Source organism: Cetorhinus maximus, chromosome 9 (genome assembly GCF_964194155.1).
Source record: "Cetorhinus maximus chromosome 9, sCetMax3.hap1.1, whole genome shotgun sequence".
NCBI lineage: Eukaryota > Metazoa > Chordata > Chondrichthyes > Lamniformes > Cetorhinidae > Cetorhinus > Cetorhinus maximus.
In genome coordinates this window covers 140155213-140227301 of record NC_135887.1, presented here as the reverse complement: position 1 = coordinate 140227301, position 72089 = coordinate 140155213, and positions in this window count along the sequence as shown.

The window sequence follows — 72089 nt, the reverse complement described above, 5'->3', positions numbered from 1 at the left end:
ATGCAAAGATCCCATGGCACTATTTAAAGAGGAGAGAGTTAGTCAAAGATTCAGCTGATCACCCAGTTAACATACGTCGCTCAATCAATATAATCGAATATAGGTTATTGACCAGTTATTTCAATTTGTGGTTCGTTATGACCCAGCTGCCACAAATACTTAAGAACAGGAACTCAAGATCAGAGAGCAAATCATTGGATGTGAAGGAATTTGGGATGTTACGGTTCATTAACATAGCTCCAATCACTAGCTAAAAGTCAAAAGAACTTAGGCTTCCTGCATTAACACCATTCTGAAATTGTTTAATTTGCACCCAAAATTTTAATAGCAGCAGAACCAAATGTCACAGTTTCTGGTATTTTATTGCTGAGACCTGCACTCTTTCCTGTATCTTTAATGCTTTTTATGGCATCAAAATCTGTTACATTAGAAAGCGAAATATGTCTACACCTGCACACTTAAATATGCAAGCCAAGAGTTTCTGCTTTTTTAAAATTTATTATTTCAAGGAATGTAAGCATCACTGGCAATGCCAGTATTTGTTGCCCGTCCCTAACTGCTCTAGAACTGAGTGGCTTGCTAGGCCATTTCAGAGGTGTGAGAAATGGATGTTATTTTAAAAAATATTTCTGGGTAATATTGTGTTATTCTGTGAAGTGTGTGTGTGTGTGTATGTGTGTGTATGATTTAATTAAGCTGGGCAGAGATTAATAGGAGGCAGGTTGGGCGGTGGTGGTGGGGTGGTTAAAATGTGAAAAGAATGGAGATGTTAGGTTTGATGTACTAGTGAATAGGTTAGATGTAATATTTGCATTTTTTTGATATTCAAACAAATTCTTAACTTATCTAAGGGAAGTCAGAGGTGACAAGAAACCAAGTTTGCATCTTGCAGGAGCCCCATAGGTAAACAGAAATGGGGGTATTATAGTTTATTGACTCGAAAGCAAAGATTAAATAGAGACATGAAAGATTTTATATTTGGAAAGATTTGAGTTTCAAAGAGGTGTGAGAACAACAGAATCTGAGATAAAAGGGGAAAAATATATTTTAGAGCTGCTGTTGAGCTGGAGCTGGGTTGGGAGCTATGGCTCTGGGCTAGGAGAAAATGCAGGTTTGAATCAGCCACCCAATCAAGCAGTTTTATTCTAAAGTTTGGAGTTCCCCAGCAGAGTGGAAGGTCATGTGGTATGCCTCTATTAAAGCTACAGCAGTTTACCTTGAAATATTACTGGATTTTTATAGTTAAACATTTGTTAGGGAGTGTTGCCTGGAAGGTACTTACTTGTGGGACTAACCAAGTAGGGAGTCTTTTGAGGGAATGTTTTGTAAGACTAATTTTAACTGTAGCCTTGTGTGTTTAAGTTTTCTTTTATTCCTGTTAATAAAACTTCTACTTTTAATTTTTAAAATTCCCAAAAGTGTTATTGGGCTTCTTGCTGCTGAGACCAGTAGGTTGTCTTCTCATTTTCAGAGTACAAAAAAAAATGTATGGCCCAAAAGCCGTGTTTCCGTCTGGGATTTTGTTCATGCAGCAATTAACACCTGCTCTGGTCATAACAGAGGGCAGTTAAGAGTCAACCACATTGCTGCCGATACGGAGTCACTCGTAGGCCAGAGCAGGTAAGGATGGCAGATTTCCTTCCCTAAAGGACATGAGTGAACCAGATGCGTTTATACAACAACCAATGATAGTTTCATGGTCACCATTACTGAGACTAGCTTTCACTTTCATTTTTAAAAAATTAATTGAATTTAAATTCCACCAGCTGCCATGGTGGGATTTGAACCCAGTTCCTAGAGCATCAGCCTGAGCTCTGGATGATTAATCCAGCGACATTATCATCTACACTTTAGACATAATCAGTTAATCCAGGTACAAATCATGCTCAGACTTGTGCTAGCTTTAAAATGTGCTTCGCTTACTCAAGTTTCTGCTCAACTTATTTCACCAACCATAAAGTCTTCCTGAACCAGTGCAATCAGTCAGTGTTTTAAAACATAATTTTCATTAAAATAAAGTTGCATTAAATATATCTGTAGTAATTATGGTTTTATTTAGTGTGTAATGTACCTTTCACCGAGGTACAGTGCCTCGTTAGGAAAGATCACATGATCCATAGTAACCAATAGGAGAGTAGCGCGGGCTACCTCAGCAGAGAGCATAGAGATAGAGTTGGAGTTGAAAGCACATGTGTAGTTGCTGCTGAGTATATTGTAAATAAACTTAATGTTTCCACTTAGAAAGTTGTTTGCAAATCAACTCTATTACTAATAGTACAACACAACCACCCAACAACAAACTAGTAATAAGGATAAAACAGGACTGAACAGAAGGAAACAAGTTAAAGTGAAATTAACACTGTATCTCACCCAGTAAGTAGCAAGCTCTGTTAGATTTGAAGAAGTTATCCCCTCTCAAAATGCCACAATTTGGGAAAATTGATCCTTTTGAACCAGCCACAGATGATTGGTCTCAATACATAGAATGCCTCACGTTCTTTTTTCAAGCGAAAGAGATTACGGGGGAAGAGAAGAGGCGAGCAATCCTCCTGAGTACTTGTGGGAGAAAAACCTACAGTTTGATTTGAAGTTTTATGGCACCCAGTGCCCCAGATTAGAAGACCTTTGATGAATTGGTGGACCTTGTGAAGGGTCACTTTCAACCCAAGTTCTCAGTCACAATGCAAAGGTTCAGGTTTAATTCGCAAAATAGAACTCCGGGTGAGACAATTACATGCTGCATGGCAAATTTGAAGCATTTAACAGAACGTTGTGAGTTCAGTATGACTCTGAACAACATGCTCAGAGATCATTTAGTGTGTGGTGTGAAAGAAGACCCTATTCAGAAAAGATTATTGTCCAAAGTGAATCTGGATTTCAAGAAGGTGCTAGAGATGGCGCTGGTCATGGAAAGTGCAGTAAGAGATTCAAAAGCAATACAGGGTGCGCAAAATGGCGCCATCCTCCACATTGGGTGGGAAACCTCAAGCAAACGTGACGCGAGAAAGCAAGAATGCCACCGAGAAACGGGAAATAGCCCCTGCTAGCCGAAAAATAAAGAAAAATAACTTTGCAGCAAGATCGAAGAATAATTTTAATAGAAGTGGATACAACCAGTCTTTTAGTAATTGGCAGTTTAAAAAAATCAAATGCTACTATTGTCACCGGGATGGACATATGATGAGGCAGTGCAAGGAAAGATTCGAGCAGGCTTGTAAACAAAAGAAGAAGCCCAATTAAATCTACAAAGTAGAAGAGCCTGAAACAACAAATTCAGATACTCACTCATTTTTAAACTGAAAGTTGGGAAGACAGAACCACCATTTGTCACAGTGAACGTAAATGGCAAACCTATTAAAATGGAATTGGCACGGGAGCTTCCACTACAATAATTGGGGAACAGACCTTCAGATATTGAATAATGGTGAACATCAATTAAGTTTAGAAGAAACAGCTATCAAGTTAAAAACATACATGGGTGAAAACATTCAAGCAAAAGGCATAAACAGAGTAACCATCCATTACGGAAGCCAATTGGCAAAGCTACCAGTGTCGGTATTGAGAGGCTCAGGACCAAGCCTTCTAGAGAGAAATTGGCAAAGGGAAATCAACCTTGACTGGTCACAGAGATTCCAAAAGGAAGCTGGAAGTGTTCCTGTTCTGAAAAAGGAGTGTGTAAGAACTCAACAACCTGAAGAAATGCGGGCTGTCTTAAGCTAAAACCTGGAAGAACAGCAGAAGAAACTTGAAGAGACCTTCCTTGATGACAGAGTCCGAGACGAGGTATGCAACCTTCACAGGGAAAAAGAAAGCCTGCTGAAAGACCCTCACACACTACAAGATTCCCTCAAGTCAAAGTTTGTACTTCTGGAAAAGTATGAAGCGAAACAAAAAGAATTCAGCACTTCTCTGAACAAACTGAAGGATGAGTTGGCAGAGAAGACACAACAATGTTCAATTTTCCAGGAGGCAGCAAACAAATACAAAAAAGAGACGGAAGAGCTGAAGAATCAGCTAAATGAAGCCAAAGAGGCTTTGGCAGCAAAATTCACAGAATTTTCCAAGAAGCAGACAGATAATGAAGTTCTGGGAGACTCCGCCACTGAGCTCAGACAAGCTGAACTGGCATCTGAGACAAGTCTGGCCAATAGTGAAGTCAACAAGAAGGCCAAGATTAAAGTCTATGCTAGAAAGCAGAAAGCACGTAGAAAGAAGAGACAGGAACACTAATTTCTGGCAGCATACGAACATACTTTTGTACACAGGCCTGACAATCACTTCGCAAACACTGATGCCCTCAGTCATTTGCCTTTACAAGAAAATGATGAGCACTCCCGGTTCCACAGGAAATTGTTTTACTGTTACGTTTCTTAGATTCCTTGCCAGTATGTTCTCAACCGATCAGAGACTGGACAAGTTGGGACCCAGTCCTATCTCAAGCACGAGAACAAGTGCTACATGGTTGGTCACAGGAGCCCATATCTGATTAAATGAAACCGTACTTCATCAGGAGACATGAAATAACCAGTCAGGATGGCATCTTATTGTGGGGAGCACGAGTGATAGTTCCTCCAAAGGGAAGGGAGCCACTTTTAGTTGAACTACACTCTAGTAATTTCCCGAATGAAGACCATAGCACGCAGCTATCTATGGTGGCCTGGGGTGGATGGCGAAATAGAGAGTTTAGTAAAGCACTGTGTGCAATGTCAGCAATTACAAAAGTTGCCAGTGACAGCACCATTACACCCATGGGAGTGGCCAGGTAGACCCTGGGTGTGGTTACAAATTGACTATTGGGCTTTTCCTGGGAACAATGTTTCTGCTTATTGTCGATGCCCATTCAAAATGGTTGGATGTATGTGAGGTGAAGTCACCAATGTTGGGCGCTACGACTGAGAAAATACGTCAGAGTTTTGCCATTCATGGACTACCAGAAGTAGTCGTTTCCGATAACGGCACAGTATTTATGAATGCTAAGTTTCAATAGTTTATCAGCGTCAATGGTATCACTCATGTAAAAACTGCCCATACCACCCTCCCTCAAACTGACTGGCTAAAAGGGCGTTTCAAACGTTCAAGGCAGGCATTTGCGAGATATTTTGGTCAGCAGGCGCGCGCGTGGGAGTTGTCATCATGCCCACCGACAATTAGAAAGCCTATTAAGGCCATTAAAGTAATAATTCATTTCAATATAAACCTTACAGTTGGCGGGCAGGTGAAAAGGCCAAGCGGCCTTTGGATTTTTTTAGGAAACCTCATCCACTGGTGGGATGAGGCTTCCAACAGCAAATAAAAATTAAATAAAATTTTAAAAATTTAATTCATAACACCTCCCTGAGGGGACAATTTTTAAAATATTTTAAAATTCTTTATTTTTAATTTTTTAAATCTTCAGCTCCCTGAGGCAGCGCTGTGCCTCAGGGAGCTTCTCCTGTGTGCACCTGCACGCATGTGCAAAGTTCCCCGTTCGCCCTTCTCTCCCCAACCCCCCCACCACCTCAACACAGGCAGTGCTGAGCACCGCAGCACGCGTTTCACGCTGGGCAGCCATTAATTGATCCACCAGCGCAAAATCGCGGTTGGGCCCCGATGGCGGGTGGCGGTCGGCTTCCCGAACACTCCCGCCTACCCTCGCCGAGCCCGCCTGACGAGGGCAAAATCCTGGCCTTAGTGTAATGTACCTTTAAGAATAATATTTGTTAGGAAGGATCACATGATTGGTAGAAACCAATAGGGGAGTAGCACGGGCTACCTCCGCAGACAGTGTGGAGATAGAGTTGGAGTTGAAAGCACACGTGTCATTGCTGCTGAGTATATTATAAATAAACCTAATGCTTCCACCCAGAAAGTTGTCTGCAAATCAACTTTATTACTAATAGTATAACTCGGTCACTCTACAATATCCTTTGGTTAATTTAAGAGTGGAAACACGGTGCAGTTTTAGTAACACAACTGAAAATGGGTTTATTCCAAAAATATGCATTGTTACTTACATTGTCTGATGAGCAGTGTTAACTTTGTTTTTTTCTCTCCACAGGGGCTGCTGCCCAGTTGAGTATTTCCAACATTTGGTTGATTAAGATTGATATTTCTTTGATTATAAACTTGGATTAAGCTGATGTTTAAGCCAAAAAATATTTCAATCTATGCTGATGACTGAAAAACAGGCTGCAGTCTCTCTTCCCTGACCCACTGGCATAATTCAGCAAAAAACTGTTTTCCATTAGTGTCGATTAACACATAGCGATGAAAAAGATTTTGGCCAGATCTGAAGTGACTCTGGGATTCTCCCCAGTTTTTCAGCAAATGTACTGCCTGGTGTGATACCAAACCCATACAAATGTGAAATGCTCCAGGTTTGATCCCTGATCCACATTAGTTCATGCTAGTTAAAAGAGGGCAGCAGTGTGTGCATTGCAGATGGTCTAGTATCCTCAGACTGGGTGGAGTGGGGTGGTGGAGGGTGGGGGGGGGAAGAGATGAATCAGCCAGGGATCCCTCTTCTGATTGTTAATGAGTGACTTCATTTTCTGGGAAGATTGCCTGTGTAAAAGTGTGAAAGTTGAAGGCACATTCTTACCTGGCTGTGATACACTCTCTAATAAAAAAGGCCCAATAAGCTGTTTGCCATTCAGAGGCATAAATGAAGAACAGTCACATAGAGATGGAATTGCGGGTGGGAGGGGTGGTGGTAGAGGGGAGAGGGGGGGTTCCCTTGCACCCATGGAAATATATCTCAGTGGGGGAATCAAAAATAATACTGGTATCTTTCGGCCAAGTAGATTTTGCTGCCATCTATTAATGAATAAATGCAATACGCAAAAATATAAAGAGATTCCTTCCTGGTAGACTTTAAGAAGTTAATAAAATAAGACAGGTGACTGGGAAAAGGACACTGTGATTTAAATACTCCTGTTTTAACAGGACATTATGGGTTGCCAGCTAAATATTCCAGTTTGCAACATTTTATTAAATCATGAAGTTGCTGCTGAGAAAGCAGCTAACAGAATAATATCGAAGATGACAGCAGACAGATCAAATCTGTTGTGATTTTTATATTAAATATAATTTTGGATGATCTGAAGGGCAGATCTTCATAAAAATACACCGACGTGAAAACCTTACTTTTTTTTTATTATCCGAAGCTATGTTTAATCTACCAGACGTCGTGAACTCAATCTATCTGCAGTCAACTTTCATCTATTCAACCGGGCGTCGTCTCAGCAACATCGCACAGTGACATTTCGGAAGGACTGGAAGTTCAGAATTGGAAGCCAGCAGCTTCTGATGCAAAAGCGGTTTTCAGTAGTAACCTCAAAATGTGGAATTTAACCACATATGGACTGAATCTCCTTACAGCAACATGAGCATCTAATCTGGAGGAATTTCAGCTGCTTTCTGAGTGAAAGAACATTAGGAACTGGAGTAGGCCATTCAGCCCACTGACCCTGCTCTGCTATTCAATTAGATCCTGTCTGATGTGCACTTCAGTTTCATTTATCTGCCTTTGTTTCATATTCCTGGTCCCTTACTGAACAAAAAACTACCCATCTCAGTCTGAAAATCTTCCAAATGTTCTAGGATCCACAGGCTTTTGGGGAAGTGAGTGTCAGATTTCGATTATCCTTTTTGTGAAGAAGTGTTTCCTGATTTGGTGTCTGAATAGCCTAGATCTAACTTTAAGAGCAAGTGAACATCTCAATACTCCACCAGAGGAATTCTCCATATCCACCCTATCAAATCCTTAAAAAAATTTAAGCACCTCGATCAAATTACCCCTCAATTTTCTACACTCAAAGGAATACAAGCTAAGTTCATGCAACCTGTCCTCATAATAAACCTCTATGTTTTCTCCTAGTCTGGTGACTTTGCCAAGCGCTTTGTACTTAAACTGGCATGTTGCTATATTACCAAATTCATTCATGGATTCCTGAGATCTATTAAAAGTTAAGCACAAAATTGTGCTGGTTTTTCTATAGTCTGTCAAATCCTTTTGTTTTCCAAAAATCCCATTCTGGGAAATATTTATATAGCTTGCACTCAAGGACAAAGTTCATGCGTATATTGATTTGTTTCCAACTGATGCTAATGTGGTTATGAGTTAACATGAATGCCTTGTTTACTTAAAGACTCAATAATTAAATCAAACATGGCTTTGTATTGACCAGTTTGTCCCCAATGGTGTGCCTATTAAACATCTTCCAAACCCACGACCACTACCATCTAGAAGGACAAGGGCAGCAGGTACACGGGAACACCACCAAGTTCCCCTCCAAGCCACTCACCATCCTGACTTGGAAATATATCGCTGTTCCTTCACTGTTGCTGGGTCAAAATCCTGGAACTCCCTCCCTAACAGCACTGTGGGTGATCCTGCACCACGTGGACTGCAGAGGTTCAAGAAGGCAGCTCACCCCCACCTTCTCAAGGGCAATTAGGGCAATTAGGTTGGGCAATAAATGTTGGCCTAGACAGCAATGCCCACATCCCATAAATGAATAAAGAAAAATCTGTTCCCTTTCTCCACTGCTAATACTAAAATATAATACCCATACTGCCACCTTTCCAAAATAAAATTACAGTGCATTCCATTAAGGTCCCTGATTTGAAACAATACAAATGCTCAGATCACTAACCTCTACAGATCAGTTTAGTAGGGGGATGTCGGATGGTTGGTTCAGGGTGGGGAGGTCAGGTTGGGTCTCGGGAGATAGTCGGGGGGTGGTGTGTGTGGACTGGGGGCTCATTTTTCAGCCAGTGCAGACATTTGGAGGGATGTACAGGGAGAGAGGGCGGAAGAGTGGCAAAGAGTGAATTGCTACTTAGGAGAGCTAGTGCAGACATGATGGGCCAAATGGCCTTCTCCTGTGCTGTAATGATTCTAATGATTCTACAATAAGGAGAGATATTCAGACTTCTTGATATTCTGAAAGGATTTATATATTGACTGACAGGTTCAGGAACAGGTTTTTAACTTGATTTTACAAGTTTGAACCTTCAAATTCAACTTCAGATCCACACCTGAGTGTCAAAGCAACCTTCCAATGAAGTTACCTTCATTGCTAGCCACTCAAAATAAAAATCGCTAATAACCTGTATTAATTCTATACACAAAACCGAGCATCCCATCGTCGTGGATGTCCTTAAGGCTGTCAGTCTCTATCACTGTGTACTTCACAGATCAGATTTTTTTTTCTGTTGAATCTTAGATGATTAAACTTTTGGTTTCCCAATAGAAGCTGAATCTTTACCCAGTCAGACACTTGTGGTTTGCTGGATTGACACAATATTTTATCCCACTGGGGACTGATCCTTGGCTAATAGCTCAAGGCTTCATGTTCAAAGTTCCTTGGGTGGGGGTTGTGTGTTTCTCTTTTCCAACAAACCCTTCTGGTTAATATCAAAATTCCTGTTGCGACTACATTCCCCTCACATTCTGTTGAAGTGGAATAATCCTACCTCGTAAGTTGTCTCATATGTTTATGGGAGATCCTGAAATCACCATAAATAAATGACCCAAGACTTACTGCTTTGAGCGTAATCAATGAGCTGAGCAAGAAATAGGCTTAAAACTGTGTCCGTTTTAAGACGCTTTTGCTCAGTCTCATTTACATATCAAACATGAAACCTGCCGTGAACCAAAGTAATTGGACAATGTTTTAGAACAGAATGTTAACAAATTATGCCCTGGGTTTTGCAGCCAGCGGCTAAGTGATGTTGCTTGCCATCGACCTTGAAGAAAAGCGGCTCACAAAGATCTAGCGAGCCAATGTTAATTTTGTTCTGGCACAAGTTACATGGATCTTTCGTGTCCAGAAACACTGATGTCATCAAGTAGGCTAAGTAGCTGACCACACTGATGAATCCTCACAGGCAGCAAACTAAGAAGCAATAGACAAGTTTTATCACTTTTTATAATTTTACAGATTAGGAAATAAAGATTGGGGCATACAGAAAAAAAGTAGAAGCTAAAATATCATGAAGTTAAAACTTATTATTTAAAACATTGATGGATTTTTTTAACATCATGGAAGAAGAAATCTAACATTCCACAAATATTAAAAAAATTCCAGGACCAGAGTGTTTGTTCAATAGCAAATTATGACTTAGAATGCCATTAAAAACTCAGGGCACCACTGCAGGAACTCACCAAGGCTCCTTAGACAGCACCTTCCAAACCCGTGACCACTACCATCTAGAAGGATAAGGGCAGCAGACACATGGGAACACCAGCACCAGGAAGTTCCCCTCCAAGTCACTCACCATCCTGACTTGGAAATATATTACCGTTCCTTCACTGTCACTGGGTCAAAATCCTGGAACTCCCTTCCTAACAGCACTGTGGGTGAACCTACACCACCGAGACTGTGGTTGTTCAAGAAGGCAGCTCACCACCACCCTCTCAAGGACAACTAGGGATGGACAATAAATGCTGGGCCAGCCAGCGAAGCCCACATCCCATGAATAAATTTTTTAAAATCCATCTCATTAAAGAAAGGCATAACTTTCTCAAGAGTTTTTTTACAGAGAGAATAATGGTGTACAAAGCTGAAGGTCACATCAATTCAATGATTGCTAATTGATTTACACATGCAGGACTCTCTGTGGGGGAGTGAGGAATTATTGACAGCAACTTTTGTTCTGCAGTTAACTGTGCATGCGTGGACTCAAGAAGTTGCTGTCAGTTTCACAGTAAAATAGCAATGAATGTTCACAGTTTCACCATCATTGCAACACCAATAATTTGTATTAAAAATATATCCTTGATTTGGAGTTATAACCTGTCACAATTCATGAATACAGCTGAAAATGGGTTTACCATAAAAAATTAGCACTTTTAATCAGAGTAACTAGTCTTCCTCTTAGGTAATCCCTCAGGATCAAGAATGACTTGCTTCCACTCCGGTTCCAGAGGATCTGAGAGGGCTGATAAGTCCAATGTGTGATCTGCAGACTCTGCCACTTATGATGCAGATGGTACTTGAAGGGTCAGGTAGATGAGTTGTTTGGAGATTTTTGTGCTCTCTCCCACAGCTTGACTTCACCTCTGCGTGTTCCTGACGAAGTCTCTCGATGCGTTCAGTGCCTTCCCGAATGAGCCTTCTCCGTTTTGGTGGGTCATAAGCCAGGGTCTACCATGACTCGGTGGGGATGTTTGAACTCTCCCGAGATGCTTTGAGGGCCCCCATAAAGTGTTCCACTGTCCTCCTAGGAGTTTCCTGCTGCAACCAAGTTCTGAGCAGAGCAGTTGCTTCATGAGTCTGGTGCCAGGCATATGAATGGCAAGATCTGCCCAAATGGCGATCCTCAACACTGGGCATGTTGGCTTTGGTGAGGACACTGCTGTTGGAACATCTTTCTTGGCACTGGATTTGGAGGATCTTGAGAAGGCATTGCTGGTGATACTTCTCCAAGGCTTTGAGCTTCCTGCTGTAGGTTGTCCAAGTCTCTGACGCATATAAGAGCATGGGGAATCACTGCTGCCTCGTTAACCATGACCTTAGTCTTGGGTTTGAGCTCCTGATCCTCAAATACTCTTTCCTCAGTCAGCCAAAGTCTGAGATTGCACATTGGAGGTGATGATAAATTTTGTCGCCTATGTCTGCCTTCATTCTGAGGAGATTCCCAAGGTATGGAAAACGATCCACATTTTCCAAGATTTTGCCACTGATTGTAAATCAATTTGGGCAGGCATTGTGCTGTGGAAGCTGATTAAAACAGGTGTTTAACAAAAGGCCCATTTTCCCATATGCTCCAAAGGAGTTGATAATGACCTGGAGCTCAGTTTCTGAATGACCACATGCACAGGCGTCATCTGCAACCTGAAGCTCAATGACTGGGGTTGGAGTGATTTTGGTTTTGGATTGAAGGGACCCTAGGTTGAACAGCTTCCCGTCTGTTCTGTTGATTATCTCCACGCCTGTGGGTAATTTGCTGGTGAGGGGCAGTATTAGAGTGAAAAAAGTGGAAAAGAGAGTTGGTGCAATGACACAAAGATAAAAGCAAAATTTCACCTCTCTTCTATTTTTACTTAGTTCTGTTGAAGGGTCATTCGGACTCGAAACGTTAACTGTGCTCCTCTCCGCAGATGCTGCCAGACCTGCTGAGTTTTTCCAGGTATTTTTGTTTTTGTTTTGGTGCAATGACACAGCCATGTTTGACCACAGTCTTCACTGAGACCGGGTTTGTGTTGGTTCCGTTGTGAGGATCGTGCCGCATGTCATCGTGGAATCGGCGGAGGATTGAGACACTTTTCTAAAGGCAGCCAAATATGAGAATACTCCATTGGGTGGAGGTAATTGAGGAGGATCCTTGCAATGATCTTACCTGTGATAGACAGCAGGGAGACTCCTCTGTAGTTACTGTAATCGTGTTTGTCTCCCTTCTTGAATATAATCACGGTCACAGCATCCCTCAGATTCCCCAGCATGAACTCCTCTTCCCAGATGAGGGATATGAGGTTGTGCAGCTGTGCCAGGAATGCATTTCCATGTTGTTTCAGAGTTTTGGCAGGGATTCCATCTGCTCCAGTTTTCCAGCTAAAGGTGCCTGTTATGGCATGGGTATGTGGATATTTCTACAGTTCCTTGGTCAAACCGTGACAGCGTCAAGTAGGTACCATTGTTTGGACCGAGGTTGTTGCCATGAGGCCTTGTGCTTGCCTCCCTGGTGGAACAGGGCATTGGTTATGACGAGGTCATGTTCTAGACATTGCATCAAGAAGAGGACTCTGTTGGAGTTTGCTTTCCCTACTCCTTCCTTGCCTATTACACCCTTCCAGAGATTTGCATCCTTGCCAACTCTGGTACTGAAATCTCTGAGGAGGATTATTTGCCTGCTGGGATTCGGGCTAGGGATTGCTCAAGGTCTGTGTACAATCCTTCCTTGGACTTGTCTGTTGCCTCAAGTGTAGGAGCATATGGGCTTATGATAGTGACATGCTGATTCCTCGTAGGGTGGGCTAGGCAGTCAGCGCTCGCTTACCCACAGGGGGAGGCACTGAGGCGCCGGACAAGCTCATTTTGAAGGTGAAGCCCACCGGTGGAAGTATCGTTCCTCTTCTGGAAGGCCTTCCAGGAACAGGTGCCCCCATTGCTTTGCTCCTTCAGCTGGCCTTCTCCTGTACGTCATGTCTCACCTAGGGCAGCAATGTCGGTGTCGAGGCGCCTGAGTTCCCGCGCTATGATGATGGTGCAGCGCTCAGGTCTGTCATAGTTGGAGCTGTCTATGAGGCAGCTGACGTTCCAGGTCCCAAACTTCATTTTGACGAGTAGAAGATGTCTGTGCGTGATTTAAAATAAAACATGGGGTGATCGTTGCACACCGACCACAAGACAGTCTCAGCAGAGCAGGGTCTTGGTTCAATAGCGTGAGGGGGGTGGGGATTATTCCAAGATGATTCAAAGCCAGGTTTTGTTGTGAGACATTAGCATGTTCTGTGCAGATCATACACAGGTGTGTATGTAACCCGTGGCTAGCAACAGACTGAAGCTGAAACATCAGTCAAACCATTATCTAGTCCACCACTTTTGACTAAACCAATTTTAAATGACTGAAAATGACTTAAAAACAAAAAAAAACATACAGACCCATTTAAAGTTTCAGTAGTCAGTTTCTTAGTAGATGTTTAAGAAAAAGTTTTAAAAACATGTCTATTAGTTTCCTTGCACCTAAGAAAAACAATTTAATTCCAAGAGCTTCCTTGAAGAATCAAGAATTGGCACAGTTAGTGAAAACTTGCAATAATGACCAATTTTATCTGGGCGTGTGTCACTGCATGTGGATGGGGTAGTTATAGCATGAATTTTTTTTCTAATAAAAAGAAATGCAGAAACCAAGTGTGCACTAGGTATAAGTGGTGTTTGAAATTTCCCAATCATTTGTGATTTCCCATTTTCCAATTTCAGGTGAATCACAATCTTGCGAGAAGTCCCCATCCTGAAGTTAGTGACGTCCATTAGTTTAATAAAAACAGACAAATTCAAATGCTAAAAGGTTTTACTGATCTGACAAGACTATTTGAGGTCACTGTACGTCAATATAACAGTTTGTTGAATCCTGGATTTTGATGTGGCTCTCTGATAGATAGAATGCTGAGACTGTGATGTGCCTTTGCTCAAATCAGCATTTTTCAGCAAGGGTCAATGATCTTTTTCTGATTATTTCAACTTGAAGTTGATTGGGTTCAAATATTATTTTCTAACTTGGCAAGGAATAATTTAAAAATGCACGTGGAAAAGTGCAATAGATTACATTATCCAATCAAAATAATTTATAATGATGATGGAGATCTCCTCTATCATACTGAAACAGCATATAAATCATTAGACAATTAGGAGTCCAAAACACACAATCTAAAAAGCGGAAAGTTAAATTATTAGTGTTCATTTCATCAACAAGCTTTTTTTAATATAACAGGAACATTTGTTCTAAAGATTAAGTGAAGATGTCTTCTCATGAAACATGCAATTATCAAGCTATATCAAGATTTGTCTATAAGCAGAATTTCAATCTGAATTCATTAACTGAACAAATTAGCCAAGATTAGGTGGTTTTGATTTAAGGAACCTTGATTAGCACCACTTTCAATTAAAATAAAATTAAAGTTATGCTTCAGTTTACATTTTTTGTGTGGCTAATTGTGTTGAAAACAGCCAAGCATTAAATGTGGGTTTGCACACGTCAATTTGTAGTCATCGTAACCGCAGTTGAAATACTTTCTTGCACCCATTCACTATTCGTGTCAATGAACACGACTGTTGCATATGGTGATGGTCACTAGCAACACAGATCTCCTTCTCTAATCAGCTTCCTTTCAAATGTGTAAAAAAAATAGAAACACCTCACCACACTATTTACACACACAAGCACATGTTGCATAAGCAATGCATTACATTTCTCATGTAGTATTCTCTCTTGCTTTGATCTTTCAGTAGCTAACTTATCGCTAGTTGTTGCTGAAATCTTAGCTCAACTATCCAGAACAACCCTAAAATCTTCCAATTGCAACACCAATTGGACCTTAAGTGATTGCAGGATTTTTGCTTCCATTACTCCATCTGGAAAGCCATTTACACATGTTGCTCACTCTATGTGAAGAAAAACTTGCTTAATATTATTTCTAATTCACCATATGCTATTTGAAATCTGTGATGCCCTTCTCTTAGTTTTACAAAATTATTTAATTTTCTGAATTTACCTTTTCTGTGCCATTTACAACATTGCATCCTTCTAAGATATCACCTCTCAGACATTTCATTTCAAGGCTAAAGTGCCTAAGTTTCTCTACTCCTTACTGATAGTTAAGAGCTCCAAGACTGGTGATCACCCCGAGGTTCTTCTTTGCTCCTGGGCAGTCATATTGACCAAAACTGGATGTTAATTGCATAGTAATTGAATGTTCAATTGTATGTAGGTGCTGGGAATTAAGCGGGGATTCACTTGTGCTCATGTGTAAAAGAGCAGACTGAAATTGTGATCATTAGGTTTGGAGGTGCATGTTTGCAATGTGTATCTCTGTAAATAAAAGCTTACAAAATGTGTAAGTATTGGATCTAGTTCCATCCTTCACTACCTGGCTTTCTTGAGTATACATTGTACAAAGGTTTTCGGTGGCCAAAGCGCTGTACAATTTGATTATGACTTCCTGCAGCTTGTATTGCACTGGTTTGCTTAGATATTCACGCTCAGTCAGCTTTGATGATTGCTGTCCTGCGCTGGTTAGTCATTTTTGGCACTGAGTATACAAAGACTCCAAGGTCTTTTTCAACTTCATTGTTAATTGTGTCAGTACCATCCACCTCTTTTCCCTTTCCACTTGATGCAGCTGTCTATAATAAATTTTGCCTGCCATTGTTCTGTCCATGTATTGTTATCAGAAACAAATTCAAGAAGCATTTAATTATGAAAATACTCAACAGCCAGACTAACGAGGTAATCATAACCCACTTGTAATTCTATTGCCTGTGTGTTACCCAATCAGCGTTTACCTTTTTACAATGTCACGTTAATGGTCGCTACATGGTCTGTTTCTAAAAGCTGTTTTTAAATGTGATCATTAATTTTAATTCACATTTCTGCTGGTTGCACTGCACAAAAAACTTAACCATTCATATGATGCCTGCATAATGTTAAGCTGTTCCTACGTAAATGACTTCCATGAGTAATTCTGCACCCCAGTCTATATTTTTAAAAAATTCATTCACAGGATGTGGGCTTCGCTGACTGGGCCAGCATTCATTGCCCGTCCCTAGTTGTCCTTGAGAAGGTGGTGATGAGCTGCCTTCTTGAACCGCTGTACATACACCAGAGTGTGTTCCCGATATCCAGCTTAAATTATTCCTTCCTAGCAAATAAGTGAGCTTTAGTCTCATTGTTTTTAAAATCAATGTAAACAGATGTAAATAAATTAATATATTAATTTCATTTCTTTTAGTTCAAAGGCTTAGAACAAAGACTGAAATTCAGTATTCCGCAAGGGATTCTGATATAAGCAACACTGTCTTAATCATAGAATATTCTGATAATTCAGTTGCTGTTCCCTGAGTAAACTGAGATGAGAGAAATATTTAGTTGATGGTGTGTGGTTGCGGGGGTGGTGGGTGGTGAGGGTGGAGGTGAAAGTAAGAGTGATGACTCCCATAAACACGTTCATGCCAACTGAAGTTCCTCTCGCTGGACGTTGAGACCATAATTCACTTGTAAAATGAGGGCATCACATACAAAACATTTCCTCATTTTGTCTGAAAACAGCCTCTGTTGTTGCTGTTTTATCCTTACACTACGTTTAATTAAGATTTAATGAGACTTGTTCTAATATTCAGTATTTCTGCTATGGTCATGTGAAATATGTTTCCTCTCTATAAGCCTTTCAACAGCGCTAAAAGACATTGGCCCAAATCTTCCGATCAGAATTGGGACCTCTGTTTCCAGCCCTGGTCAGACAAAAGAAAATGCACACATTCCTTCCTCCGATTTTTCTGGCAATTCTTCTGTTATGTGTGCCTGCATGCCACTGTAATGTAAAGATGCTTGGCAGAGCAAGGGTTAATGTGGGACTGGATAATAGCACCGCCCACAGTATGATGTATAGAGTCACATGGCATTAGACTCAGAGAACAGTCTAGAAGGTACCAGCATGGGACCAGCGCCATGCATGGCGTTAATTGGGATCTGTACATAGTTAAGGATTACTAAGAAGCAGTTTGTGTTCAAACATACAAGCCTCACGATCTCATCAATGAGACCCCAAATAAACCAATAACGCAACATCTTCCAATGGAGAATCCTACAGAACTGACTCAGTGCAGCAAACTGCTGAGGGAGCAGTGGAGACAATCTGTGCAGGACCCATGCCCCATTTTTACAGCAATAGTTTCCGTGTTCTGGTAAGTAAAGAGTTTAAATGTCCCAAAGCTTCTTTGTAAAGCTACAGGTAGAAGGTAAGAGGTAAGGGGGTCGGGTGGGTAAGGGTGTAGGATGGGTAAAGGGTAGGGTGGGTAAGGAAGTTGGGTAGATAAGGGAATAGGCTGGGTGAGATAAATGGGTAAAGGGGTAGGGTGACAGGTGGGTAAGTGGCAGGTGGGTGAGGGGTGTATTTGGGCTGGGAGGGGTTGACAGTTTGGGGGCTACTCTGGTCAAGTTGGGCAGGGAGTTGAGGTTCAGGACTGTAATTGGGGTGTCCAGTGGGTAGTCAGGGGTCGAGGCCTGATGGTGTGGGGGGGGGGGGAGAGTGGTCAGTGTGAGTGATTGGGTGGCCAGTTATGTAGTTAAGCAGGGGTTAGACTCAGCTTTTTCCTGCCGAACATTTCCTGGGTAACTATCCAGGTAAGTAAGTTGGGACTGCCTGAAGTGTCCAACTCTAACTCATAGCTAGAGAGTTTTTCAGAGGGTCCCAGGGAGAGGGGAATTGCCCATTGGAAGTTAAAATTTCCTGGGCAATTCCCATGGCGTCCATGCATTGGGAATTCCAAAGAGCCCCGTACCGCAGCTTCCAGGGTATGTCTGGTCTCCAGCCATCCGGAGACCTGAAGGTCTGAGTCATTATAATATATAGAAGACCTGTGTATGTAGCTATACACAGAGAACAAGGATACATAGGCCAATATTAAGGTGGCAATACACCTGGGGGTGATCAGGTGACATTGTTTACTGTAGGAGTGAAGCTTGAGCATTTCTTTTGCTTTTATTCATTCACAGGATGTGGGCTTCGCTGGCTGGGCCCAGCATTTATTGCCCATCCCCAGTTGCCATTGAGAAGGTGGTGGTGAGCTGCCTTCTTAAACAGCTGCAGTCCATGTGGTGTAGGAACACCCAGTGCTGTTAGGAAGAGAGTTCCAGGATTTTGACCCAGCGACAGTGAAGGAACGGCCGATATATTTCCAAGTCAGGATGGTGAGTGACTTGGAGGGGAGCTTCCAGGCGGTGGTGTTCCCATGTGTCTGCTGCCCTTGTCCTTCTAGATGGTAGTGGTCGTGGGTTTGGAAGGTGCTGTCGAAGGAGCCTTGGTGAATTCCTTCAGTGCATCTTGTAGATGATACACACTGCTGCTACTGTGCGTCGGTGGTGGAGGGAGTGAATGTTGTGGATGGGGTGCCAATCAACCGGGCTGCTTTGTCTTGGATGTCGTTGAGCTTCTTGAGTGTTGTGGGAGCTGCACTCATCCAGGCAAGTGGGGAGTATTCCATCACACTCCTGACTTGTGCCTTGTAGATGGTGGACAGGCTTTGGGGAGTCAGGAGGTGAGTTACTCATCACAGGATTCCCAGCCTCTTTCATTATCATCTGAGTCCTGGCTGGGTGTTGCAACAAATAATGTGCTCCAATGGATCTTTTAGTCTCTACATCCTTTCACTATTGCATCAGTAAGAGTTCTTGTTTGTGTTTTGCTTTTGGACTTTGCTTCCTGTGTCGAGGGCAGCAAGAGGGAGTTTGTCAACACGAGGATTATTCAACTGCAATTTCTATTTTTTTCCACATCTTTTGATTGCTCTTGAATGTTGTTTTTCATTTTCTCTACCATTCCTTTCTTTTCAAATGCAGGTCGACTAAAGGACAAGTTTTAATGAGTAGTAACAGCAATATATTCTATATTCATGTTCTGGACTAGAAATCCAACTTCAATTCCTTAGGGTTGACCAGTAACGCTAATGATTCTGCCAAGACCTGCGTTCACTTATTTTCAACTTTGCCATTAAACGTTATCCTCCTGGATAAACCATGTGTAAATTCCAACTACACAAAGGGTCGCTGCACATTTGTCTTGTCCAAAGCATTGTGTTTGAAATGCTTGTTCAGCAGTATTTCAGCACCTTCCAATTATTTCACACATGCTCTGATTTTGCCTGCCACACATCAGCAGAGGTTAATTTGAGGATGATAGTTCTATGAGGCAGAAGTAAAAGGGAATATAGTAATGTAACATTTTTTTAAAAATGCTGGTTGTTAGGAGGAATGCAGCCTTAGTATTTTGTTATAATCGGATGAGATAAATTATTTCAGTTTGAATTAAGAATTCAATCCCACTTGGCTGAATCAGTGAGCAGGTAGATCTTCAAAGATACAGATACAGAGTAAAGGCCAATTTTCCAACTCAATACCAGGCAAATCCAGGCCTGGTGAGTGTTTTGACAAAAGACATCGTATGACACATATGCTGAAATTTTACCGGCACACCATGAATCCCGATGCCGAGACAAAATGTGAGCCTGCACTGGCAAATGGCAGGATCCCAGAGGGGATAGTAGGATCCCAGAGGGGATAGCAGGATCCCAGATGGGTCTTTACCGACCAATTAAGAGGCAGCTCTGAGACTGCTATCCAATTAAGGGCAGCAGCCTGCTTGTACAAGATGCCGTCCCTGAGGGAGATGGGGTGGGCGCCTCCTTGTTGAGATGCCATCAAAGGGTCAGTGAAATGGTGCCGTTGGAGTCGTGTGGGTCCCTTTGTGTGGGGTAGGGAGCCTCCGGGAAGCAAGGTCCTGCCCCGGGAGGCCACTGGGAGGCTGCCAGTGGTATTACCAGTCAAAGTACCTGACAGTCACCCTATGTGGCTGGGGGCCATTCTGAAAATACTGGTGAGGCATAAAGTGGCCATAAATTGGCCACTTAATTGAATAGATTGGCATCCATTCAGCAGGTGGCCAAGCTGCTGCATTTTCGTTTTCCGGAATATCTCATAGTGGCAGGAAGAAGTCAAGCTTCCCTCCTGATGCCTTTTGCCGCCATTTCAATAACCCATTCACCTCCTTTCTCATCTCCATGCACCAGTACGTTTCCAGCCATGGAAATTAAAATAATAATTTATCCATGCATCTGACTTTCCTGGTGATTTGGGGCGTTATGCATTTAGCCCCCGTGAAATTAAGTATTATATTCCACTCATGGGCGACTACCTATCATCTCTTCAAAATGTGTACACTGATCGTGGAGAAGGTTGTGAACTGAATGCTCATGAAGTGCAAACAGTTGTTGGTCCACAGACTTCATGTGGTTGAGAGAGAGAGAGATCAACCCATCTGACTCCAGGGTTTCTCTGATCTCATTCTTCTGCGAACTCTTCAGAGGTTTGAGACTGAAATTGCTCCCTTCAGCAGCACACACAGGATCAGGAACTTGACAGAACAGCGAATCAACAGCCCACAGTTTCAGTAACGCGTGATGTCGTACACAGTTCTCACCCGATAAACAATCTGATGAAAACATTAGATTTTTCAGACAGGAAAAAAAGAAGTTAATTAAATGGAATTTGCAACAAAAGCTCAACCAATGAACAAAATTCAGCATTCAGATTACAGGGGGTGGTGGGGGTGGGGGGTGGGATTGCAGAGGGAGAGTTTGTGGAAATTGAAATACTTCAAATTACAGTTTTTGGATGAAGTTGTAAATGTAAACCTTTGTTTACAGAAAACCTTACTATTGTCTATTTTCACACCATCAAGTTAGGACACACCCAATAAAATGACAGAATTTCAGAGAATTAATCATAAAGAACCAGGCCATTTCATACAAGTGGTCTGTGTGGATGTTTACGCTCCACGCAAACCTCCACCCACTCTGCACCATCTAACTCTATCAGTTTATCCTCCTATTCCTTTCTCCCTCTTGTACTTATCTAGCTGCCCTTTAAATGAAACAATGCTATTTGCCTCAACCATCCCACGCGGTGATAAAATCTCACAATTTACCCCATCTCTCGATGCGCAAAACAAGAGGAACTGGAAGTTTCTAGCTCCATTGTCTACCTCAAGTGATTCACATAAACACAATCTCCATCAACTACAATTCTCAATGTAAAATTGTCAATGTGATCCTTCCTTAAACACACTGCAAAGATTTCAAACAGTATTCAGTTTTCTATTTATTAGAAATGTTTAGGTAGCACTGCTACATCAGGTGGAACCATAATGGAAAACTATTCCCAGTTTGTATGCTGATTAATCATAGCCAACACAATCTGAAAGCATCCTTGCATGTAATAAAAGCTCAAGAATTGCTTTGTATTTTTTTTTACACAGAAAATGCATTTAAAGTTGGTAATGTCATCCCAGTGGGGAAAATACTAAGATACACAATAAGGGCTTAAGATGACCTAACAGGAGAAACTGTGCCATGAGCAATGTTAAGATTCAACTGAAGACAGATATGAATGAGGAAGACCACTACTTGGCTCATCTAAATTCATCCATCTGGCAAGATCCTCATCTCCTATTTGCAGCACTGATTGCTTCTTAAATGGTTTCAGGGTTACTGCCTCCAATATTCTATCTGGAAGTCTGGCCCATGGGCTGAATTTTACAGGGGGCTGTACTGCCAATGACCCCACCCACCACCCCTCCCCCACCCCCCCCCCCACAACCCCTGGAAGAAATGGAGGACACCAGGTGACCCACGTTAAACAAGGCCACCTCGCAGCAATAATGCACTGTGGGTGGCTTTAAGTAGGCGACAGTGGGACTTCTGCTGCTGAGTGGAAGGAAGTCCCACTCTCGAGGGCTGCCGGCCAATTTTTTTTTAAGTTTTCATGAGATGTGGGTGTCACTGGCCAGCATTTGTTTCCCTTCCCTAATTGCCCTTGAACTGAGTGGCTCACCCGGCCATTTCAGAGGGCAGTTAAGAGTCAACCGCTGAGATAAAAGCAAAATACTGCAGATGCTGGAAACCTGAAACAAAGACAGAAAACGCTGGGAAAACTCAACAGGTCTAACGGCATCTGCGGAGAGAAAAGCAGAGTTAACAGAGTTTTGAGTCTGTATGAATGCTGTTAGAGCTGCTGAGCTTTTCCAGCATTTTCTGTTTTTGTTTAAGAGTCAACCACATTGCTGTGGGCCTGGAGTCACATGTAGGCCAGACCAGGTAAGAAGATTTTGTTCCCTAAAGGACATTAATGAACAGATGGGTTTTTTGGCAACACTCAACAATCGTTTCATGGTCACCATTACTGAGACTAGCTTTCAATTCTAGATTGTTTGTAATTAATTGAATTTAAATTCCACCAGCTGCCATTTGAACCCATGTCCCCAGAGTACAAGACTGGGCCTCAGGATGACTAGTCCAGTGACATTACCACTACACTGCTGGCAAAAAAAAAAAATGGCCTACCCACTCCGTCTGCCTGTCCGTGCCACCTGTATCATGGCGTGGATAGAGTAATATTCAAATCAATTGGCTTGTTAACAAGCTCAATTGCCCATTAATTATCTTTTTAAAATTGACAGAGGGGCTGCTGATTTTGCTGTCAGCCCGCCTATTATTTTATGGAGAATGGGTCGGAGTGCGTGGGAAGGCTGTGGGCTAGCCACCTGTCAATTTTACATGCTCACACCACCCTCTCCGCACCGCACCCTCCCCACCACCCCACCCCCACCGCAGACATGCCCAGCGGGTGGCTGTAAAATGCAGCCCCATGTGTTGATCACTGTTTGTGTGAAGAGAAGCTTCAAACTCAGCTCTAGATTTACTTTTTACTAACTTTAAACTTACATCTCCCAGTGACATCTCACAATTAACTTAGCGCACATTCCAGGTTTATCTTTTTCCCATTCCTTTAACTGACGCGGATGGTTCACACCAGCCTCATCACTTTTCCCATCCCTGCCTTCAGGGTTTGAATGCCTCCCTTGTGCCTTGGTGACCAGAAATGGGTGTTATACTCAACCAAGGTGTAGTCTAACTAGAGCACTGTACAGTTTCATCGTGACTTCTTGTGAATTATATTCCACTCGGGCTGTGCATTGATTGGGAATGTTAAGGCATAAATGCACTCAGGGCAGAATTTTGCCCTTGGCGGGCAGGCTCGGGGTGGGCAGTCGGGAAGCCGACTGCGATCGGCACCACACCGCAATTTCACGCTGACAGGCCAATTAAGGCCCGCCCAGCGTGAAACACGAGCGGCAGCGCTGAGTGCAGCTTTGGGGAGGGGAGGGGTGGAGGAGGGCCAAGTGTGAACTTGCTGCATAGTCTCCCTGAGGCACAGAGCTGCCTCTGGGAGATGAAGAGATATAAAAAGTAATTTTAAAAAATTAAAAAATGTAATGAACCACATCCCCTATGAGCAGGGACATCATGTTATTCATGGAAAATTAAAGTTTTAATTTTATTTTTATTTGCTTTTGGAAACCTCATCCCGCCCGTGGATGAGGCTCCCAAAAAAAATGCAAAGGCCGCTTGGCCTTTTCGCCTGCCCGCCTACTGTTAGGTTGGATGGGTAGTGGAAATTTAAATTTAATCAATAACTTAATGGTCTTAACAGGCCTTTTAATTGTCAGCGGGCTCGCTGCTTGCTCCGGCGCGGACCCGTCGACCGCACTATCGCGCGACTGTGCGTTGACATCATCATGCTCAGCCGATATCAGCGCGCGTCATTTCACGCTCGAGCGGGTCAGGTGCGCGTCCACCTGCCGAGCTAAAAATTTCTGCCCTAAGACTCTGTGATTTCCTTCAACCTCTTTGTGAGCGATTTCAACATCATTAATGGAGTATTTCGCCCCTATTTTTCCTACCCCTGTGCAATACTTTGCACTTATCTGTGTTACATTTTGTCTATATTGTTCCTATCAGATATTTACTTCCTGCAATACAATGGTTTTTGAACTGCTATCCCTGAACATCTGTAAATTTGATCACTTACGACTGCTATAATCGATTCAATAATGAATACATAAAACTATTTGCCCTTCATAATGAAGCTTCAATATGAGGATTGCACTACTCCAATAACAGTATTGAGAAAGCATTTTGTATACTTTAGAATGAATAATTTAGTACCTTAAAGGAGGATGGGAAAGTGCCTAAGAGGGAAGAAACTTTCACCCCTAATTGTTTCAGAAGAACTCATGGTACAGCGGGAAAACAGGAATCACACAGAAACTCTCCATGGAAGCATTGTTGGAGTGGACTGTCTACTGCCTGAACTGAGGAAAATAGTAGATTATTAGATCAAGGAGAAATATAAAAATAAATATTTAAAAACTAAATTCATTACTTTTTTTCTTTAAAAGGATAATATATTGTCTGTTTCTAATGTTGTGTTATTTCCGTGCACTGCTAGCCTAAACAGTAGTCAAATCACTCTATTGACTTTAACCTTTGTAAATGTTAAACTGTTAATATTCATCTCAGTGCTCATGTATAGCGATTGAGATTTTTCCCATATATCCTGCATTGTTTGATAGCTTTGCTATGTAGACACAAGCATAAACACATTGAGTATAAAATGTTTCTGATTCATGTCCCTCCAGAGAAATGTTAATGCAAGATTACATTCTAATACTGAATATTAAGTGTCTTTTGTCTTTTGTCTATTTTTATTCAGTCTCTTTGCTTTCTTTCCTGGCTGCTATTCTTGTGCATTTTTCTTTTCTTTACATCTTCATCCTACGACTATCCAAGTCTTTTAGCAACCACTTGGTTTTTTTGACATATTGTAAAAAAAAAATCTTGAAGCTGTGAAGATTTTGATCATAGAGCATTGTCAAAGTTTAATTATAATTATGATACATGTGGACTAAATGTCAATCATTTCTTTGTATTGGACTATTTTGAACCTGCCATTACCAGTAAGGTTCATACCCTAGCTATTTTGCATAAAGCTTTCACTCGTTCTGTGGATACTGATATGTTCATAGTAACGAGAGGGAAATGTAGATGGAACACATTCATCATAATTTCTTATGTTAAATGAAACCTGACAAATAAATACAAAGCTTAACCCAACATTTTAAAACATCTTGTAAGTAGTGTATTTACCATTCTTTTCATTTATATCTCTAATCTGCTTCCTTCAATACTAATGTCCTTTAGGGAAGGAAATCTGCCGTCCTTACCTGGTCGGCCTACATGTGACTCCAGACCCACAGCGATGTGGTCGAATCTTAAATGCCCTAAAAAAGGCCTAACAAGCCTCTCAGTTGTAACAAACCACTACAAAACCTCAAAAAAGGAATGAAACCGGATGTACCACCCGGCATCGACTTAGGCACTGGAAACAACAACGACAAACTCAACCCTGTCGACCCTGCAAAATCCTCCTTACTAACACCTGGGGGCTAGTGCCAAAATTGGGAGAGCTGTCTCACAGACTAGTCAAGCAACAGCCTGACATAATCATCCTCACGGAATCATATCTTACAGATAATGTCCCAGACACCACCATCACCATCCCTGGGTATGTCCTGTCCCACCGGCAGGACAGAGCCAGCAGATGTGGTGGCACTGTGATATACAGGTGGGTGGGAGTTGCCCTGGGCGTCCTCAACATCAACTCCGGACCCCATGAAGCCCCATATCATCAGGTCAAAAATGGGCAAGGAAACCTCCGGCTGATTACCATGTACCGCCCTCCCTCAGCTGATGAATCAATGCTCCTCCATGTTGAACGCCACTTGGAGGAAGCACTGAGGGTGGCAGGGGCGCAGAATGTATTCTGGGTGAGGGACTTTAATGTCTATCACCAAGAGTGACTTGGTAGTACCACTACCGATCGAGCTGGCCGAGTTCTAAAGGACGTAGCTGCTAGACTATGGTGAGGGAACCAGCAAGAGGGAACAGATACTTGACCTCATCCTCATCAACCTGCTTGCCACAGATGCATCTGTCCATTACAGTATCAGCAGAAGTGACCACCGCTCAGTCGTTGTGGAGACAAAGTCTCGCTTTCACATTGAGCTCCACTGTGTTGTGTGGCACTGCCACTGTGCTAAATGGGATAGATTTTGAACAGATCTAGCAACTCAAGACTAGGCATCAATGAGGTGCTGTGGGCCATTAGCAGCAGCAGAATTGTACTCAACCACAATCTGTAACTTTATGGCCCGGCATATCCCCCACTCTACCTTTACCATCAAGCCAGGGGATCAACCATGGTTCATTGAAAAATGCAGGAGGGCATGCCAGGAGCAGCACCAGGCATACCTAAAATTGAGATGTCAACCTGGTGAAGTTATACCACAGGACTACTTGTGTGTCAAACAGTATAAGGAGCAAGTGATAGACAGAGCTAAGAGATCCCACAGCAAACAGATCAGATCTAAGCTCTGCAGTCCTGACACATCCAGTCATGAATGGTAGTGGACAATTAAACAACTCACTGGAGGAAGAGGCTCCACAAACATCCCCATCCTCAATGGTGGGGGAGCCCAACACAGCAGTGCAAAAGTTAAGGCTGAAGAATTTGCTACAACCTTCAACCAGAAGTGCCAAGTGGATGATCCCTCTCGACCCCCTCCGGAGCTCTCCAGCATCACAGATACCAGTCTTCAGCCAATTCAATTCACTCCACATGATATCAACAAATGGCTGAAGGCACTGGATAGTGCAAAGATTTTGGACTCCGACAACATTCTGGCAATAGTGCTGAAGACCTGTGCTCCAGGACTTGCCATGCCCCTAGCCAAGTTGTTCCAGTACAGCTACCAGACTGGCATCTGCTAGGCTATGTGGGAAATTGCCCAGGTATGTGCTGTACACAAAAAGCAGGACTAATCCAACCCGGCCAATTACCACCGCATCAGTCTACTCTCAATCATCAGTAAAGTAATGGAAGGGGTCATCAACAGTGCTATCAAGCAGCACTTGCTTAGCAATAACCTGCTCACTGCCCAGTTTGGGTTCTGCCAGGACCACTCAACTCCTGACCTCATTACAGCCTTGGTTCAAGCATGGACAAAAGAGCTGAACTCCAGAGGTGAATGTGAAAGTGACTGCCCTTGACATCAAGGTCATATTTGACCGAATGTGGCATCAAGGAGCCCTAGCAAAACTGGAGTCAATGGTAATTGGGGGGAAAACTCTCTACTGGGTTAGAATCATACCTAGTACAAAGGAAAATGTTTGTGGTTGTTGGAGGTCTGTCTTCTCAGCTTCAAGACATCACCAGAAGAATTCCTCAGCGTAGTGTCCTGGACCCAGCCATCTTCAACTGCTTCATCAATGACCTTCCTTCCATCATAAGGTCAGAAACGGGGATGTTCGGTGATGATTGCAAAATGTTCAGTACCATTCGCGACTCCTCAGATACTGAAACAGTCCATGTCCAAATGCATCAAGACCTGGACAATATTGAGGCTTGGGCTGACAAGTGGCAAGTCACATTTGCGCCACACAAGTGTCAAGCAATGACCATCTCCAACAAGACAGAATCTAATCATCGTCCCTTGACATTAAATGGCATTACCATCACTGAATCCCCCGCTATCAACATCCTGTGGGTTACCAATGACCAGAAAATGAACTGGACTAGCCACATACATACTGTGACTACAAGAGCAGGTCAGAGGCTAGGAATCCTGAAGCAGGCAACTCACTTCCTGACTCCCCAAAGCCTGTCCACCATCTACAAGGCACAAGTCAGGAGTGTGATGAAATACTCCCCACTTGCCTGGATGAGTGCAGCTCCTACAACACTCAAGAAGCTTAACACCATCCAGGACAAAGCAGCCCGCTTGATTGGCACCACATCCACAAACATTCACTCCCTCCGCCAGTGACGCACAGTGGCAGCAGTGTGTACCATCTACAAGATGCACTGCAGGAATTCATCAAGGCTCCTTAGACAGCACCTTCCAAACCCATGACCACTACCATCTAGAAGGACAAGGACAGTAGATAGATGGGAACACCACCACCTGGAAGTTCCCCTCCAAGTCAACCACCATCCTGACTTGGAAATATATCACTGTTCCTTCACTGTCGCTGGGTCAAAATCCTGGAACTCCCCTCCTAACAGCACTGTGGTTGTGGGTGGGGGACTGTAGCAGTTCAAGAAGGCATTTCACCACCACCTTCTCAAGGGCAACGAGGGATGGGCAATAAATGCTGGCCCAGCCAGCGAAGCCCATATCCCGTGAATGAATAATTAAAATAAACAACTTACACCAATACTTGCCTCTTCTCTGGTTTAAAAACTCATCCAAATGACAGCGCAGATGACAATGTAGCATTCTCCTAGTCTCTTCCTGTCCTCCATAATACTGCATTTTCATCGCTCTCCCTCCTGCTCTCCTCTTGGCTGTCTCTGCCTTCTTGTCTATGGACATGCTTTCAATTCTTCTATTTGCCCCTCCTCCCCTCCCCCTCACTTATATTCTCACACGGCCACAGTCAGTGGTTTCACCAGATGTGCAGCAGACATCGATTTAAACAAGTGCATCCCACGCATCCTAATCTATGCAGTGAGGTGACATCTGCACGAAAAAATGCAATTATCGAGAGCCCCTTGCTCCAAACTTAAAATGCAAATAAGAGAAGCCCTGCAGCTCAGGGAACACTCTAATTTCAGAAGAGCTATGTAAACTGAAATTATTCTATGCAGTTCTTTTAATGATATCTTTGTGCTGTTATATTATTGGTATTGTTAGACTGTAATTATATCAATTAAGTCAATGTGCAGTTAAAGAAATAAATTAACTGTTTAATCATGAAGATGCTGGGCTATTATTTTGCTTTTTTATGATGCTAATGATATCCGCATCCTGTTAACATACTGATAACAACTTTAAGCTCCTTTATATCGGCGATATCTTCATGTTGTTAAGGAATTAATGCAATTAAGATAAAAATGAGAACTTCACATTTCCAGGATATTGATGATATACTTACAGTAGTAGATATTAATATCTTTGAGCTGCAAAAATATAAATGTATATAGAAATAAAATAAATAAATATAATATAATAGTAAATATAAAATAATTGTAACATAAATTTATAAATAAATAAATTAAAATAAAATATAATATAAATGAATGTATATATAAATAAAATATAAATGTATATAGAGATATTCTGGTAGTAGTAGATATTAATATCTTCTTGATGCAAGTTCTCAAAGGTTTAATGTCTAAGTGACAATGACTGTGGCTTGCTACTGAAATATAAATAGGAAGGCGATTGGTTTTATCTCTGGTCTGTGCGAAGTTACATGATTTCAGCTGGACATCTGTAAGAGTCCTTCAGGGTCATGTCCTTGGCTGAACCATCTTCAGCTGCTTCACAAATGATTTTCCTTCACCATTCAGGTCAGAAGTAGGGATGTTCACTGATGATTGTGCAGTGTTCAGTATCACTCACAGATTCTCAGATGATGAAGCAGTCTGTGTCCGCATGCGGCAAAACCTAGCAATGATGATCTCCAAAAGTGAAAGTCCTCCTCTTAACATTCACTGACATTGCCATAATTGAATTCCCTACCATTATGTCATGGAAGTTCTGGGCGGAGGGGTATTTGGGGGAAGGGGGAAGTGTGGTCAGACCAGAAACGTAAATGAACCATCCACACAAAGATATGTGGTTACAAGAGCAAGTCAGAGGCTGGGTATTCTGTAAAGAGTGACTTACTTCCTGACTCTTCAAACATTTTCCACCAAGTTCAAGGCACAAGTCAGGAGTGTGATGGGATACTCTCCACTTGCCTGGATGAGTGTAGCTCTCACAACACTCATGAAGCTCAACACCATCCGACAGAAAGCAGTCGCTTGGGTGGTACCCCATCCACAACAATAAATATCACTCCCTCCACTTTGGTGGTGTGTGTACGATTTATAAGATGCACTGCGGCAACAACTCACCAACGTTTCTTTGACAGCACCTTCCAAACCTTTGAAATCTACCAACTGGGAGGACAAGGGCAGAAGGAAAATGGGAACACCACCACCTGCAAGATCCCCTCCAAATTCACGCGCCATCCTGACCTGGAAATATACTGTCCTTCCCTCAATGTCACTTTGTTAAATTCCCGGAACTGCCTGCCGAACAGCACTGTGGGAGTGACTCTACTGCACGGTCTGTAGTAGTTCAAGAAGGCGGCTCACAAGGGCAACTGGGGATGGGCAACAAATGTTGGCCTTGCCACAAACATCCACATCTCTTGAATGAGTAAAACAATGAATGAATGTTGCAATTAAACTCAGCACCTTCAGTAAAGGAGCTGCAAATCATTCCAATCACATTCCTGATTGCAACCGAAGTGGCTGGACACAGGTATCAGATGAGAACAGAATTGCACATGATTGTTGTTATGTTGGGTCTTCATTCGTTTACTTTTACATTCATTTGCAGGAAACATCCTCAATTTTCGCAATGCCAGCATGGCAGTTTATAGTGAAGGTTGGAAGCTGTATTTGTATTACACTTTCCATGTCTTCAGAATGTTCCAAACCCTTCACAGCCAATGAATATTTTTCGAAGGCAAATTAAAAACCAATTAGTGCACTGCAAGACCTACGAACAGTAATGATATTTAGTGACAAGTTAATGCGTTTTCATCGTGTTGGCCAGAGGATATATGTTGGCCAGGACACCTCGAGAACCCTGCTTTTCTTTGGACAGTGCAATTGGATCTGTTACTTGCTCCTAAACAATCAAACAAGGTCTTGGTTTAAAGCTTAACCCAAAAGATAGCAATCCAGAAATTAGACCAGGGAACAATTCTTGCACTGGAACTGGTAGACTCGAGGCACTCCCAGTATTAAGCCCTGAACTTCATTTATGTAGTGGATGGCAGACACTGACTGAGTGTCCCCAGGTAACTCGCTGGTGAAGAGGATCTCAATTTCAGGGTGTTCGGTCACCAGCAGCAGCTGTCAGGTAGTCCTTAAGATATGCGTTAGCGGAGTCCCAGCGCTGTTAGGGTGTAACCCGTCCTTCTTGTAAAGGTCCCACCTGTCCCAGGGCTGGTCCCAGTGCCTCAGAAATCAAAAGCTCTCCCTCTTACTCTATTTCTCCAGCCATGTATTGAACTGCTTAACCTTCCTATTCTTATGCTCACTAGCACATGGCACTGGGAGTAATCCTGACATTATTGCTCTTGAGGTCCTGCTTTTCAATTTCCTTCTTAACTCCCTGAAATCTGCTTTCAGGACCTCATCCCTTTTGTTGCCCATGTCATTGGTCCCAATGTGGGTCTTGACCTTTGGCTGTTCACCCTCCCCCAAAAAAATGTCCTGCAGCCACTCTGTGACATCCTTGACCCCGGCACCAAGGAGGCAATATACCATCCTGGAGTCATGTCTCCAGCCGCAGGATTGCTCCTCTAACTATGGAATCCCCTACCATTATAGTACTTCCACCTTCCACCTCCCCTCCTGTGTAGCTGAGCCACCTGTGGTGCTATGAACTTGGCTCTTGCTCCAGTCCTCTGAGGAACCACCTCAATCATCAGTGTTCAAAATGGAAAAGCAGTTAGAGAGTGAGATAGCCTCAGGAAATTCCTGCACTATCTGCCTGCTTCTCTTAGATAATCTGGCAGTCACCCATTCCCTCTCTGCCTGTGTACTTCTTAGCTGTGGTGTGACTACTTCTCTAAACGTGTTATCCACTTAATCTTCAGCTTTGCAGATGCACCACAATGACTCCAGCCGCTGTTCTAGTTCCACAACTCAGAGCTCAAGTTTCTGCAGCTGGTGACACTTCCTGCAGATGTAATCATCAAGAGCACTTCGTGCCTACACAGCTTCCCACATCCTGCAGGATGCACATTCCACAGGACCGAGCAGCACTGATATACCTTAAACTTTATATGAAGTGGTTATTCACCTGTCACTCACCAATCATCTCCTCCTTTCTTTCTCCTGCTATTTATGAGGTCTCGCTGCTCTCTCCATCTCGCACTCTTTATGAAATCTCGCTGCTCTCTCCCTCTTGTGCTCTTTATGAAATCTCACTGCTCTCTCCCTCTTGTGCTCTTTATGAAGTCTCGCTGCTCTCTCCCTCTCGTACTCTTTATAAAGTCTCGCTGCTCTCTCCCTCTCGTGCTCTTTATGAAGTCTCACTGCTCTCTCCCTCTCACGCACTTTATGAAGTCTCGCTGCTCTCTCCCTCTCGTGCTCTTTATGAACTCTTGCTGCTCTCTCCCTCTCCTGCTCTTTATGAGGTCACGCTACTTTCTCCCTGGAGGCGACTGCTGAGGGGTGGGGGGGTGTCTAGGGGCAAGTGCTTCAGAGGCAACTATTGGTGGGGGGAGATCTCTGGAGGCAAGTGCTGGCTAGCCTTGGAGGCAACTGTTGTTGGTGGAGTGGAGGGGTCAAGTGCTGCCCTGACACTGCATCCCGTGCACAGGTGATCGAGGTGGGGGTCAGGGTGAGTGAGCGAAGTGGCCACGCTTTAGGGACTCCTGTGTAAACTGACCATTCCTCTGTAACTGAGACAGTTCAGGCGCAGCCACAGTGATGTGATTGGGGTCGGGTTCCTAGCCTGCCCGCCCATCCAGGCAACGCGGAGGCACCAAAGGGCCACCAAGCTCTCCAGACCTTACCCCCACTGCCCTCCCACCCCTCCGGCACAGACTTCGAGTCTGCCACTACTTTATTGGACCGTGGAGCAGTTGGACTGCACACGTTGTACAATCTCCTCACTAACACTGGCCATGTAGCAGTCACTGCAGGAGGTGCTCCAGCCCCTTGCACTCTCAGCATCCCGGCTTGGACTAGCATCACCCATGTCGCAGGTTGACAGGGCAGCCATGCAGCCCACTCATCTCTGGCCATCCGAGGGGTGACCAGTACTCTCCAGGAATCATTAAGGAGCGGTCACACAGGGCCAGGAAAGGTGCTAAGTACAGCCATGATAAAAACGTCTCGCAGTCTCTTTCATGCTGCAGGAGAACCATTTCAGATGTTAAAGATGCGGTTCTGGTGCCTGGACCGGTTTGGTGGAGCCCTGCAATACAGTCCACAGAGGGTATCATGCATCATCGTCACCTGCTGCGCCCTTTACAACCTGGCGCTGCAGAGGGCGATGAGCTGGCGAAGGGGAAGATGGAGGAGCTCCATGTCTCCTCCAAAGAGGGGGATGTTAACAGGGATCAGGATGAAGGGGTCCTCAGGGGTGACGATGACAGGTATCAGGCTCTCATACTGGTTAGACGAGGCAGGTATCTTCAGGAGGATGATGACGACATGCAGTGAGGTGACCCCATAGATGCTCACATTGCATCTGTGAACGTTTGACTCCAGTCTGGCTTATGGCAGCGCCAATACCCTCTTTGAAAATGCTCCTGTCATGGAGACACAGTGGAGGCCCTAATAGTCGCTCGATTGCAGGAGGATGATGATGACATGCAGTGAGGACCCTCCATCGATTTTCACACAGCCTCTGAGAATGTCTGGCCCCTCTCTGGCCGAGGGAAACTCATTTGTGTTCTATGATCCGGGCCCATCTCAGAAATGCAGCCATGAAACTTTAGATGCATCTGATGCTGTGACTGCCTTCAGCACCTCAGCCCTTCAGGAGCTGGTGCACAGCATCACTGGTCACAGATGCTGGTGTGATGGGGGCCAGCCCCACCTTAAAGGTGCTGTGAGCACACAGAGAGAATGACGAACTCTGTGATACCTGCCCACTACACTCTGGCAGCAATGACCAGCACCGCCGAGGTGCAGGCATCAGTAATGTGTCCAGGGAGTGTGAGGCTGGACCATCACTTTGGTCTGAAGGCTGCACAGACACAGGGAAGAGGCCCTGGACTGAGACACCTGCCTTTATCTTGTGCAGAAAGGTTTCACATCTGAGTGACAAGAACACTGCTCATCAGAACAAGGAGCCAGAGGCAGGGAGACATTCTTGGGAGTTTATTAACAATAGTGAACATTATGTACAAGTGGTTAACACTCGTGCCCAGGCTGTATAACTACTTTTACCTAACTTTCCTAACCCTGCCGCTATCTTTTGGTGCTCCCCAGACATCCACAGCAGAGGTGGAGGCAGCCTGCTGACTGTGATGCCCTGTCTGTGATGACTTTGGTGGGTGACCTCTGGAGGACCAAGACCTGGAGGGCCCCGGCCTGCTTTCAGGGTCCTGCTGTGTGGCAGTGGCCCCCTCCTCGGCCTGTGAACCTGCAGCTGTGGAGGTCACAGGAAGAGAGGAGTCAGATGGGCCGGTCACCCCCAGAGCCACCTGGGTGGATGGCCCGGGGTGTACATCTGCTGATCCTCCTCCTGATGGGTGCCTGAGGGCCCCTGGCTGACTCCGTGAGCGGAAGGGGTAGCTGGAGTAAGATCGAGCTCCCTGGCACCCCTCTTGTGTACACACTTTTGGAGGCCAACTATGGAATCAGCGATGGAGTTAAGCCCGTGCAGCAGTGCAGGAGAGACGTCCTGGACCAAGGTCTCCAAGGTGACTGCCATCCTGCCAGTGTTGACCTCGGTGCATTGCAATGCCGGTGCTATCACCTCAGCCTGAAGATGGATGGACTCCTCCATCATGCCTTGCAATCTGAGGGTGCAGTGGACATCCTTTCCTGATGTTCCCGAGCTTGCCTTTGCAGCTCCAGCAACTGTGACATGACCGAGTCCAGAGGCTCATCATCTGACTCAACAGATTTCTGGCCTCCAGCCGTCCTCCGAGTGCTGGGGACCTGGGAAGTCCCTGCCTCCACCTGCTGTGGATCAGACAGTGCGATGTGCTCACATGATTGTGATCCTGAGGCTACTCTAAAGCTAGGTCCCACCGAGGTGTGTGTCTCTGCGCTGGTGGAGGGTGTGGGTGAGCGCTATAATGGGACTTTGGGGAGGATGCCTTCAGATTCCTCTTCAGGGGTTTCTTTGGGGCCTGATTGGAGGCTCTGGGTCATGGACTCTGTCGGCTGTTTGGCAGATGTGCCTGCGTAAGCAAGGGGAGATAGTTAGTGTTTGGCAGTGGCATCTGATGGATGTTGCACTGCTGGATCCTCACTTACTAGAGCAGTGGCGACCTCACCATCAGCACAGGAATAGTCCAGGTCATCGCCGGCCAGCTGGATGGTTGTTTTTGAATTCTGTCAGAGCTTTGATTTCCGGCATCTCTCCACCTCTCCCTCCTGTTGTGAGCCAGTTTGTCCTGCATGGATAGAGATGGGGAGAGTGTATCAGGACACCTGGCGGGCCAGATGATAAGTATGCCTGGCCTGTGCAGGTGGTGACTGGTCCCATGGACATGATGAGGATAATGTCGGTGTGTGTGAGAGAGTGAATGGGGATGTCCCTTGCACTGGCAGTGAGTGAGGGCCCTGTGGGTGTGTGATGGGTTTGAGTGTGTGAGTTGGGAGTGATGAGAAGAGTAACTTACCCTGGTGGAATGGAGGAGATCATTCATCTTTTTGTGGCACTGGGTGTCTGTCCTCCTCTGCAAGGTGTTTGCACTGACCACCATTGCCACCGGCTCCCAATCTGGGTTGGTGACATTGCTACCCATCCTGCGGCCAGAGCGGGGGGGTTGAGCACATCCCTGCAGGGCCTCCATGGTGTTCAGCAGTCGCTCGAGGGAGCCGCTGTTGAATCGGGGGGAGGGGGCTGCAGTCTTTTTTCCTTTGCTGGTCATATCTCCTGGTAAGTGACGGTGAGCTGGTGGCAATGGGCAATGAGCACTTTGCTGGTGGCTGCCTTTTAAAGATGGCGGCCGGCGTGATGTAACAGTGGGGGCGATGGCGAGCGGGTGAATGAAAGCCCGCTCACCATGGAAACGGCATGTTTTCCGGGAATGAATAAAAAAAAATGAGGCGAGCTCAGGACGATTCCACGAGAAAACCCAACATTGAAAATGGCGGGTAGGGCTCCATTTTACCTGCCCGCTGCCTCACTTAGTGCAATTCTGGGAAAATTCTGCCCCATGTTTCACTGAACGCAGCCAGTCTGGTGCCAGCTGCATTCAGGTAAAGCAACTCGCTAAAAGCAGCGTGAAACAGACCTTCAGTCCCGCACTTGTATGTGCAAAAGACCTAATGCCTGTTTCAGATCATGGCCCCTTCTATAGATGTGTACACCAACACAGAGAGCAGCACACTCCTGGGCTACAATATGCATGTGCACCAGACCCTGAATATTGAAACCTTTACATTTGGAAAGCAGCAGCAGTATGATCAAATTTCTAGCACATCATCTGTGTCAATGCTGCACCTTAAAACCCAAGTTCTGCCCTCCAAGTATGGGAATAATGAATAATTCTCAGCTCTATCTTATCTGGATCAATAAACTGACTAAATATTCTCTTGTTAAAATAATTACAATTACCCAGACCTTCCAAAACATAAACACGCTTTCAAACATCGCAATATTCTAGTGTGTGAAAGGGTATCCTTTTCCTCAAAGTGAGGTTGTGAGCAGATGTCACTTGGTCTTTTTGTGTCACTGACATAAGAACATAAGAACTAGGAGCAGGAGTAGGCAATTCAGCCCCTCGAGCCTGCCCCACCATTCATTAGGATCATGGCTGATCTCATTTCGGCCTCAACTCCAATTTCCCGCCCTCTCCCCATAACCTTTCAACCCATTACTAATTAAAAATCTGTCTATCTCCTCCTTAAATTTATTCAGCGTCCCGGCATCCACTGTACTCTGAGGTAGTAAATTCCACAGATTCACGACCCTTTGAGAAAAGTAATTCCTCCTCATCTCTGATTTACATCTACCCCCCCTTAGCCTAAAACTATGGCCTCTCATTCTAGAATGCCCCACAAGGGTTAACATCCGCTCCACGTCTACTTTGTCTATCCACTTTAGCATCTTATATACCTCAATTAGATCTCCTCTCATCCTTCTAAACTCTAGCCAGCATAGCCCTAAACTGCTCAATCTCTCCTCATAAGACAAGCCCCACATCTCTGGAATCAATCTAGTGAACCTCCTCTGAACCGCCTCCAGTGCAACTACATCCTTCCTCAAGTAAGGGGAACAAAACTGTGCACAGTACTCCAGGTGCGGTCTCACCAATGCTTTGTACAGTTGCAGCAACACTTCCGTATTTTTATACTCTATTCCTTTAGCAATAAATGCCAAAATTCCATTTGCCTTCCTTATTACCTGCTGTACCTGCATACTAGCTTTCAGCGATTCATGCACGAGGACACCCAGATCCCTCTGCACTGAAGCTTCTGAAGTTTCTCCCCATTTAAATAATAAGTCGCCTTTTTATTCTTCCGACCAAAATGGATAACCTCACACTTATCCACGTTAAACTTCATCTGCCAAATTTTGGCCCATTCACCTAACCTGTCCATATCCACTTGTAAATTTCTTATTTCTTCATTGCAACTTACTTTGCCACCTACTTTGGTGTCATCTGCAAATTTACTAACAGTACCTTCTATCCCTGAATCCACTTACTCGGTATCAACCAGACTGATTGCTTTGATTTTGGAATTTTGTTGTGCAATATTCATGAATCCCTCAGCTGCTTTCATATAAGGTTTGGTGGCCTCCAGATCTGGATGTGATGACATTCAGTTAGCAGCATTATCTCGGTCAAAGGTGATGATCATTTTTATTTATTGATTTATGGGATGTGGGTATTGCTGTCTAGGCCAGCATTTATTGCCCATCCCTAGTTGCCCTTGAGAAGGTGGCAGTGAGCTGCCTTCTTCAACTACTGCAGTCCATGTGGTGTAGGTACACCCACAGTGCTGTTAGGGAGGGAGTTTCAGGATTTTGACCCAGCGTGGGGTCAATACAGTGAAGGAACGGTGATATATTTCCAAGTCAAGATGGCGAGTGGCTTGGAGGGGAACCTCTAGATGGTGGTGTTCCCATCTATCTGCTGCCTTTTTCCTTTTAGATGGTAGAGGTTGTGGGTTTGGAAGGGGCTGCCTAAGTACATTGGTGAGTAGCTGCAGTGCATCTTGTAGATGGTACACACTGCTGCCAATATGGGTAGGTGGTGGAGGGAGTGAATGTTTGTGATGGGGTGCCAATCAAGTGGGCTGCTTTGTCCTGGATGGTGTCAAGTTTGTCATCAGATTGGCCTCTCTACAATGAAAGCTGGACCAGAAGGTTTGCTCGGTGACCTGCAGCATGAGGGAATCACCAGCTTGTGATGTAAACACAGGTAAACTGTCAACCGTGGAATTGCTACACAGGCCACACAACTGCTAATGCTTCACACTCAATCGGAAAGTTCCCTCACCTCAGAGCCAGAAGGTTGTAGTTCAAGCCCCACTGCAGTGGCTGGAGTGGAACATCCAGACTGATGCTTCAATACTGTCCTGAGTAATACTGCACCATTAGCTATCAGGTTAAAATTTTAGTCTGAGTCCCCATGTACCATCTCAGGATGACATTTAAAAAAATATGTATTTTGATGAAGGGAATCCTCCTTGGTGCTCTACCCAATATTTAATCCTCAACCAACATCACTGAAAATACAGATTATCTGGTCATTATCACACTGCTAATGTTAGAAGCTTCATGTACACTAATTGGTTGCCACACTTTGTAAATTAAAAGAGCAACTGTACTTCAAAATTGCATCAGTGGCTGTGAAGTTTTTCATGACATCCCACGGTTGTGAAAGGCGCTATGAAAATGCAAATTCTTACTTTCTTCCTCATAGTGTTGCTCTGTGGAATTGAGTGACTAACTAGTGTAACTGATAGGTTGATACTCTTTTTTGCACAGGGATGTATTCTATGCACACAGGAATAACATCAGGATAATTAGTATCAATATAAGCCATCTCTGTATGATTAGAAAGTGATTGCTTAATTTGAAATACAGTGAGAGCATGTTTTTTCACTTGAAAATACTGTTTTCAGTTGTTATTTCTCACAATGACTGTATAATTGGAGCTAAATTGAGAATAAAAACAAATAGAAAATAACTGTGTCTACGAAACTGAAGAATGCAGATGAATTACTTCAGGCTGCATCATTGTAGATTGTGTTCATCTTCTTGAGGGCAGATGGCATTTCTCTTTTGTGAGGACAAGGTGAAAATATTCCGCATGGTACTCCCCAAGTTCACACCTGGGTCTGAGTGTAAGGCTTTTCTCCTTGTCACCAGCAAAGGCTTGGGGATGTAGGTAAGAAAGGACCATCATAAAGTATCATCGAGTCTGGATGTTCCACTCCAGCCAGTGCAGTGGGGCTTGAACTGCAACCTTCTGGCTCAGAGGTGAGAGAAATTTCTGATTGAGTGCGAAGCATTAGCAGTTGTGTGGCCTGTGTAACAATTCCACGGTTGACAGTTTACCAGTGTTTACATCACAGACTCGCGATCCCCTCATGCTGCAGGTCACGGAGCGAACCTTCTGGTCCAGCTCTCATTACAGAGAGGCCAATCTGATGACAGGATCATCACCGATCACCTTTGAACGGATTAATCCTGCTAACTGAATGCCCTCACATCCTGATCCAGAGGCCACCAAATGCTATATGAAAGCAGCTGAGGAATCCATGGATATCGTCGGTCAAAATTCCAAAATCAAAGCAATCAGTCTGGCTGATACCGAGTAAACAATACAAAAAGACCAAGTGACATCTGCTCAAGAATGACATCAAGGAAATTGGAATTCCTTTCATGGTTTGCGTGTGCATACCTCAGCTGCTAACAATATACTGCAAATTAGCATAAAACCATGTACACATGTATATAATGTAGTGTTTCTGCTTGTTCAGCTTAAACTACTAATATCAATTGAGAAAATATATGATCCATTTATCACTGCGAGGATCTCATTTATGATTCAAGCACATTATTTTTCATACCTTTTTAAATTTTCTGCTTGGTATTGGCAAATGCATTTATTGTTAAAATTCATGAGGTGAGTGTGAATACGAGAGGTGAGAACCCAAGGTTTACATCATCAATTGTTCTCCAACATTGAATGGAATGAGTTACAGTGCTTGAATGGAGTGTAGGCCAATGAAGACAACAAGGCTTTCCTTTCACAATCAACACATGGACTGAGACTTTTAATTTGGCAGACCGATGATTGGGGGGGGAAGTGGGGGGAGGTGGTGGATAGTGGTGGTATGGAATTGGGGGGGTGGGTAGCACAGGTGAGATGGCAAAGCATTGGGAAGGACTGTACACACCGAACAGAAATAATTGAATCTGGGTGGTGAAACTTCATTTGAGATGAAGAACTAACAAACATTAAATTGGTCACTGGGTGCATTGATTAATACCCTGTGGACAACCAGAATAATGATATCTGCATTTCCATGTTTAAATGGTTATTTTTTGTCAAGGTCTATAGTCGGATGGTTAAAAGCGCGGTGAGAAGTGATTTAGATTCCCATGTGCCACTTGCTTTGCTGGACAATCACCAGCAGGGGGAAGATATTCCACTGCACTAATAATGCCCATGATAGGAGTTGATTATCTTCATTGCAGTTTTGCCCTGAATCCATGCAGTTTGCACTTGTTCAATGACAGACGCACTTTGCTTAGTTTGGTTTCCACTTCTACAGCAAAATGTTCAATTAGATGAAGCGCTCGATCCAGGACTAACAGCACATCACAGATGCACATTTTCTCTAATGTTTGGCAATATGAAATTTTACATTAATATATTTCGATAATCGGTGATTTCACAATCTGCATCAGCGAAACCAGGGTTTCTGCTTGTCAGTGTGAGCACCTGTCAACGGCACATAACCCTTCATTCCTGAAGGAGAAACAGAAAATGCTGGAAAAATTCAGCAGGTCTGGGAGCATCTGTAGAGAGAGAAACAGAGTGACTCTTCTTCAGAGAAGTTTTCGTTTTTATTTCAGATTTCCAGCATCTGCAGTCTTTTGCTTTTATTTTAACCTTCATTGTGCATCCTTCTGAAATAGAATTCATTCATATGTTGCATTTTTCTTGGAGATGTAAAGATCAATTAGAACATTCATAGCCTTCACATAGAATGCATCATTTCCAATGCCAGACACCAGGTTGAATCTATCTTACAAATTTTGCTTCCAAAAATGCAAAAACAAAGCTGCCTTTCATGTAATACTGATAGTAAAAACATTCATCATGGCATATTTGAACCATTTCATCCAAGTTTTCCCACATTGAACGGGCTCAAGCCAGATTGTTTTATAGGTCAAACAGGAAACTACGATTCCACATTCCCAGTAGAACTGGGCTGTTATTTAAATGGACAGGCATAGGTGGGGTGCACTGGATCTATGGTTATGTTGACAACTGTAAAACACTGGCCCAGATTTTGTGGTCAGTGGCAAACCCATTGTGCTCACTGTTCCTTGCACTTAAACTTTCCCAGAGAATTGTACTGTGATTTACAGGAATTACAAAATCCTCTGCAGGACATTTGCGACTCGTATGGGCAAGCAAAGGCACGTTTCCTCACCCAATCAGATGGAAGAATCATTCCTGAGACAGGCAGAGTCTAAACCAGTGTAAGTTAGAATGGCTGATTTTGTTACAGTATGTTGATGTCAAATATTAAATTTCAATTTCACCCGCGGGACTTAGATATGGATTTTGTTTTTTTTTTAAAGGCAGTTTCAACTGTTAAAATAAAGACACTGACTTAAGATAGCTGCCAGAGGTCACCTGACATGTCTGCAACTACAATTTCATCAAGTTTCTTGAAATTTCCAATGTGGATTAGGACATGTCCAGGAAACCCCTCTGTGGAATTTCACACCTGCTGATATCAAGGATTGCTTCATAGATGGACTAAAATTTAAAATATCTGCCACCATTTGCATCACTACAACAGTGACATTGCATTTCTATCAGGCTGGAGGCAGGGAGCCTACGGAGACAACTCTTCCTAGCTCATTACGTGGAAAAATGGGCCATCCAGAAGTGATGACTTGGATATTGAAAGATTAATCACCCAGGCCATAACACAATAGCCAAGGTCTGTCCAGACATGAACTAATCGATTGCCTTCTGTGGAATACGCAAGAGAGAGGTCATGTGATTAGGATCACATCAAAATGTTTTTTTTTATTACAAAATGCTGCTTTTTAAAATTCATTCCCAGGCTGATGGCAGTGCTGGCTAGGCCAGCATTTATTGCCCATCCCTAATTGCTCTTGTTCAGAGGGCATTTAAGAGTCAGTCATATTGCTGTGGGTCTGGAGTCAAATGTAGGCCAGACCAGATAAGGATGGCAGATTTCCTTCCCTAAAGGACACTTTTACGACAATCAACAATGGTTTCATGGTCATTATTTTTACTGAATTCAAGTTCCAGCATCTGCCATGGTGAGATTCGAACCCAGGTCCCCAGAGTATGAACCTGGGTCTCCAGATAACTGGACCAGTGACGACACTATGACACCATTTCCCCCTCTGGAGTCGTCTGTGAAAGAATATCTGAAAACAGCAAAAAGGCTGCTTGTCTCTCTCTTCCTTTCAACTAGAAATCTATCTATTTCCTTCTTAAATATATTCAGTGACTTGGCCTCCACAGCCTCTGTGGTAGAGAATTCCACAGGTTCACCGCCCTCTGAGTGAAGAAGTTTCTCCTCAGCTCAGTCCCAAATGGCCTACCCCGTATCGTCTGAATGGGACCCCTTGTTCTGGAACCCCACCAGCCAGAGGAAATATCATCGCTGCATCCAGTCTGTGCAGAATTTTATACGTTTCAATGAGATCCCCTCTCAATCTTCTAAACTCCAGTGAGTACAGGCCTAGTCAGCCCAATCTCTCCTCATACTTACAGAAGCTTCTACAGACCTCTTCTATGTTCTTTACAAGTTTACTCTCATACTCTATTTTTCCCCTCTTAAACAATCTCTTGGTCCTCCTTTGCTGAATTCTAAATTTCTCCCAATCCTCAGGCTTGTTACTTTTTCCAGCAACTTTATATGACTCCCCTTTGGATCTAAAACTACCCTTAATTTATTTTGTTAGCCAAGGTTGGGCCATTTTTCCTGTTGTATTTTTTGTGTCAGAAAGGGATGTATAACGGTTGAAATGCATACATTCATTTTTTAAATATTAGCCATTGCTTATCTAGCGTCATGCCTTTTAATGAAGTTCCCTAATCTATCTTAGCCAACTTACACCTCATACATTTGTAATTTCCTTTGTTTAGGTTTAGGACCTTAGTTTCTGATTGGACTACTTCACTTTCCAAGCTAAGGAAGAATTCGGTCATGTTATGCTTAACGTCCGCAGCAATGTTATCGGGGGAAACCGAGGCCTACAGTTTAAGAATGGCCTCAGCCTTGAGCAACAGAGAATGACTCATAGTCAGTGGACTATTAGGGCAAAATTTTTAGCTCAGCGGGTGGGCGCGCACCCTGACCCGCTTGAGCGTAAAATGATGCGTGTTGACGACAGGCGAGAGTCAGAACGTCAGTACGCAGTTGCGCGATATTTCATTTGGCAGGCGCCCACTGGAGTCGGCAGCGACCCATCGGCAATTAAAAGTCCTGTTGAGGCTATTAAAGGAACAATTAAATAGAATTTTTTGCTGCTCATCCAACCTTAGGGTTGGCGGGCAGGCGAAAAGGCCAAGCAGCCTTTGCACTTTTTAAGAAACCTCATCCACAAGCAGGTTGAGGTTTCCTAAAACAAATAAAAATAAAATAAAAAATGTAAAATGTAATTAATAACATGTTCCTGCTCATGTGCCAGAGTCACATGAGGGGGGGTGGGGATATGTTTTATAACATTTTTAATTCCTTTATTATTATTTCCTTTAACTCTTCATCTCCCTGAGGCAGCTCTGTGCCTCAGGGAGATTATGAAGCACTGTGCATGTGTAAAGTTCGTGCTCGCCCTACTCACCCACCCCCGCACCCACACAGACAGTCTTAATTGGCCCACCAACGTGAAATCACTGACCAGCCCCAATCACAGGCAGTGGTCTGATTCCCAACTGCCCCTACCCGCTGTGCCCTCCCAACAAGGGTGAAATTCTGCCCTTTATATCTTTGCCTTTTATCATTTAAATTCAACTTAGCAAAAATTTAACATTCTCGACTGCATAACTTGTATTTTTGCATGCTTGTGCATGTGGCACAATAGTCGGGATATGTGTTTACCTTTCAATATCTTACCTGGGTGGCTTTTTAGAACAATAAAAACTAACTTCATTTAAACTCAAGAAAACCTGCTGGACTGAGTTCTTTGCGATCGGCATGTAAACAGTTAAATACACACGCTGAATTGGCACATTCATCCCTAAATATTCTAATAAAAAGCCCTGTTATGATCAACCGAGGAGTGGGGAAAAAAGGGGGAAACCTGTACACTCTGCCTCACCTGGTCGTAACAATTTGGTCGCAAAATTATGTACAGAATGTGAAATAGAGGTAGACAAAAAAAGGTAGGATCTAGAAAGAGAGGTAAAAAAAACAGAAAAGAACCATAAAAAACAAATTTAATTTTCAAAAATCTCCAACAATAGATAAAATCTGAATGGTGAAACTGCACACTTGTATAAGTTAATTTTCAGTGTCAGAGAGGTTGTTTGGCAATAACTAATACTTATTACACCATTATAAATTCACTTACACTTGAAAAGACAATTTGTAGCATTTTCTTGCATGTTTAGTGAATAAGTGGTGCATGAATATCACAACTTACAATCCTTCCATTTATGTGATAGCTGAGTCTCTTGGTGAAGTACTAGTGTAGGGAAGCCAGAGTGCTAAGAATACCGCTTTCATTTTACCTTTAGTTGCACCTATCTCCCCTCACCCTGTACTCTCTCACCTAACAGCTTTCCCCTCTTTCCCCTGTGATGGTGGATGTGATTTTTTTTTAATATTTGGGGAATATGGTGGTATTCTGTAAAGAATGATGTGTGTCCGTATGTGTCCATGATTAATTAAACTGGGTGAAAATTAATAGAGACAGCTTGTATGTTGAGAGTTGAGAGATGAAAGGGTAAAGGTTCTAGATGCGTGCATTGGTAATGAGAGGCTATGGTGAAATTGGATTTAGAAGTGAATAGGTTAGGTTTTAATAATTTTCATTAACAGATAGGTAGGGACCTGGCTTTCCTAAATTTCAAAGGGGAGTTTAAGGGACTTTTACAACTCACAAATGTGTTATAAGTAAACAAAGGAAGGTTATTGCATTTTACTTGACCCAAAAGTGGAGGCAATAGGAAAACATGAAAGATTCTTATATTTTGAAAAAGTTGAGTTCAAAAGGGTGCTGAGGACTATGGAATTTGAGATGAAAGGGGGAAAGGATAGTTAAGGGAAAATGTTGAGCTGAGTTGGGGTGGCTGTGTGGCAGAGATGTCCTGAGACCAGCTCTGTGCAGAGAGAAGGTGTGAGGTCTGAACCAGTCATCCAGTCTAACCAGAAAAGTCTTTGTTTCAGAAAGCAGTTTGTTTTCTGAGCTTTGTTGGATTTCCACAGCAAAGCAGAAGTGTTTAAGGGTTCATGTGATATACCTTTACTAAAGTAACAGCAGTTTCGCCTTGGGGTAATATTACTGGATTTTTATGATAAAAATCTTTAAGGGAGTTGTTGCCATGTAGCTTACTTGTGTGTTCTGACCAAGTGAGATTTTATGGGGAGGTGGGGGTGTTTTGTAAGACTGTTTCAACTGTGTAAAATTAAACTTATGTGCTCAAGTTTTTTTTTCTTCTTGTTAATAAATCTATTAATATTTTAAAACCCTAAATGTGTCACTAGAGTTCTATGCTTCTGGGATCGGTGTCTTTTCCTCCTCATTTTCAAAATACAAAAAAAAAAGGGTTATGATCAGTAAGACAGGTTTCCCTCTGGGGTCTGGCTTGCTCAGCAAATAACATCAGCTGTGGTCATAACACATTTAGGGACTCTTTGTGATTATTAAAATTCCTTGATTGTTTTGGAGTTTGCGAATCTAAAGGATACGAGCAGGATACTGAATCCAAGAGGTTTGTGTTGAGGGATTTTAAAGCGGTTGGGCTGCAAAGGCAAAGGCTGCAAAGGAAGACTTTCCTGGGAGTGGAAGATGTAACTGGAGTATTTGAAATCTTTGATCAAGGCCGAACTAAGAGAGTAGCAGGTGAATGCAGATAGAGACAAAGGTGGAATTCTGTAAGGCAGATATGATTAAAGTACTTACTCAGCATTTAAAATTACAGGAAACACCTGGAACTAATAGGTCACAGCTAGAGGCTGTAAGACTTCAGTTGCAGATGAAGCAACTTGATAGAGAAAGAGATAGGGAAATGCAAAACTTGAATTGGAAGAAAAAGGGAAAGAAAGAGAAATGACAAAACCTTAAAAAAAAGAAAAGGACAGATTAAAAGAAATAAGCTTCAATGGGAAAAAGAGGAGCAGGAACAGGAAAAGAAAAGGTTGCAAGAAATAGAAATGTGAAATCTTGAACTGGAACTTCAGAGAGATAAGCAAAGAGATAGAGAGCTCCAGAGAGAGAAAGAAGCCAGGTAGTATGAACTGTCCAAAGTGAAACATAGAATAAAGGAGGAAAGGGGAGATAGTGATTTGGATGGTGAGTTTTATTCCTTTAAGAAATTTGATTTAACCAAGAATCTTTGGTTAGTGGCTAAATTTGTGGAGGATGATGTTGAAAGATATTTCACCTCATTTGGAAAGATAGCTATGAAACTGAACTGGCCAAGGGATGCTTGGACTATAGTGTTACAGAGTGTTCTTTCAGGTACAGCAATGACTGTGTTTGCTAGTTTATCAGAGGAACAATCTGCAGATTGTAAGGTAGTTAAAAGGACGATACTGAATGCTTATGAGCTTGTCCCTGAAGCTTATCAGCTGAAGTTTAGGACTATAAGAAAGAGACCTAATCAGCCTTTGTAGAGTTTGCAAGAGAAAAGTAAAATATCTGGGATCAATGGTTTAGGGCATTGAAGTGGTCGGGGCCCAATCACAGGCGCTGGTCAGTTTCATGGCTGCTCCCGGGTCCGCCCGCCCACCGCGCTCGCCCACCAAGGTAAAAATCCTGCCATATGTCACTGTTTCCCCCCTCAAAGAGGTTTTGTGAACTGAAGTTGAGGTGCTCACCTGTCTCAGACTGGTGCCTGGTAAATATATTAGGGCCTTGTCGGTTAGGATGTGGTCTTCTGATTGGAACATCAGGCATGCAGGCTTTGTTCATTCAAATTAGTCGGAATTGAAACACTGGTTACCCAAAAGGTAAGCACAAAAAGTTTTCAATTGAGGGAAGAAATTATAGAATCAAAGAGAATATTTAAGAAGAGACAGGCAGCTAACGTGAAGGGGAATCCCAAAGTCCTCTATAGGTAAGTAAACAGAAAAGGAGTGGTAAAAGGAGGAGTAAGGCCAATTAAGGACCAAGGGGATTTACACACGGGAGTAGAGGGCATAGTTGACGTACTAAATGAATGCTTTGCATCTGTCTTTACCAAGGAAGAAGATGCTGCCAAAGTTATGGTGAGGAATTTTACATCCTCCTTGTGGTGGGGGAGGTGCCAAAAATGCAGCAAGAGGTTCAAAAGCTCATTAACTTCAGCAGGACTGAAACTTTCCGCCAGTGGGAGGGCTGTACCATTCCACCCATGGTGAAAGAGGATGTGGATGAGACCCTTGATGGGTTAACAACTGATAAAGGATTAATAGTAGATAGGCTGCCTGTACTTAACGTTGATAAGTCAGGTGAGACACAACCAAGAATGCTGAGGGAGGAAAGGCTTGAAATAACAGAGGCACTGACCATAATCTTCCTTAGATACAGGGGTAGTGCTGGAGGACTTGAGAATTGAAAATGTATTATACCCTTTATTAAAAAACGGCGTAAAAATAACCTCAGCAATGACAGGACAGTCTGAACAATCTTGGTGATGGGAAGACTTTCAGAAATGATAACTTGGGACAAAATTAACAGACACTTGGGTAAATGTGGGTCAGTTAAGGAAAACCAGATTTATTAAGGGCAAATCATGTTCAGCTAACTCACTGGAGTTTTTTGACGAGGTAACAGAGAAGGTTGATGAGGGTGATGCTGTTAATATGTTATACATGGACCCTCTAAAAGTGTTGCACAGTGGACTTGCGAACAAAGTTAGAGCTCATGGAATAAAAGGGACAATAGCAATGCAGATACTAAATTGGCTGAGTGACAAGAAACAGAGAGCAATGGTTATTAGATAAAAGCAAAATTATTAAAAGTTATTAGATGTTTTTCTGCCTGGAGGAAGGTTTATAGTGTGGTTTCCCAGGAATCGGTCTTCCTGATATATATTAATGACAGAGACTTTGGTGCACAGGGTGCAAATTCAAAATTTGCAAATTACATGAAGCTTGGAAATATGTGAACTGTGAGGAGGATAATGTAGAACTTCAAAAGAGCATAAGCAGACAGGTGGAATGGGCAGACAAGCGGGAGGTGAAATTTACTACAGAGAAGTGTGAAGTGATTCCTTTTAGTAGGAAGAATGAGGGCAGGCGATATAAATTAAAGAGTAGAATTCTAAAGGGGCACAGGAACTGAGAGCCGCTGTTGAATATGTGCACAAATCATTGAAATTTGCAGGGCAGGTTGCGAACGCAGTTAATAACGTACACAGGATACTGGACTTTATAAATAGGAGCATAGAGCAGAAAAGGAAGGAAGTTATGGTGAATCTTTATAAAACACTGGCCTCAACTGGAATATTGTGTCCACAACCACGCTTTACTAGGATGTGAAGGCATTGGAGAGAGTACAGAAAAGATTCACGAGAATGGTTCCAGGGATGAGGAACTTCAGCTATGGAGAAAATTTGAGACTGTTCTCCTTGGAGAAGGGAAGGATGAGGTGAGATTTGACAGAGGTATTCAAGATCATGAGAGAAGGATCGATAAGAGGATACTGATTTAAGGTGATTGGCAAAAGAAGCAATGGCAACACGAGGAAAAATTCCTTCATGCAGAGAACGGTTAGGATCTGGAGTGCGCCGTCTGAGAGTGTGGTGGAGGTAGGTTCAATCACAGCTTTCAAAACAGAATTGGATCATTACCTGAACAGGAAACAATTGAAGGGTTCTGGAGAAAAGGCAGGGGAGTGGCAATAAGTGAACTGCTTTTTCAGAGAGCCAGCACAGACACGATGGGCCGAATGGCCCTTTCTATGCTGTACCCATTCTATGATTCTAAGAGGAGGTGTATTTTCTGCAATCTCTGCTCCATTAGAAACTCAAGGTAGAAACTCAGTCTACTTCGAACTGTTGCAAAATATACCAGCAAAATGTCAAAACTTGCTTTTTCTCAGTTTCGCAACGGTTGGGGTTTTGACAGTGAGGTCAACAGTCCTCATCATTACCAAGGAACAAAATGGACAACTTCTGGGGCAGAATTTTGCCCTTGGTGTGTGGGCACTCCATGGTTTTATGCGGGTGGCCAGTTAAGGCCCGCTCAGCATGCTATGCGAGCGGCAGCGCTGAGCACTGGCTGTGTGGGCAGGGGGAGAAGGATGAGCAAGGCTTAGCGTGCAATTCACGCAGACACGCGAAAGAGCACTGAATATTCGCCCTGAGGCACGGAGCTGCCTCAGGGAGATGGTGAATATATTGGAAAAATTATTAAATAGCACAAACAATTAATGAAACATGTCCAGGGGCACGTTTTTAATTAAAAGCTAAAGTTTTTATTTCATTTGTCTTTGCTTTCGGAAACCTCATTCCGTCCGTGAGATGAGATTTCCAAAAAAAACTGCAAAGGCCGCTTGGCCTTTCTCGCCTGCCCCGCCGACCGTGAGGTTGAACCGGGCAGTGAAAAATTCAGCGCAGTCGATAACTTAACGGCCTCAACAGGACTTTGAACTGTCGAACTATCGTGCGGCTGCGCATCGAGGTTGGCATTGCTCGGCCGACCTCATCGCAAATCATTTCACGCTTGGTCGGGTCGGGCGCGCGGCCGCCCACCCACCCGCCCGCCCACCAAGCTACAAATCCTGCCCCGGATGTCTGCCTACGTGCCGTTAAACATAGAAACCAGGGAGGTGCTTTATGAACCGCTGTGCTCCTCGAGAAGCTTCTCCACACAGGTGTGTCCTGGCAGCTCAGAAACAAGACGCTTCAGTTTTAAAAGTGCTCACGTTATTTCGGATAAGAATATTTCACTCCATGGATGTACGGTAAGGGATATGAGCATTGTCACAAAGAAGGCCAGCGGGTCTCCCAGCTGCAGTGAGCAGCTCCAGAGCCACTCGGAGCACTGGCAATCAGAAGCCAATGCAGAGAGATGGAAGCGCTTTGAATTCCCGAGCTGGGAAACTGACCAAAAAAAATCAGCTGGAGGGCCTCCAGAAATGGAAGGCAGGATGCAATGCACCAGAAAGCATGGGGGAAACCTCTGCTGCTCTGCTGCTGCTTAAGCTTTCACTCAAGGTGGGAGGACAGGAGATGTGAGGCGGGAGGGGAGATTTAGCTGACAAAGCGAATTCTGGAAGGCAAAGCTTGAAACTCTGCTTCTAGTAGCCACTATCATTCCGCAGAAAAGGGCCCAAAGAGAAAGTGCCTGCTTGGAACGTAGATCGTTGGCAACTATGAATATAACATCTCAAATAAAATTGGCATGATATACCAGAATTCATTCATCATAATTCATACCCCCTCAGCATTTTGTTTAGTTCTCAAATCATCAATGAGAAAAGAGACATGTCTAAGCTTTCCGTCTTGCAATGATCAGGACACTCACAAGAATACCAATATAAGGGAAAAACAACAATTTATACTGTATGTGAAGAGAGTGCTGATTGGTTGGCAAGTGGCGTTGCCATGGAGAATGCACCAGTGATGGTGACTGACAGTTAACTGCCAAGCATTGTCTGAAATTTAAACCAGGCAGCTGGACACTGATTGGTCAAGGCATTGCCCAGAGGAATGAATCAGTGAGTGGCTGTCACTTATTTTGTTTAGCTGAAACAGGCGCAATGTGTGTACATGCTCTTTCTGTCTGCAAAGGGACCTTTATATTAATATATATTAATACTAAACAAAATGCGAAGCAAAGTAAGTGTCTCTTTTTTAAGCAATACTCAAGTTCTGTACTACCAAATGACTATCTCAAATTATCCTTAAACACATCAATTTATTTTCGAACAACCTGGACTGAGACACTTACTTTTATCTTGTGCAGGAACCAAGGTCCATCTGAGTGACACAAACAATGCTCATCACAACAATGAGCCATAGGCAAGGAGACATTCTTAAGAGGTTATTTACAACAGTGAACATGATTTATAAGTGATCAACACCTGTACCCAGGCTGTGTAAATACATCTTCTTAACCTTCTTAACCCTGCCGTTACATGTTGATGCTCCCCCAACATGCACAGTGGAATTGGAGGCAGCCTGCTGACTGCTACGCCCTGTCTGTGATGACCTTGGTGGGTGTCTTTTGGAGGCCTGAGACCTGGAGGGCTCCGGCCTGCTTTCAGGGCCCTGCTGTGTGGCAGTGGCTTCCTCCTCGGCCTGTGGAGCTGGAGCTGCTGAGGTCACAGGAAGGAGGGAGTTGGATGGGCCGGACACTCCCTGAGCCACCTGGGTGAATGGTCCCGGGTTGCCCCGCCCTCCTCTCACATTGACATTATTGGAGGCTAACTATGGCATTAGTGATGGAGTTCAGCCTGCGCAGCAGTGCAGGACTGATGTCCTGGACCAAGGTCCCCATGGCGGCTGCCATCCTGCCAGTGTTGACCTCAGTGCATTGGCATGCTGGCGCTATCACCTCAGCCTGAAGGCGGACGGACTCCTCCACCGTGCCTTGCAATCTGAGCAGTGCAGCAGACATCCCTTCCTGATGTTCCCCAGCTTGCCTCTGCAACTCCAGCAACTGAGGTATGACCGAGTCCAGAGGCTCCTCATCTGAATTGGACTCAACAGATTCCTGGTCTCCTGAAGTCCTCCGAGTGCCAGGAATCTGGGAAGTCCCTGTCGCCGCCTGCTGTGGATCAGACAGTGCGATGTGCTCATCAGGATGTGACCCTGGGGCTACTCTAGAGCTAGGTCCCACCTAGATGTGTATCTCTGCACTGGTGGAGGGCGTGGGAGAGCACTGTGATGGGTCATCAATGAGGGTGCCTTCAGATTCTTCTTCCGAGGTGTCTTTGGGGCTTGAGTCGAGGACCTCGCTCTTGGGTCCCCCTCGGCTGCTTCCCAGATGTGCCTGAGAAAGTAAGGAGGGATAATTAGTGCTTGGCAGGGGACTGCGGAACAGGGGAACTGGTTGTCTGATGATCTGCACTGCTGGATCCTCACTTGGTAGAGCACCGCCGATCTCTCCATCAGCACAGGAATAGTCATGATCATCGCCAGCCAGCTGAATGACTCTATTTTCTCTGTGAGGATCCTGATGTCGGGCATTCCTCCACCAGTCTGCGATCTCTTCCTTTACTTGTGTGCCAGCTTGGCCTGCATGAAGACAGATGAAGATAGTGAAAGCAGGATGTCTGCCAGGCCAGATGAGAAGGATATTTGGCATGTGCGGGTGGTGAGTGGTGCCATGGATGGGATGAGGACATGGTCTGCAGGGCTGATGAAGGTATGTGTGAGCGAGAATGAATGGTGATGTGCCTTGAACTGGCAGTGAGTGAGAGCCCTGTGGATGTGTTATGGGTTTGTGAGTGTGTGTGTTGAGAGTGATGAGAAGAGTAACTTACCCTGGCAGAATGGAGGAGATCATTCATCCTCTTCCTGCACTGGATGCCTGTCCTCTTTTGCAGGGCATTGGCACTGACGACCGCTGCCATCGCCTCCCATGTTGGATTGGAAACGTTGCTTGCTGGTCTTCACCCAGGTCGGGGTTAGAGGACCTCACGGCGGGCCTCCACAGCGTCCAGTAGGTGCCCGAGGGAAGCTTCACTAAATTTGGGGGCCGCATGTTTCTTCCCTTTGGCAGCCATGACTTTGCAGCAGCTTCTGATGCCTTAGAGAGAGCTGGCTCTGTGCAGGGGAGCCCTTTAAATATGGCACCCACATTACTGAAGACCTGAGGCGATGACGGGATGGGAAAATTAGAGGCCATCCCGCCAGCGATCCAGCGTGTTTCCCGGGAATGCTTTATTAATGATGTGGGATGTGCTGGGAACGGGATGAAACTGTGTGAAAACCCACCATTGCAGCCTGCGGGTAAACCGCCCCTTTCCCCACCTGCTCCCGAACTTTGTGAAAATCTGGGATGATTTTGCCCTCGGTCCCAGGAGTTCAGAACCAGGTAGGTTTTGGGGTCTCAGGGCAGCGGGGAACGTGAGGCTCGAGGGTGGGCTGGGCTGGGCTGAGGGGGCTAGGCGTGTTGGTGGAGAGGCCGGGGGGAGGGGGAGCAAGCACCCACAAGGCCTAGACCTTCTGCTGCTGGGGGGGTTGGCGGGCGGGGGGGAACCCGATGTTAAAAGGAGGCTGCTGATGGAGGCGGCATCTTGGCTTCCTCTGTGCCGCTGCTAAGCGCAGGAGCTTACAGCCTCTGATTGGCCAGCAGCTCTCGCTAGGTGGGACTTCCACCCCCTGGGGACCTGGCGCCAGTGGAAGGCCCGCCAGTGGTCTCACCATTGCGTGATTGGCAGGTGCTTGGGCGCGTCTTACTCTGGAAGAGGAAGCATGGGTCTCTCCCCAGCTCTCCAGCCAGTGGGCCAGGCTCCCTTTGCCTCAGGAAGATCCCGCCCATAGATTCTTCCTTTGCTTCTGAATCCGCATTTAACATACAAAAAATTATACATCAAAAATGGGACCAATCAAAATCTAAGCAAAATACGATTGTGTGTTAGCAGTTAAGTTTATTTGCTGGAAAAAAAAAATCAGTAAGTACTTAAGGCTAATGAAATATGCTACCCTTTGTATGAGAGGAATTGAACATAAGACTAAGGATACTGTGAGCAGTTTTGGTCTCCTTATTTAAGGAAGGATGTAAAAGTTTTGGAGGTGGTTCAGAGGAGGTTTACTAGATTGATACCTGGCATGAGTGGGTTGTCTTATGAGGAAAGGTTGGACAGACTGGGCTTGTTTCCACTGGAGTTTAGAAGAGTGAGGGGTGATTTGATTGAAGTATACAAGATCCTGAACGGCCTTGACAAGGTGGACGTGGAAAGGATGTTTCCTCTTGTGGGTGAGTCCAGAACTAGGGGGCACTGTTTTAAAATTAGGAGTTGCCCTTTTAGGACAGAGATGAGGAGAATTTTTTTCTCTCAGAGGGTTGTGCGACTTTGGAACTCTCTGCCTCGGAAGGCAGTGGAAGCGGGGTCACTGAATATTTTTAACGCAGAAGAAGATAGATTCTTGTTAGGCAAGGGAATCAAAGGTTATCGGGGGTAGATGGGAATGTGGAATTTGAAACACAAACAGATCAACCATGATCTTATTGAATGGCAGAGCAGGCTCGAGGGACTGAATGGCCTAATTCATATGTTCATATGTAAAAAGAAAACTGTATAAGGCACTGAAATTGGTTTTACCTCATAGAAAGATTGATATTTATTATCCTACAACTGCTATTTTAAATTTTGGTCAGTCAAATTAATATTTTAAAAATCACCTGCACATCCATCTTAATTATATTTTTTGCTAATTTTTTTTCCAAGGGATAATTTCAGTGAATAATGCTGAAACAAAGTCATACATTGTGAGCAGTCATGCGGGCTTAATGATCCTTTTATGCTGTTTAGATATTAGCCTGAAATTTCTTTGGAGCCTGTGGGATTTCAGAATGATGGTGGGTCGCCTATGATGTATGAAAGCTCATTATCACAACAGTAGACAGCCAAAGTCAAATGTATCCCTCAAGAAACAGCATTATACCAGAATAACTGGTCATTTATTTCATTGCTCTTTGTGGGACTTTGCTGTGCACAATTTGCCTGTCACAAATTTCACCATTACGATGATTACATTTCAAAAGTAATTAAGTCTGAAGTGCGTTGGAATGTCCTGATTCAGAAAGGCACTATCTAGATAAGTTATTTCTTCCTTGAAGGTTGCTCTGCCTTTAAATAGAAGTGACCAAATCTCCTTTGTGCTGTTTCCCCATGCCTAAAAGTATATCCAAAAGTGTACCCTGTGTGTGTCGACTTCACAATAATGGGCTGGGAGATCTGGCAGCGAAGATATTGCTGGAGCTCAGCACACTTTTGGTGCATTTTGAATCAGTTACTCCCAGGCAGAGCCAGGGAAGGAGGATCATTCCAGTGAGTCTTCTTGCCCTTGTGTTATTGCCCTTTTCAGGGTTAATGTTTTGTTGAGCGAAGCTGTGAAAGTGATCGTCTGTTCTCTTTTAACACGTTGCTGAATTTTCTTTACCATTTCAAAATTGACGTCAGCCTAAAGGCTAGGCTTTCCAGCTCACTCATGTTCTCAGGTTGCCTGTTTCTGCTTGGTCTACTTCCTTCAGCTTACCTCCTACTTTTTCCATTCTTTGTTCCACTGCATTCGTTCCCGAGAACTCTCACCTAACCACGGCTCTGAGATTCCCGCCGCCTGGGCTCGCTGTCCCTCTGCAATTGTCTAATCCTTCTACAATGTCTGCTTCAACTCTCTTCAAAATTGATGACCCTCTTCTTGGCATTGCTGCCACAGCAAAATAAGCAGCGGTGACATCAGTGTCAGTCTCTCAGCTTGATCCATCCTCACTCCCGGCATTCCGTCTTGGTGTCAATGATGTTGGCAGTAAACAGCGGTGTAGGTGCCAGCAAAAGAAAGCAATGGGCCAATGGGGATGGGCATTGATGTAACTTTGAAGCAAAGGCCTGAACGAATGAGGAACTGCAGTTACGAAGACAGATTGGAAAAGTTGGGACTGTTCTCCTTGGAGAAAAGAAGGCTGAGAGGAGATTTGATAGAGCTGTCCAAAACCATGAGGGCTCTGGACAGGGAGAAACCGTGCGCACTGGTGAAAGGACTGAGAACGAGAGGGCACACATTTAAAGTAATTATCAAAAGAACTAAGAACATAGGGATATCAAGAAACAGGAACATGACGCGACCACATGGCCCATCGAGCCTGCTCTGCCATTCAAAATGATTATGGCTGATCTTGGGCTTCAACTCCATTTTCTCATCTGTTCTCCATATCCTTTCATTCCCTGCGAGACCAAAAATCTGTCTATCCCACCCTTAAATGTATTCAACAACAGAACACCCACAACCCTCTGGGGTAGAGAATTCCAAAGATTCACAGCCCTTCGAGTGAAGTAATTCTCCCTCGTCTCAATCCTAAATGATTGGCCCCTTATCCAGAGACTGCGCCCCCGTGTTTTAGATTCCCCGATCAATGGAAACAATCTCTCAGTGTCCACCCTATCAAAGCCCCTCAGAATTTTGTAGGTTTCAAGGGGATCACCTCTCATTCTTCTAAACCCCATAGAATATAAGCCCAATTTACTCAGCCTCTCATCACAGGACAACCTCCTCATCCCAGGGACCAAGCTAATGAACCTTCGCTGTATAGCCTCCAATGCAAGTACATCCTTTCTTATATCGCAAAAGCAGTATGAGAAAAAAGTTTCTTCAGGCAGCGAGTGATTAAGGTCTGGAATGCAATGCCTGAGAGTGTGGTGGAGGCAGGTTTAATCGAAGTATTCAAAAAGGAATTAGACTGTTATCTGAAAAGGAAGAATGTGCAGGGTTATGAGGAGAAGGCCAGGGGATGGCACTTGGCGAATTGCTCATACAGAGAGCCAGTGCAGATATGATGGGCCGAATGGTGTCCTTCTGCGCTGTAACAATTATGTGATTGTGATTCTGTGAAAGATCGTGAAACATTTCAAATGCACATCAGGTACGGAGACAAAGAGAGAGAGAGAGAGAGAAAGACAGGGACAGAGACAGAGAGAGAGAGAAACAGAGAGAGAGAGAGACAGACAGAGAGAGAGAGAGAGAGAGACAGACAGAGAGACGGGGAGAGAGAGACAGGGAGAGAGAGAGAGAAAAAGAGAGAGAGTGAGACAGAGGGGATAAACTGACCGGAACTGGATCAACGAGACCAGGACTCGATGTCAGCAGGTTCAATGCTGAAATGCCAAAAATCACCAGCATTGATGATGTTTGTCTTTCTGACCCAGAATAACTGACCCAGGAGAGCAGTGGCCCCTGAATACTCAAAATCCATAATCACATCATGGGTGCTTTCACTCCTTTCCATCAACATGTTAATTTTTTTTAGGTTGTGGGTTTCCAGACCTTAACCACTCACTGCGCAAAAAAGTTTTTTTTCTCATATTGCATCTTCAATGCCCCAAAGACAGATTCTCCTAAACGCAGAGCATATATATATATATATAAAAAAACACATTGAAACAACTCGCAGGCGATGAGAGTCTGTTAGTTTGGAATTACAACTACTCTGAGTGAATATTGTTTATTGAATATACTTCCAATCATATTATATATCATTTCTAGGCCAGGCATGGCGTAGCACAGATTTATGACAGTGTGGTTCTCCTCACCAGATTTACTCAGGTTGGATGGCACAAGAACACATTTTAAATACAGATTCTTCCACTAGCTCATACAGTGGAATTGCTTGAGAAACCATGAAAGATGGAGTATCGCTGAAGCTTTCCTGTTTTTCAATATTAAACAAATCCTTATGCGGCAGGCTCAAGACTAGATGCCACTTGACCAATCTCTCAAAATACAGGAAGTAATTTACTCCTTCACGACTTGGGCAAGAATCAGGTGGAACAAGTTTGCTGTCTATTGTAGAACCTGCCTGATTTTCAATGCCATATACACACACACATGTCTGAAAATCCTTCTCAACAAGTGTCATCATTACAGCATAGTGCTCATCTGCAAAAAACACACTCCACTAAAGAGGGAAAATCAGTTTCTTTCTTTATCTCCCCACTGTCCTCCTGCCCACAGTCGCTGAAGATAAGCATGCAGGTGCAGAAGGCAAATGGCCTTAATTGCCAGAGGATTCGAGTACAGGAACAGGGATGCCTTGCTGCAATTATAAAAGGTCTTGGTGAGACCACATCTGGAGTATTGTGTGCAGTTTTGGTTTCCTTATCTGAGGAAGGATGTTGTTGCTATAGAAGGAGTGCAGCGAAGGTTTACCAGACTGATTCCTGGGATGGCAGGACTGACGTATGAGGAGAGATTGAGTCGGTTAGGATTATATTCGCTGGAGTTCAGAAGAATAAGGGGGGGGATCTCATAGAAACCTATAAAATTCTAACAGGATTAGACAGGGTAGATGCAGGAAGGATGTTCCCGATGGTGGGGGAGTCCAGAACCATGGGTCACAGCCTGAGGATACGGGGTAGACCATTTAGGACTGAGATTAGGAGAAATTTCTTCATCCAGAGAGTGGTGAGCCTGTGGAATTCGCTACCACAGAAAGTGGTTGAGGCCAAAACATTGTATGTTTTCAAGAAGGAGTTAGATACAGCTCTTGGGGCGAAAGGGATCAAAGGATATGGGGAGAAAGTGGGAGCAGCCTAATGAGTTGGATGATCAGCCATGATCATAATGAATGGCAGAGCAGGCTCAAAGGACCGAATGGCCTACTCCTGCTCCTATTTTCTACGTTTCAATGTAGAATGTTGAACAGAACTTACATTTACCTGGTACCCTGACAGAAAAATGACATAACTAAGCCTAACTGGAGCAGCTAGTTGTAAATTAAAATTCTTACTTTGAACCATCAGGAGGGGAAGATATGAACATTATCGTCTCTGCGAGTCAGGATTTCAGCTTAAATTAGTCAGATATCATTCAAAAAATCTACAGGAGTGTAAACTTTGTTTCTCGTCATGATGCAAAAAAAAGAAACACAAAATGTAGTTTTGGCGATCCTAATACGGGAAATTATTATGAATGGATCCTTTGGGAGTGTTACGCATCTTCATCTAGAATGCAAGCGTGTTTGAACGAGATCTGTCACATCTTCAATGCCCCAATGACAGATTCTCCCAAAAGCAGAGCATATAAATGTTAAAAAACACATTGAAACAACTCTCCAGAGACGAGAGCCTGTTAGCTGGGAATCACAACTACACTGGGAGAATATTTAATCTGCGTGGAACTTTTATTCTTTTGGAATTTAAATGAATTAGACTGCTTCAAGGTGGCAGTTGATTTCCTCTTGCTAGTTATAGTCTTGCAAGGCACAAAGCTTCACTTTAATCGAGTAAAAAAAAAAATCACCAACATGATAATAAGCGAACGTAAGCCAGATTTCTCAATAATTTATGGTAATGTTCCTTCATGATATGAACTGCAATAACGACACAAAGAGTTTCTCTGTGTTACTAGCTTTCCAAATAAAAAAAAAACATTCTCAGACGTCATTTGATTTCTGTCAGTGATTTTGCAGAATCTAGTAATTCCTTATGAGCCGACATCTGGAGTGCAGTGTTGGTTGCAAATTAGTAAGAATTGAAAACTGCTCAGACAAGAGAGCTCTGTGACATGTATTACAAAGGACAGCTCTATGGGATTCAGCAGTGCATTACACAAGAGGCACTCCATTGACTCAACATTTCATTACACAGGAGAACTTCATGGCTACAACAGTGCATTACACAAGAGACACACAAATTCAGTAGTGCAATACATAGGAGACATCCAAAGTGGCAGGCTGTGAATTAAACAGGACATTCTAGACTGAAGCACTAGTGAATACTAACAAGGATAGCACTGGGAATGCTTGGTGCTGACACTTGGTACAAGAAGTACAAAAAAAAATAATGTTCTAGTACTTAGCAGGTAATCCTTTTCAACATATGCTCAAGAATATATTCTTGTAAAAACTAATGAGGTAGCCTTGGCCTTGAAATTATATTGTATGATACAAGTGTATGAACACTTAACAAATTATTATGAATTATCTTTGCACGTTATTTTAACGGAAGTATGAACCTGCATAAAGTAAATGCGCTAACATATTGGCTTAAAATAAATGGGCTAGCATCTCTATTAAAATACCAGACATTATCATTTAAAGGCCCCGGGGTATATATTTTAGGGACCCATGGGATTAAATTGATTAAATAACTTACAAACATGATAAATAAACAAGTAAATAAATAAATAGTTAATATATGTCATTTTTTGCAAGGGGAAGGGAATATAAAAGTAGGAACGTTTTGCCACAGTTGTACAGGACATCGGTGAGACCACATCTAAAGTACTGTATATAGTTTTTGTCTCCTTATTTAAGAAAGGACATGATTGCAACAGAAGCAGTTCAGAGAAGGTTCACTCAACTAATTCCTGGAGTGAATGGGTTATTTTATGGGGCTTGGTTGGACAGGCTGGGTCTGCATCCATTGGAATTTAGAAGAATGTGAGGTGATCTTATTGAAACATATAAAGATCCTGAGGGGGCTGGACAGGATAGATGCTGAGAGGATGTTTCCCCTCATGGGACAGATCAGAACTAGGGGGACACAGTTTAAAAATAAGGGCTCTCCCATTTAAGACTGAGGTGAGGAAAAAATTTTTCTCTCAGAGGGTCATGCGTCTCTGAAACTCTCTTCCCCAGAGAGCGGTAGAGGCAGGACCAATTAATATTTTTAAGGCAGAGGTAGATAGATTCTCGACTAACAAGGATTTAAAGGTTATCAGAGTAGGCAGGAAAGTGGCACTGAGAATCATATCAGCCATGATCTCTTCAGAGCAGGTTTGAGGGGCTGAATGGCCTACTCCTGCTTCAAATTCGTATGTTCGAATAAGTGCATTAGATGCTAGGACCACCTACTAAATGAATGTCACAGGGGTAAGTTCAACTTCAGCACCTGAAGGTTAATCTGAATGAGTAGATCACCTGCTCATTACAGAACTCATCTGAATTTCATCCGCTGATCTCAACGGCATCAAAACAGGTTGAACTTCCTTGCATCATAGGGTCTGAGGTGGGGATGATCGCTGATGATTACATAATGATCAGCACCATTCACGACTCCGCAGATACAGAAGCAGTCCATTTCCATATGCAGCAAGACCTGGACAATATCCATGCTTGGGTTGATAAGTGGAAAGTAACATTCGCGTCAGACAAGTGCCAGGCAATGACCATCTCCAACAAAAGAGAATGTAAACACCATTCCTTGACGTTCAATCACATTACCGGCCGGGATTTTCCAGTCCCGCGTGCGACGGGATCTGATGTGGGCGGGGTGGAAAATTCGGAAAGGCAGCCAAACATCCATTGACATCGGGTGGAAATTGGCAGGACCGGAAAATCCCACCGGCCATTAGTGAATCCCCCACTTTCAATGTCCTGGGAATAGCATTGACCAGAAACTGAACTGCACCAACCTTATAAATTCTGTGGCTACAAGAGCAGGTCAGAGGCTTGGAACTTTGAGGCAGGTAACTCACCTCCTGACTCCCCAAAACCTGTCCACCATCTGCAAGGCACAAGTCAGGAGTGAGATGGAATACTCTCCGCTTATCTGGATGAACACTCAAGAAGCTGGACACCATCCCGGACAAAGCAGCCCCGCTTGATTGGCACCACATCTACAAATATTCACTCCCTCCATCACCGACACACATACAAAATAGAAACAGAAATAGGCCATTCGGTCCCTCAAGCCTGCTCCACCATTCAATAAGACCATGGCTGATCTCTTTGAGTTTTGAGTTCTACCTTCCCATTTACCCCCAATAACCTTTGATTCCCTTGCCTAACAAGAATCTATCTACCTCTGCCTTTAAAATATTCAGTGATGAGTTCCAAAGTCGCATAACCCTCTGACAGAAAAAAAATCCTCTTTATCTCTGTCCTAAAAGGGCGACCCCTAATTTTAAAACAGTGCCCCCTAGTTCTGGACTCACCCACAAGAGGAAACATCCTTTTCATGTCCACCTTGTCAAGGCCGTTCAGGATTGTATATACTTCAATCAAGTCACCCCTCACTCTTCTAAACTCCAGTGGAAACAAGCCCAGTCTGTCCAACCTTTCCTCATAAGGCAACCTGCTCATTCCAGGTATCAATCTGGTAAACCTCCTCTGAACCACCCCCAACAAATTTACATCCTTCCTTAAATAAGGAGGCCAAAACTGCTCACAGTATTCGAGATACGGTCTCACCAATACCCTGTATAACTGAAGCATAAATCCTTACTTTTACGTTTAATTCCTCGTAATAAAGGATAGAATTCCATTAGCCTTCTTGATCACATGCTATGCTTGCATACTAACTTCTTGTGACTCAAGCACGAGAACGCTTAGACCCCTCTTCACCTCAGAACTCTGCAGCTGTTCTCTGTTGAAGTAATACCCTGCTGCTACTGTGTGGGCAAATGGAGTGCAGCTGAGGATACCGAGTGCAGACTTGGAGTTTGTTGAGAGAGGGTGTTCGGTAAAAGGCAGGTGGAAGGAGGTGTTTGTTTCCTTTTTCTATCTTCCTCACCCTGTAGGAATTAGTTCTTGTACTGCTACAGGGAAAGGAGCTGGCTCTCTGCTGAACAACTGGTACACGGATAAGTTCCTAAGGTTTAAAAGTAGTACAGAAATTGATGGTAAAGTGAATACAATATATAAGAAAGCAGCATAAATAAGTGATTAATATAATTAAGTAATTATTTAAAACACATTAAGGGTGGCAGGAGAGGTGATGGGTCAAGGCTGCAGCATGTGGGAGCTCCTGGATAACGTTGTGATCCAGGGAAAACATGTCTGCAGTAAGTGTTTGTGGCTTGAGGAACTTCGGCTCAGAGTCATTGAGCTGGAGGCTGAGCTGCAGACACTGTGACACATCGGGGAGGGGGAAAGTTACCTGGATGCTCTGTACCAGGAGGCAGTCACACCACTCAGGATAAGGTCTTCTGATTTGGTCAGTGGTCAGGAACAGGAGGGTGCGACTGTGAGTGAGGCAGGTAAGGGGACACAGAGGGCAGGAATGCAGCAGCGTCAGCCTCTGCAATTGTCCAACAGGTTTGAGGTTCTCTCAGCTTGTTTGGATGAGAGCGGGGGCTGCAGGGTGGATGAGCAAACTGACCTTGTCACTGTGGTACAGGATGCCATCCAAGTGGTGGGAGCAAAAAGGATTGTAGTGGTAGTAGGGGTCAGTATAATGAGGGGGATTGACACTGTTCTCTGTAGCAAAGAGCAAGTGTCCAGACGGCTGTGTTGCCTGCCTGGTGCCAAGACTCAGGGCTTCTGCTGAGGGCTGGAGAAGAACTAGCAGTGGGAGGGGGAGAATCCAGTTGTCGTGGTCCATGTAGGTACAAACAACATAGGTAGAACTAGGGAAGAGGTTCTGCATAGAAAGAATAAGGAGCTAGGTACCAAATTGAGAAGCAGACCCTCAAAGGTTATAATCGCTGGATTATCACCTGAGCTGTGTGCAAATTGGCATAGGGTACATAAAATTAGAGAGATGAACATATGGCTCAAAGACTGGTGTGGGAGAAGTGGGTTCCAGTTTGTGGGGCACTGGCACCAGTACTGGGAAAGTGTTGGGACGGCCTACACTTGAATCATGCTGGGACCAGTGTTCTTTTGATCTGCATAACTAGGGAAGTAGAAAGGGTTTTAAACTAAATAGTGGGGGCAAGGGATCAAATGTGGTATATCAAAGAGTAGAGACAAGGTAAGAGAGGAAAATAGTAATATGGGAAATGAGGGTTGGATAATAGCAGGAAGGGACTGAGAAAAAAATATACCTAATAGTGCACAAAGAATCAAGACTAGATATCACAAACACAATAAAAAGACAAAACTAAAGGTTTTGTATCTGAATGCGCCTGGAATTCATAACAAAGTAAACAAATTGCTCGTGCACATTGAAGTAAATAAATATGACCTGATAGCCATTATGGAGACCTGGCTGCAGGATGACAAGGATTGGGTCCTGAATATTGAGGGGCATATGACCTTCAAAAAGAATAAGAAGCTAGGTAAAGGTTGAGGTGTAGCACTGTTAAGCAAGGATGGCATAGGTGCAATAGTTATAAATGACCTTGGTTCAGGAGTTCAAAATGTAGAGTTGGTATTCGGGAAGAGTCAGCATGGTTTTGTGAAAGGGAATCATGTTTAACCAGTTTATTAGAGTTCTTTGAAGGAGTAATATGCACTGTGGATAAAGGGGAGCCTATAGACATACTATACTTAGATTTCCAGAAGGCACCGATCAGGTGCCACATCAAAGGTTAATACAGAAAATAAAAGCTCATGTTGTAGGGGTAACATATTAGCCTGGATAGAAGGTTGGCTGGCTGTCAGAAAACAGGGATATGAGTCTTTGTCTGATTGGCAGGATGTGTCTAGTGGAGTCTGTAGGGGTCTGTGCTAGGAATCCTGCGATGAGTAACTCGCCTCCTGACTCCCCAAAGCCTGTCCACCATCTACAAGGCATAAGTCAGGAGTGTGATGGAATACTCCCCACTTGCCTGGACGAGTGCAGCTCCCAAAACGCTCAAGAAGCTCGACACCATCCAGGACAAAGCAGCCCATTTGTTTGGCACCCCATCCACACTCCCTCTATCACCGAAGTGCAGTAGCAGCAGTGTGTACCATCTACAAGATCAATGACAGAAACTCGCCAAGGCTCCTTAGACAACACCTTGCAAACCCATGACCACTTCCATCTAGAGGGACAAGGGCAGCAGATAGATGGAAATACCACCATCTGGAAGTTCCCCTCCAAGCTACTCACCATTCTGACTTGGAAATATATCTCGCCGTTCCTTCAATGTCGCTAGATCAAAATCCTGGAACTCCCTTCCTAACAGCACTGTGGGTGTACCTACACCACATGGACTGTAGCGGTTCAAGAAGGCAGCTCACCACCACCTTCTCAAGGGCAATTAGGGATGGGCAATAAATGCTGGCCCAGCCAGCGAAGCCCACATCCCGTGAATGAATTATAAAAATTTCACTGCCTGAGCAGTAATGTGATAGAACAGGTCAATTGTTATCAAACTAATCCTGCCCATCATTGGTTTCCCTTAATTACATTTAATAAATTGAACAAATGCAAGTAACGTTACTCGAGACCAGAAAAACACATTTAAAAAAAATTACAGACAGTACTGTCGAAGTCCTTTGTATCTGTCAATTTTAAACTGGAATTAAATGTTTGAAAAAATGGAATATAAAGATTCACATTCAATAAACATGCAATTTTAATTTTTCATTACTGTTCAGGTTACAAAATTCAGATTTCACATCTCAGATTCTAATTTCTTTCATAACAGAAACAGAAATTGCTGGAAAAACTCAGCAGGTCTGGCAACATCTGCTGGGGGAGAAGCAGAGTTAACATTTCGAGTCTGTATGACTCTTCTTCAGAGCCACAGACACTGTGATGCATTAGGGAAGGGGGAAGGTTACCTGAGTTGTCCGATTTGGCAACTGGTCACAGGAGGTTGTGACTGCAAGCGAGGCAGGTAAGGGGAATGAGAAGGTAGACATGGAGGAGCCTCAGCCCTTGCAATTTCCCAGCAGTTCGAGCTTACAGAATACTGAAAGGCCTGGATAGAGTGGACGTGGGGAAGATGTTTCCATTAGTAGGAGAGACTAGGACCCGAGGGCACAGCCTCAGAGTAAAGGGAAGACCTTTTAGAACAGGGATGAGGAGAAATTTCTTTAGCCAGAGAGTGGTGAATCTATGGAATTCATTGCCACATAAGGCTGTGGAGGCCAGGTCATTGAGTGTATTTAATACCGATATAGATAGGTTCTTGATTGGTAAGGGGATCAAAGGTTACGGGGAGAAGGCGGGAGAATGGGATTGAGAAACTTATCAGCCATGATTGAATGGCGGAGCAGACTCGATGGGCCGAATGGCCTAATTTCTGCTCCTATGTCTTATGGTCTTATGGTCTTCTTGTAGCCTGCATGGATGAGCGTGGGGGCTGCAAGTTGGTTGAGCAAACTGACCATGGCAGCATGATACGGGAAGCCAACCAAGTGGAGTGTTTGGGGGGATTGGGTGCGGAGGAGTTAATAAGAATGCTGTGGTATGTGGGGAAAGCACAGTCAGGGGGATTGACACAGCTCTCTGCAGCCGAGAGCATGAGTCCAGAATTGCTTCCCCAGTGCCAGGATTCGGGACATCTGCTCTGGGCTGGAACAAAACCTGCAGCGGGAGAGGGAGGATCCAGTTGTCGTGGTTTACATAGGTACCAACCACATAGATAAAACCAGGAAAGGGGTTCTGCTTGGGGATTATGAGCAGCTAGGGGGTAAATTAAAAATCAGAAGCTGAAAGATAATCATCCCTAGGGGGAGAATTTTCCCCGTCGAGGGGGGGAGGTGCTGTGCGGGGCAGGCAGAGTTGGCTGTGCGCCCGCTGAACTGAAAACCTAAATGACGCGCGGTGAAGTCGGGATGCATGCCCGACATCACCACGTGTCATTTTACACCTCGGGGAGCGGGAATGGGGCCTGCTCACTGAGCCAAAGGTTCAGACCTCGGTTACTACATAAACCAAGAGCAAACTGGCATAGGGTAAATAAGATTAGAAAGTTGAATGCATGACTCAAAGACTGATGTTGGAGAAATGGGTTTTGATTCATGTGGCACTGGCGCCAGTACTGGGGAAATTCGGAGCTGTACCATTGGAACGGGTTTCACCTGAAACATGCTGGGACTAGAGTTCTGGTGAGTGATATAATAGGCTGGTAGAGAGAGCTTTAAACTAAATAGTGGAGGGAAGGGTTCAAGCAAGGGGAGATGTGGTGAATCAAAGGGAAACAACAACGTAATAGAACAGGGTAGCAATTTGGGTTATGAGAAGCAGAGTGTGGTCGGAAGGGACAGAGAGTATAAATTTAAGAGTGCACCAGCAGATAAGTCCAGAGACTGCAAAAATGGTAAAAATACAGAGTTAAAGAATCTGTATCTGAATGCATGCAGCATTCATAACGAAATGGATGAATTTTAGCATGGATGGAAATAAATACGTACGACCTGATAGCCTTTACAGAGACGAGGGGCGGAACTTTCCGGACCCACTGGTGTCGGGCATGCTCGCGGCGTGCGCGGACAATATGACGAGAAGGCCAAAAATCAGTTTCACGATTTCATGAAACCAGTTTGCAATCGTCTGCTCAGCTCGTCGATGGCGAGCTGCGTTTCCCGCCGTCGGATATCATTGAAATGTGTCTGCGTATCATTATAAGGCCAGCCAGCTGGAATCATTGCCCCACATCACCCCACCCCCCCTCCGCCCCCCCTCCCCCCACCCCCACACCCACCCCCCTAAAGATATTTGAAAATCAAGAGGTGAATGGGGGGAAGAAGTTAAACCAATCACCAGTGAAAAGGTGCTGGGAAAATTATTAGTCCTAAAGGTTGACAAGTCCTCAGGATCAGATGGCCTGCATCCTAGGGTATTAAAATAAATGGCTGCATAGGTAATAGAGACATTGGTTATCATTTTCCAAAATTCCCTAATTCTGGGATGATCCTTGTGGATTGGATCATAAATGTAATATCTTTACTCAAGAAAGGAGAGAGAGACAGAAAGCAGGAAACTATAGGCTAGCCTAACATCTCTCATAGAGAAACTGCTGGAATCCTAAATTAACAAATTTATTAGAATTTTTTGAGGAAGGAACAAGCAAGGTGAATAAAGGGGAACCTGTAGATGTGATGTACTTGGACTTCTAAAAGGCATTTTATAAGATGTCACATCAAAGGTAAGAAAATATGGTGTAGGGGGTAACATATTAGCATGGAGAAAGGGTTCGTTAGCTAATAAGAAGCAGAGAGTCGGGATAAAACATCTTTTTTTGGGTTGGGAAGCTTTAACTAGTGGAGTGCCACATGGGTCAATGCTGGGGCCTCAACTATTTACAATCTACATCCGTGATGTGGATGAAGGGAGCGAATGTGTGGTAGCTAAATTTACCAATGACATCAAGATAAGTAGGAAAGTAAGCTGTCAAGGGCCAAAGAGCCTGCAAAGGGTTAGAGACAGATTAAGTGAGTGGACCAAAATTTGGCAGATTGAGTATAATGTGAGAAAATGTGAACTTGTCCACTTTGGCAGGAAGAATAGAAAGGCAGCATATTATTTAACTAGAGAGAGATTACAGAACTCTGAGGTACAGAGGATCTGGGTGTCCTGGTACATGAGTTGGGAAAAGTTAGTGTGCGTGTACAGCAACTGGTTAGGAAGGCAAATTGAATGTTGGCGTTTATTGCAAGGGGAATGGATATAAGGGTAGGGAAATTATACTGTAGCTGTACAGGACCTTGTTAAGACCACATCTGGAGTACTGTGTATAGGTTTGGTCTCCTTATTTGAAAAAAAATGATAAAATTGTGTTAAAAGCAGTACAGAGAAGCTCTCTTGACTCATTCCTGGGATAAAGGATTTTCTAATGAAGAAAGGTTGAACAGGTTGGACCCATACCCATTGGAGTTTAGAAGAATGAGAGGTGATCTTATTGAAACATATAAAATCCTGAGGTGACTTGACAGGGTAAATACAGGGAGGATGTTTCCTCTTGTAGGGAAGACTATAACTAGGGGACACAGTTTAAGAATAAAAGGTCTCCCTTTTAAGACAGGGATAAGGATTTTTTTTTTCTCTAGGGACATTGGTCTGTGGAGTTCTCTTCTCCAAAAAGCTGTGGAGGCTGGGTCATTGAATTTATTCAAGACAGAATCAGATAGATTTTTGGTCGACAAGGGAATCAGGGTTATGGGAGTTAGAGAGGAAAGTGGAGTTGAGACCACAACCGGATCAGCCATGATTTTATTGAACAGCAGAGCAGGCTCTCAGGGCTGAATGGCCTCCTCCTGCTCTAAGTCTTATGTTCCTAAATTCCTAATTTGTTCTTGGAGTGACTCCATTGTTTGCCATTATAAAAGCAAAATACCGCAGATGCTGGAAATCTGAAACAAAAATAGAAAATGCTGGGAAAATCTCAGCAGGTCTGACAGCATCTGTGGAGAGAGAAAAACAAAGTTAACGTTTTGAGTCTGTATGTCCCTCCTTCAGAGCTCTGAAGAAGGGTCAAACGGACTGGAAACGTTTACATTGTTTGCCATTGGTTAGACTAGTCATTGCACATTTAGGTTGTTACATATTTTGTGTGGCAAGTTGTGGTGAAGGTGCGGATGAAAACATTGCCATGAGAGTCAGGATATCTGGGAGCTGGGTGAACATGGAAAGAAACCATGTTTCCCCTTAACTTAGCAGAATGGAGGATTGAGGGATAACAGCATAAGAACTGAGGGAAAAGTGTAAACTAGAGTGGCTGAGTTCAACGTTAAGCCAGGCACAGAAAGAGAAATAAAGGACAGGAAAGAAAGATTGGATTAAGAGGGGAGAATTTAAAAAAAAATACACATTTAAAATCTCCACTAACAATTAACACCAGATTGAGCATGAGACTCTGTTATTACCTCTTCTTTTGAGAAGAAAATTCATACACTGTTTGCTGACAGAGACTGATTTCCTCCATGTCGACAACTGTCCGTGTTAGGAATTACTGCACTGAACTCATGCTTTGCTATCCCATGACATGACAAATTAATGTGCTTATTTGCCACTTATCTAGGAATGGCTTCTGCAGATGTTCTATGATAGAAATGCCTGTGTTTTGAAAGTGTCAAAAGGCTGCTCAGTAATCAAGTGGTTATTGTGATAGAGATGTATCATGGGCTTAGGACTTTTACAAGGAAAGCAATGTCTTCCTAAGGACATTGTTGCATGAACGGCAAAAGAAAAATACAAAAATAAAAATACTGTCTACGTTGGGGATGTTGTTTGTCCTGAGGGATTCCTTCATAAATATTCAATACGGGGTCATAAACATTTCAAAATTCACTCGCGACTAAAATGGATGATATATTACTATGGTCACAAGATAAAACAAATTCTTAGTAACATAAATATTCAACTATGGGTAAATGCATTTTTATTTCACGTCTTGCAAATATAGTTGTAATCTGCGTGTAACAGGTTTGGGCTGTCAAACGTCCACAAGCAGATATTACTCTGCTCTTTGATTTATAGATTGATAATTTGACTTTATGTAATACCTACTCTCATTCCCCGTTGTTCCACAGGAGCTATTTTCTTATACATATTACCCTTCATTGTTCAGTGCCAATAAATGCCAGAGGGTACAGAGGATGAAGAGTTTTCACTGAAATGCTGAAAGCAGATCATAATTGGCAGCCCTAAATAATTCAAGGAAGAGGATATCTTCAACACCATCTCCCTTCCTCTCTTAGTTTCCATAACCACATCAAATAATACCGAGATTATACACAGCTTTTCTATATTCAACATGCTCTCTCAGGGCAATAGACTCAACAGCATTAATTAGCCCATTTATCCTTGAAGCACAGTTCTATGCCACTGAGCGCTTAAATATTAATATCACATTAAAGAATGTAATAAATTTTGATATTAGTAAATGTATTGCTGAGCAGGATCAACTGGCAAAGAATAATAGATAAATAATAGTCCAAATGCATAGATAAAGCAAAGATTCAAGTTACACTGACCAAACTTCATCAAGGTGCAGTTTATAAGTTATGAGACCCATAAATTGATTGAATTAATCCTGATAAACAGCATTAAACTTCATCCTTTCAGCTAAATTGCCACCGATTTGGTGATTTTCTCAGCTTCCTTTTGTCCCCTAGCTGAGGACTGTAAAAGCTCCAGCTATGACTAATCAGCAGCATCATGTTGCAGCAGACTTATTTTCTTTCCTTATGCAATTTTTGTGTTTTTTACTTAAAGTATAACAAAATAAACTTCATGCTGACATGATTCCACGGCGAATTATGCCTTCTTCTACATGAAAAAAAATAACGCTTTGAAAATATTTAACAGCAATTACAATTCCTCTTTAAATAAAAAGTTTTGCCTTGCAGCCTGGGTTTCCCCTAGAGTAACAGGGCCAGCCACTTAACAAGCTTTTATACCATGAAACTGATTCCACTAACTCCAGGGCAATGAAGAATCTTAACAATGTGTCACAGCAAGGGTACGCATTGAATCAATTCATAGAATTTAGCCACATGCCAGTTCACCTCTCCAAAATTAAATAGCTCTGTATTGACATGCCGTGTATATCATAAAATTGTCTCAAGCACTTTTAAAAACTGGACATTAACATGCTATTAAAATGGCCACTACAAATCACATGACCATTGGCATTTGGACTACAGATAGTAGCAGGTCACAGTTGAATACCTAATTAAATGTGGATATCCAGTGCCATTCACACATCTCTTTGTTTAAGAAAAGAATAAATGAGGCATTTTATTTCCTGCTTTACTGTCTGTAAGAATACTGCAATGTGATTGGCTACTTCTCCTGCTCGATGATGTTACTATTGCTGGATGCCTGGAGATCCCTTGACTTGGTACCAGATTCAACAATGTTCAAGGGACAATCCATGCTATGGAAATGGCTAAATCTTTGTGGGCAGCTTTCTTTGAGGTCAGTGGCAAATGGCATCACTTCAACACTGACTGCAAAATTCCAGCCCCTCTATTTCCCAGTGAATCGCTCTCAGAAAGATGTAAGCAACCAAAGCACTGGTTGCCTCCGACAGACAGTATTTCCCATAATTTGTATTCACCATAATATTACAAAAAACATTCTTGAAACAAACGACTGATTTCAGTGAGTGAGATACCAAATATTCACCAGCACTCCACCTAAGTTGTTATTGACTTGTTTTGCTGTTTTCTTGTTGTGCAATAATATAAAACTTGAAGAATCTGATACGTTGAGAAGTGAGCTATGTAACGAGAAACATTGCTTTGATAGTTTATCTCTTTCACTGGAACTGTGCAAGGAGCGACAAGGAGAGCAGCATATTGCCTCTTTAAAATTCAATGAGATTCATACCTCTCCTCATTCATACCTTTACTCTTTGCTGCAGCTGCTTCTGTCAAGCGTGGGTAAAACCTTCAGGTTTTCAATGGCAGATAATATCACAACAACTCTTCAAATAATGGCAACACTGAACACCTCTTCTACCCGTGGGAAGACCTGAGTATGAAGAATAAGACAAGTTATTATGTCAGCCTGTGCTTTTCAGTCAAATACGCTAAATGATAGCAGAAAATATTTCCCTTCAAGTTTT